This window comes from Mizuhopecten yessoensis, unplaced genomic scaffold, assembly GCF_002113885.1.
Source record: "Mizuhopecten yessoensis strain PY_sf001 unplaced genomic scaffold, ASM211388v2 scaffold4631, whole genome shotgun sequence".
Classification (NCBI taxonomy): Eukaryota; Metazoa; Mollusca; class Bivalvia; order Pectinida; family Pectinidae; genus Mizuhopecten; species Mizuhopecten yessoensis.
The window spans coordinates 1219240-1291328 of record NW_018405643.1 but is presented as its reverse complement, the minus strand read 5'-3'; the positions used below and the strand labels follow the sequence as shown (position 1 = coordinate 1291328).

The 72089-nt window shown below is 36.0% G+C and overlaps 3 protein-coding genes across 6 annotated transcripts in view; 2 read left to right on the top strand and 1 right to left on the bottom strand.

Annotated features, from left to right (window-relative positions):
• LOC110449542 (acidic repeat-containing protein-like) overlaps positions 1–8899 on the top strand; it is a 14825-nt gene extending 5926 nt beyond the window's left edge. The window contains exons 6-12 of the mRNA XM_021496485.1: positions 296–411; positions 3195–3348; positions 3938–4022; positions 4701–4839; positions 5394–5490; positions 7002–7109; positions 8319–8899. Of these exons, the coding sequence (XP_021352160.1) occupies positions 296–411; positions 3195–3348; positions 3938–4022; positions 4701–4839; positions 5394–5490; positions 7002–7109; positions 8319–8580 (961 nt within the window). The 3' untranslated portion in view covers positions 8581–8899. The remainder of the gene's footprint in view (positions 1–295; positions 412–3194; positions 3349–3937; positions 4023–4700; positions 4840–5393; positions 5491–7001; positions 7110–8318) is intronic.
• Positions 8900–14767: 5868 nt separating this feature from the next.
• On the top strand, positions 14768–44982 carry LOC110449541 (ubinuclein-1-like). Of its 3 annotated transcripts, none has more exons than XM_021496483.1 (17): positions 14768–15028; positions 21246–21398; positions 21811–21915; positions 24413–24559; positions 24869–24943; positions 25229–25359; positions 25988–26282; positions 27851–27918; positions 29154–29323; positions 29868–29937; positions 31216–31389; positions 32254–32397; positions 33654–33701; positions 34981–36971; positions 37377–37472; positions 38975–39049; positions 42899–44982. In XM_021496483.1, exons 1-17 carry the CDS (start codon positions 14864–14866, stop codon positions 42925–42927), a joined length of 3936 nt encoding a protein of 1311 aa, XP_021352158.1. In that variant the 5' UTR covers positions 14768–14863; the 3' UTR covers positions 42928–44982. The 3 variants fall into 3 exon arrangements, with proteins under 3 accessions (XP_021352158.1, XP_021352157.1, XP_021352159.1); XM_021496482.1 differs by having other exon boundaries at positions 37374–37472; XM_021496484.1 differs by lacking the exon at positions 38975–39049 and having other exon boundaries at positions 37374–37472.
• A 24886-nt stretch (positions 44983–69868) lies between these two features.
• Positions 69869–72089, bottom strand: part of LOC110449540 — a 15261-nt gene continuing 13040 nt past the window's right edge. For both annotated transcript variants that reach the window (XM_021496480.1, XM_021496481.1), the window contains one exon: positions 69869–70396. In XM_021496480.1, coding sequence (XP_021352155.1) covers positions 70088–70396 — 309 coding nt within the window. In that variant the 3' untranslated portion in view covers positions 69869–70087. The remainder of the gene's footprint in view (positions 70397–72089) is intronic.

Below are 72089 nucleotides of genomic sequence, written 5' to 3'. Positions count from 1 at the left end.
GTGAGTACTACCAAGGATAGAAAATAGTTGACTTTTTTGTGTGACGGATGACAGGCCAAAATTTTAAAAAAAATACTCAGAAATGTGTGGTTTTTGATAGTTTAAATTTTCAACCTATTCACATATTAATTGCAGTTTTTATATCGCTTTCCAAAGACGTCCTTAAATGACCTTAGATGTTAATAGGACATTTAACACAATAAAACCAAAACCAAAGACTTGTCCAGATATTTTAAGATGGTCACCATTCAAAGAGAAAGTGAACAATGTGTCAGTATTTTCTTTTATTCTACAGGAAAATTTTACCAATAGTTTTCCGCTGCAGCAGTTCAGAAGACGAAGATTTCAAAACTCCCAACGTGAGTGCCAAAAGCAGCACGGATCATGGATTTAAAACGCCTTTAAGCACAAGTAAGAAATACAAACATTAATTTGTCACAGTGACATGTAATTAGTCACTGCACTGTCATCACCTGGCATTAGCATGTAATGTAATGAAATTCTTTCTTAAAAAATTGTAATGCGACATAATTAATGACAAAAAATGGATAATATTGAGGATTTTTGGTAAGAGCTTGACTTTGTGTTTTTTTTTACTAATACGTACTCCATCAATACCAGTGGATATTGATGACAAGCAGGAACCAGGGAGGGGAGGGTGTGTCTCTATCCGGCCCTTTTTCGGCTGCTGTTGCTATAGCTAGTACAAGTATGATTTGACTCTCTAATGCAGGGTTCTCCCCAGGCCATTTAGCTGATAGGGAACTAGATCAGCTTCAGGTAGAAATCCTACTTGCCATATCAGCCTAATTGGCCCATATCACCTTTGTTACCTCCTTATAGTAGGTAATTGTTTTGAAGATTTCCTGACAAAAATTTAGAAATTTGCAAGAAACATTATTCAAAGTAGTTGGAGTCCCAGCCACAAAAGATGGGTGCAGGACATCAGCGTTTAATACATGATTTTACATAGATTGGTAGATTAGAAATAACTACATGTAAAAATTTAACTGGGAGTACCATTAGGACATATATTTATAAATAAGTGATTATGGCTAATTTATAGGAGGTAAGATACCTTTTTACTGTTATTATTATTTTATTAACCTCGAGTCAACTGACTCATGGGTATAATACATATATTACAAGATAAGTACAACATGTTATGCAATACAATACAGAATAACATATGGACATATGTTAAGAGGAGAGTGACTCTTTACGTACACTTGTTGCCAAAAGATACCTGTACATGTATATATTTAGTTAAGATACCTGTACATGTATATATTTAGTTAAGATACCTGTACATGTATATATTTAGTTAAGATACCTGTACATGTATATATTTAGTTAAGATACCTGTACATGTATATATTTAGTTAAGATACCTGTACATGTATATATTTAGTTAAGATACCTGTACATGTATATATTTAGTTAAGATACCTGTACATGTATATATTTAGTTAAGATACCTGTACATGTATATATTTAGTTAAGATACCTGTACATGTATATATTTAGTTAAGATACCTGTACATGTATATATTTAGTTAAGATACCTGTACATGTATATATTTAGTTAAGATACCTGTACATGTATATATTTAGTTAAGATACCTGTACATGTATATATTTAGTTAAGATACCTGTACATGTATATATTTAGTTAAGATACCTGTACATGTATATATTTAGTTAAGATACCTGTACATGTATATATTTAGTTAAGATACCTGTACATGTATATATTTAGTTAAGATACCTGTACATGTATATATTTAGTTAAGATACCTGTACATGTATATATTTAGTTAAGATACCTGTACATGTATATATTTAGTTAAGATACCTGTACATGTATATATTTAGTTAAGATACCTGTACATGTATATATTTAGTTAAGATACCTGTACATGTATATATTTAGTTAAGATACCTGTACATGTATATATTTAGTTAAGATACCTGTACATGTATATATTTAGTTAAGATACCTGTACATGTATATATTTAGTTAAGATACCTGTACATGTATATATTTAGTTAAGATACCTGTACATGTATATATTTAGTTAAGATACCTGTACATGTATATATTTAGTTAAGATACCTGTACATGTATATATTTAGTTAAGATACCTGTACATGTATATATTTAGTTAAGATACCTGTACATGTATATATTTAGTTAAGATACCTGTACATGTATATATTTAGTTAAGATACCTGTACATGTATATATTTAGTTAAGATACCTGTACATGTATATATTTAGTTAAGATACCTGTACATGTATATATTTAGTTAAGATACCTGTACATGTATATATTTAGTTAAGATACCTGTACATGTATATATTTAGTTAAGATACCTGTACATGTATATATTTAGTTAAGATACCTGTACATGTATATATTTAGTTAAGATACCTGTACATGTATATATTTAGTTAAGATACCTGTACATGTATATATTTAGTTAAGATACCTGTACATGTATATATTTAGTTAAGATACCTGTACATGTATATATTTAGTTAAGATACCTGTACATGTATATATTTAGTTAAGATACCTGTACATGTATATATTTAGTTAAGATACCTGTACATGTATATATTTAGTTAAGATACCTGTACATGTATATATTTAGTTAAGATACCTGTACATGTATATATTTAGTTAAGATACCTGTACATGTATATATTTAGTTAAGATACCTGTACATGTATATATTTAGTTAAGATACCTGTACATGTATATATTTAGTTAAGATACCTGTACATGTATATATTTAGTTAAGATACCTGTACATGTATATATTTAGTTAAGATACCTGTACATGTATATATTTAGTTAAGATACCTGTACATGTATATATTTAGTTAAGATACCTGTACATGTATATATTTAGTTAAGATACCTGTACATGTATATATTTAGTTAAGATACCTGTACATGTATATATTTAGTTAAGATACCTGTACATGTATATATTTAGTTAAGATACCTGTACATGTGTATATTTAGTTAAGATACCTGTACATGTGTATATTTAGTTAAGATACCTGTACATGTATATATTTAGTTAAGATACCTGTACATGTATATATTTAGTTACGATACCTGTACATGTACATGAATATATTTAGTTAAGATACCTGTACATGTACATATTTGTGTGATCAGAGAAAAAGAAGCCGCAGAAGCTGCCAACACCCGGGACAGATAACTGGGGTCTGAAGGAAGACAATTGTTTGTACCCTTCAAATACCAAGTACAGCTTCCTCAAGTCCCTCACAGAGAACCTACCTGTGGACAAGTGTGACCCAGAGGCTATCAGGTACAGTGTGTTATTGTAATATTGTATCATCTCGGTTACCTTTACTGGTGTCTGCGTAACTTTTCACTTTTCTAACTTTTCTTTAGTTTAACAAGACAGATTTTGACATAAAGTTTGCATATGACTGACAGTTGTGCTACCTTTTGGCGTGAATAAAACCCATTATGGCTGTCATGTCTTCTGATTAGCAGAGGCATTTTGTAATACTGAACATCTTTCAAGGAAATTTTACCCAAGATTGTTTTAAATGTTCCACTTCTGACCTGGAAAAGTGTTAATAGTTTTAAGCCATTTTTAAATCAAACCCATTATATTATACCTGTCCTGTCATCTGATAAGAAGAGACATTTTAAAATATTGAACAACTTTTAAGCAAATTTTACCCAAGATTGCTATAAATATTCCTTTTCTGACCCGGAAAATGTTACCGGTAATAATTTTATAGACATTTTTAAATCAAATGTGGGGAACACTGGCATCTGATTGCAGATCAGTATTTCCTTTGGTACTTTTATTCTCAATACTAAATCTCCATTACATGTGAACACTCCATTGGGCCCTTGTGTTATATATTCTTTTCTTTATTTAGACTCGTCAAAACCTTTAAGAAAACCAAGCAAGAGCTGACCAAACGCCTTTTTAAAATCTACAATGAAACAGTGTTTGAAAATAAGGTAAGTCTGTTAAAAAGGATTCTTAACATTAAACTAGGTGTAAAAAAAAAAATTGATCACCTCTTCTCCCGTAATTGTCTTTGTTCATGTATCACCTGATCATTAACATACATTTGTACATTACTTTGAGGGTAATAAATATATATGTAACATTGTAATCATTATGTACAATTCTGTGTACCTGCCAAGTCACTTGCATTTGTACAGGTTATGGAGGTCAGCCTGCAAATGACCTCCATAGCCTGCACAGGTTGTAGTATATCCCAACACTGAAAATGTTTAAAAATCACATTTTAAAGCTTTAAATATTCAAATACTCACCATGACTCAAATATTAGTTTAGGAAAAGGCAAATTATAGACTAAATGCCATACTACTGATTTTGATGATTTGAAAAGTTTACAGACTGAAAAGACCTGTTATTAGCTGGCTTGATGTGTATTTTGACCAAACATGAAACCATTGATTGTATTCACAGTCCTCAGTCTTTAAATGAACTAAATACTTGAAATTATTTGTTAGGATATACTTGGTGATGGCTATATTTAGTTCATTCCTCTTATTTCTATTGTAATTTCGTTACCATGTCACTAGCGGATTGGAGAGAAAAACCCAGTTATTTTCGGAGGGATCTGCTTATTCTGAAATTATAAGTTATCAATGGTGAATGTTTTCCAGTTACCTGACGATCTGGAGGTGATCTGGAACTGTCGCCTGTTGAGGACAGCTGGCTACTGTGTGTACAAGAAGGTGGCAACTTCAGGAGGTGTTCGCAGCGTCCGCATTGAACTTTCCACCAAAGTCTGTGACTCTGCAGGTACAGTAACTTATCAGTTGGGTTGTGGAACAATCAATCAAAAAAGGTATCATTCCAGATACAGAAATGTATCAGTTGGGTACTTATGTCAGTGTCTGCATGGAAATATCTGACACTTGACTGGTGTTTCAAGACTTTGGAAAAAACTTTGGTAAATGAAAGAAATTGTTAAGTTGAGGAACAGATTTTATATCAAGTGTATCTTCTTTTGTATTTGATGAAGTCAAAGGTGTCTTGTTTGGCAGATAGTTTTTTTTATTGATCTTTCAAAAATATTCCAAAAGCAACTCGACTCCAAATGAGTGTATAATTTAGTTCATCATCGTAACTTTTTTTTATTTTTCATCAAGTCATCATTATAAAATATTACAAATTTAATCCTTGCTCGAAATCCTGATACATTACTGGTTGTTGTTAACAGAGCGTGTACGAGACACTGATACATTACTGGTTGTTTTTGACAGAGTGTGTACGAGACACACTGATACATTACTGGTTGTTGTTGACAGAGGGTGTACGAGACACACTGATACCTTACTGGTTGTTGTTGACAGAGCGTGTACGAGACACACTGATACACGAGATGTGTCACGCTGCAGTTTGGTTAGTGAATGGGACGACGGATGGCCATGGACCATACTGGAGGTATTGGTAAGTATCTTGGAGTACCCTATACAGCTGACTACAGGGGTATCAATAAGGGCCAGTACCCGCTACTTTTTCCTCGTTACAATATAGGTAGGTAACAGCTGGAATCTATCTGAAGCAACGATTGATCAACACTACATGAATGGTTTGTTAAAGAAAACAATTATGGATAAATGATCATTTGAGGGCATGCTTTTTAGCTTACCTGGCCCGAAGGGCCAAGTGAGCTTATGGCATGGTCCGGCCGTCGGCCGTCTGGCCTCAACTTTTTACTTTAAACAATTTCTTCTGAATAACCAAGAGACCCAGGCTGATGATATTTTGCCAGTAGCATGCTGGGATGAAGGGTTACCAAGTTTGTTCAAATGAATGACCTTGACCCACTTTCAACCTAATGTCCTTGTTCGACATTCAAGGTCACAGGCGTCATATATTTAAATCTTTTAATAGGTTCTTATGAATCAAACACTGATATTCCGCCTGTAGCTGTATTTTAGTCAACTTTTTAGATTACAAGTGTGAGATTAATACCTGGTGAGTGACGCAGGCCCATTGGGCCTCTTGTTATAAACAAAAGCTGACCAGTGACCTGAGCCTGTTACCTAAGATATAATCTTACAATTTATGATCAAACAATCACTTAAAGACAAGAAAGGGGACATGATTAATCATTTGATATCCAAACTTTAAAACAACGGTTCAAGAACTTCAAAATCTGAAGAAAAGAAATCAAACCACTTGAAGTGATCAATAATTTTACAATAAGATGTTTGCAGAGAGACTTTGATTTTTTTTGTCTAGTTTACTAATTATATTTAATTGTAATTTCACTCCTGTTTGGTCCTTTTCGATGAGGGTCTTTTTTGGATCTAGTCTATAAATTTCTCTTTAAAATTAACTTCAACTATGAAAAAAAAATCTTCGAAATTTTTATAACAAAATTAAAAGTTAAATAAAGATAGTAAATCCATCAAAAAGAATTAATGAAAAATGAAAGAATGAAAATTGAGATCTATAAATTTGAAAAATATGTTTATTGTCTTTGATTGTGATTCTAAGGTTGAATTGTGCTCTTGACCTCTTAAAGGGTCACACTAACAAAGATGTCACTTATTTTGAAATCTTCAAACAACTTCAAATACATCCTGTGTCTATGAGTAATTATACTTATTCCAGAATGTGTGCCATGGGGTGTAAGATCAACAAATTGTTTAATTTATAACATTTTTCACATCAAGGTAAAAAGGATCAGTTGTGTTGAAATCTGCAAACAAAATCTAACAAACCACAAGACCTCGAGGAATGGTATTTGATCTGTATCTCGCTTAGAGAGAAGGATGGCTATCATGTTTGTCTAAATCAATTATCTTGTTATTTTCTTCACATGATGATCAGGAAAGCAAATTATATATATCATCTTATTACAGATACAGGTTTCTTTGTGTAACAGAGTGTTTTTATAGAAATCCAATATCAATAAGTTTCCCATAATATCCTAACTTTTTTTTTTTCAGGGCCAAAAAGTCCAATCAGACTCACCCTGAAATTCCTGTGATTGGTCGGTGCCATAGTTACAGCATTAACACCAAGTTTACCTACCAGTGCAGTCAGTGTGGATACAGGTAAATAGTTTGTGTAGTGGATGTTTATTGTGGATACAGGTAAATAGTTTGTGTAGTGGATGTTCAGTTTGGATACAGCTAAATAGTTTGTGTAGTGGATGTTCAGCTTGGATACAGGTAAATAGTTTGTGTAGTGGATGGTTAGTGTGGATACAGGTAAATATATTGTGTGTAATTGATATTCAGTGTGGATACAGGGAAATAGTTTGTGTAGTGGATGTGTAGTGTGGATACAGTTAAATAGTTTGTGTAGTGGATGTGTAGTGTGGATACAGGTAAATACTTTGTGTGTAGTGGATATTCAGTGTGGACCCAGGTAAATATATTGTGTGTAATTGATATTCAGTGTGGATACAGGTAAACAGTTTGTGTAGTGGATATTCAGTGTGGACCCAGGTAAATATATTGTGTGTATTTGGCATTCAGTGTGGATACAGGTAAACAGTTTGTGTAGTGGATATTCAGTGTGGACACAGGTAAATATATTGTGCGTATTTGGTATTCAGTGTGGATACAGGTAAATAGTTTGTGTGTAGTGGATATTCAGTGTGGACACAGGTAAATATATTGTGTGTATTTGGTATTCAGTGAGGATACAGGTAAATAGTTTGTGTAGTGGATGTTTAGTGTGGATACAGGTAAATATATTGTGTGTAATGGATATTCAGTGTGGATACAGGTAAATAGTTTGTGTGTATTGGATGTTCAGTGTGGATACAGATAAATATTTTGTGTTTTGGATGTTCAGCGGGATACAGGTAAATATTTCGTGTGTGTTGGAAATTCAGTGTGGATACAGGTCAATGGTTTGTGTGTATTGGATATTCAGTGTTGATACAGGTAAAAGGTTTGTGTGTATTGGTTATTCATTGTGGATACAGGTAAATATATTGTTTGTATTGGATATTCAGTGTCGATACAGGTAAATGTTTTGTGTGTAGTGGATATTCAGTGTGGATACAGGTAAATGTTTTGTGTGTATTTGGTATTCAGTGTGGATACAGGTAAACAGTTTGTGTAGTGGATATTCAGTGTGGATACAGTTAAAAATATTTTGTGTTTAGTGGATCTATGTTTTACACGTGGTTAGAGGTAACTCCTTGGTGTGGATCTTGTACAATGTGATGTGTTTACTGTTTGTTGTCTCCTTATTATTCATCTATACTGTTTCAATTCTCGACACTAGTGTGATGTTCTCTCTACTTTCAGGATTGGTCGCCATTCCAAGTCTCTGGATATGGACAGAAAGGTTTGTGGATACTGTCGTGGCCGCTTCACATTGCTTAGCAACACTGGACGGGGTGGCTCTACACCAGTTTCGGGCTCGTCTACACCTCGGACCCCCAACAAGTTTGCTTTGTTTGTTAAGGACAACTACGGAGACATCAAGAAACGAGAACAGTCTCTAAAACACAAAGACATTATGAAGATTCTCAGTCAAGAATTTGCAAAAAACAAAATCTCAGGTTGAACTTAAATTTCATGAACTTTTGCAATTGTTTTGTGAAAAATCAAAGTTTCAAGTTGTTTTTAATTCTAATATGTGTCTCAATCATAAATGTTATTCTAATATCAACAGGTTAACATGTGAAATGTGACGTTAGTTAACATTCGACCAATGCTAGGAGGCTGAATCGTGTTTTGATGTTAAACGTCACAATATACCTGGTATCTACCAGAAAACTTTTAAATATGTTTACAAAAGTATGGATATGTAACTCACCATGGATCACCAAAACTCAAAGCTCATGAAAATATACTACAATAAAATGTTATACAACCATGCTTATTGTAATTTCTTCCAAAGCATTATTTATTTTTAATCTGCCAAAGAATTGGTGGTATTGGTGTTACATAAAGTGTAATGTTTCATGCGTTAGTGTTACATAAAGTGTAATGTTTCATGTGTTAGTGTTACATAAAGTGTAATGTTTCATGCATTAGTGTTACATAAAGTGTAATGTTGCTGAAATTGTGTCATAGAAATTGTAATGTTTCAGGTAAAAATATTTAAGTTTCATGTTAAATGTTATATGTTTCTGGTATTATATAGAAAGTGTGATGTTTTAGGTTTCAGTTTTACATAAAGTGTAATGTTTCAGTGATATAGAAAGTGTAATGATTCAGGTTTCAGTGATATAGAAAGTGTAATGTTTCAGGTGTCGGTGATATTGAAAGTGTAATGATTCAGGTGTCAGTGATATAGAAAGTGTAATGTTTCAGGTGTCAGTGATATAGAAAGTGTAATGTTTCAGGTGTCAGTTTTACATAAAGTGTAATGTTTCAGTGATATAGAAAGTGTAATGATTCAGGTGTCAGTGATATAGAAAGTGTCATGTTTCAGGTGTCAGTTTTACATAAAGTGTAATGTTTAAGTGATATAGAAAGTGTAATGTTTCAGGTGTCAGTGATATAGAAAGTGTAATGATTCAGGTGTCAGTGATATAGAAAGTGTAATGTTTCAGGTGTCAGTTTTACATAAAGTGTAATGTTTAAGTGTCAGTGTTGAATAAAGTGTAATATTTCAGGTAATTTTGTTTGCTGGAGATTGATTTTATTGATGAAATAGGCCTGTTGCTGCATATTTATATATATAAATATTTTTCAGCTTTTAAACAAAACCAGACTAAAACTCCATTCCTATGTTTCTGCTTGATGAAGAAATTGTATTTTCCAGTGTGTGAATTAGTATTTTCCTGTGTGTGAGTAAAGGGGATTTTACATACTCTTGAACACATTCCATTCCTGTTTTCGTTTATACCAATTCTTGTGATTTGAAACATTTCATCACAATGTTAACTTATGATTACTTACCTTGATAGTTAAGAATCATTTGGGACAAAGGTATCCTAACCCGAGCAGTTGAGATTTTTCCATTACACACAATAAATAGTGCTAGTGTTTTCCCAAACCTATACATGAGAAACCATTACCAAACTAAATTTATATCAAAGTTTTACTTTATACACAAATACAAAGTGTGTATACACTCTATCGATTGGCAAAGCATACCATGTCAGATGACATAAGAAAATTACAATTTTGTTGTACAGTACAGGTAAACAATACAAATCGCCCACTCAGTCAACACTTGACAAAGGGAAGAGTCAGTCTGGAAACCTTGTGGCACTTATGACATGTACATTGCTTGTGTATGAGGTAAAACTTTGATATTATTGAACATATGTGACATTTCAGCGTGTTTATTCCACCTTCAGGAAAGACAAAGACCATCTTAAAAGGTCAAATGTAACGTAGTTCTGACAGATGTGATAATAACCTACTTTCAAAAGCTTATCATCCAATACAGCCTAAGCCTGATCATTTGTCACCTTAGTAACCCTTGTGACACGGAAACACTCCTTAGTGACACGGAAACACGGAAACACTCCTTATTGACACGGAAACACGGAAACACTCCTTATTGACACGGAAACACTCCTTAGTGACACGGAAACACAGAAACACTCCTTAATGACACGGAAACACTCCTTAGTGACACGGAAACATCCCTGGAGATAACAGAAACAACTAGCGACAAAGATGCATTACTTGGAAAAAAAATCAGTTCTTCAATGTTTTGAAAGCATTCTTAAACTTCTGTTGCAACCATCGAAAATATTAAAAAGAATTAACTAATATTAAAAATTAAAAATGATATTCTTTAATTTCATTGATCTTGATTCTAATACATAATTCAGGAGCAAAGTTCCAGCATCCAATTAGAGAAATGTTTACATTCTTCTTTTAGGTTTCAGATATATGTATCTAGAATTATACAGAAGCCCTCATAATGTTAAGTAAATAATAAATGAAGGGAAGTAACTCCAGACTCCAGGTTTCCATTACACCTATATCCCTATATCAATACACGTATGGAAACCCGGGTTCACGATTTTCTTCTCTCCTTTTATTTAGATGATTGTAATAATCTAGACAACCATGCATACGTTTATACAACTTAGTAAGTTTCTGTGTTCGATGGCAGCCTTGAACATCTGTAGCATGAATGTTACAGGTTGCATAGATAGGTCAGATAGTTGCACAGCAACTGACCTCCTATATGTCCAGTGCTAATAATAGTGACAAAATAATGATTACCAGTTAGTATAAATAAAGCTTGACTTGACAATTACTTTTGGGTTTTTTTCAAACTCAAATCCAAACCCTTCAAAGGAACAGGCATGTATGAAATTTGTCAAATACCTAAATTTTCAATCTAGTCAACATTTATCTGTCAAGTTCATTTCTGTTGACAATATTTAAAGTCACTATTGGCAAAAAGTGATTCTTAAATTTTCACAGATTTAGACTTATTCTAGCATCATGAACGTTTAAGGTGTACTGGCTTTGCAGAAATTGTTAACAAAATCAAATGGAACTGCCTCATTATATACTCTATACTGGGAAAGTTTTACCCTGTCAAACTTTCCCTCCTCACTGGGAAAGTCCATATTTGTTCAGTATTAATTTTGCCCTTCACATGTAAATATATAAACTTTATTATTTTTACAACAATTATGAAACAAGTTGTTACAACTTATACCAATCACTCTTGTTGGCCCGGATGTTAGCGCGCGGGGGTCTTATTGTGGGAGGAAACCGGAGTACCCGGAGAAAACCCATGTGGTCAGGCAGGTGACCTCATACTTTTTCATGTCCGATCGGGGAATCGAACCCCAGCCGTCTTGGCGAACCACTGCGCCACTCGACCACCCATTCACTCGTCAAGATTACCGGGGAAAATAGCATGTTGTTCTTTGATATGCTTTTGTCAGGATTATATCCTACATATCAGTAAACGGGAGCAATGCAAAGATATTATTTAATTAGATTGGCATGCGATTGAACACAAATTAAATAACTTATATTCTAGCTCCTATTCATCACATGACTAAGACATTGTGTAGTGAGTGCACCCATGTCATATATTTCTGTGTATTACCGCATGTATTGTCACACATCGTGGAGTCAAGAGTTCAAAAAATATGAATGGCACCATGGCATTGTGAAGCCACATTCAAGACAACAAAGATGACATCAAAACTGGACTATGGTCAGGTAAAACATCTTTTACAAATACTTGTCATACATTCTTGGTTATGTGGTGAAGCAGATTTTGAGTTAAGCAACATATTTTAATATAATGCTCGGAATTTCTGGGGTAAAATTAATTATTCTTAAACTTGTTTCTAAAATGGAATCTCTTTCCCTATGATTCATAATTCATAATCGTTAATGCTGACTTGATTATTATTTTATAACACTCCCATTAACTCATTCACCCCTGAAGACACATTTGAACTCTTCCAATTCAAAGGTTTGAATAGTCTTTCAGAAATTTCAGGGATGAATGAGTTAACAATGAATTAATGTGTTTAAATGCTGAGCACCGACAGTGAAGCTGACAAAAATAACAACAGGTATGGATTCAAAACTGGAAGCCATCAAATTACAGACTCTTTACACCACGATATCCAGCTGACTTACCATTTATCTACATCGTACACGATCCAGATCTACCATAGACGATTATTGACAGCATTCAACTGAATATTAACTCATGTACTTGTCTGTTTACCAGTCCTGTGACTTGCTATATTTGTTTGTGTAACAGGAGATGAGAAATTGTATGGCAAGACCAGGGTTCGAACCCGGACTTCAGAACTCGAGAAGGAGGCTCCACTTATTGAGCTACCTTGGAGTTGAAGATTGACCTAGTCCAGTTCCGCTACATTCCCCCCCGCTTTTTCTAAGTCTCTGCCCCGAAAACAACAACTACTTACAACCAAGGTGCAGGGCCCACTTGTATAATACATCTCAACTCTTAAGATTTCTTCAAGTCTAAGATTTCCCATAGACATTGCTTGAGATTTTCCTGAACTTTGAGATGTTTTATACAAGTGGGCCCAGGTATCCCCTTGCCAAGCATACATCCAATACTTGAAACATATTAAGGGATGGTCACAGGCACCACTGTAACAGGAGAGGAAAATTGCTCGGCCAGACCAGAGTTCGAACCAGGACCCTTTGAACTCTAGATGGACACACTACCAATTGAGCTACCTGGTCGCAGACGACCGACCCAGTCAGATTTCGCTACATTTGTATAGTGCAATAGCTAAGGTCTATGAGGGGTAAATTCTGCCTTACGGGCAAGCTAGCTTTTCCAGTGTTGTAGTATATAATTCGGGGACTCGTCGGGCTGCCCTGGATAGTAAATGGTATTTTGGCATTAATGTAGACGTCTGAAAACTAATAGCTTCGTCCCGTAAACTTTCTAGTTCAAACTTAGGTTTGTCTATAGTGGTAAAAATGTCATCATTACCGATACAAGCTGTTACCATCATGTCTTTTGAAGACCGACGCCACCAAATGTAACGTACGGCAGGTCACCCATCCAACTACTGACCATGCACGCTCAACCTCGCTGAACTAGTGAGCAGGTCCCCGGATTATACCGCATCACTAGTTCAGTAACGTTGACCGTGGTCAGTAAGCTGATTGGGTGACTGCCTGCATGTTACATTACAAAGTTTATTCATTTTCAGACAATTATGAAACAACTTTGATCACTCTTGATGGCCTAGATGCAAGTGTGCAGGGGGTCTTTGTATGGAAGGAAACCAGAGTCTTAGACAAAACTCGCATTGTCAGAAAGGTGATCCCCCAATAGTGACCTTTCCCGATCTGATTCAGGAAAGTCGTACCCAGTCGTCTTGGAGAATTAGGCAAGACCTGCATTTATGATCCACTGCACATTTTTTATTCCTACCAAATATTACATTCAAACTAATATCTTCCACAACGATGAATATATATATGACATGAAAAAAAATGCAATTAATTACAACATGCACATTTTAAACGATTTTATTCACTTAAACCTTTACCACTGCAAAAGGATTGAGACAAAACATGCTTAGATTTTTTATGATGACAACAACAACTTGAGGTCTATATCTTGGCATTTATTTGTGGGACAGATTGATAACATTTTAATTCAAAAATCACATTGCAGGGCAAAGATATGGTATGTTAAATTCCTTTCCCAAATAAAAATTGTTTCAAATCAGCAGTTTTAAAACCATTTGCAAAATTAATTGATGGAAACTTAAATATTCACATACAGCTTAAAAAATACTTCAGATTTATTTTTTCCACTTTTTATCAGGTTTCTTAGGTTGTTTTCTGAATGTCATGTACAAAAAAATAGCATGCATATATCCAACATAGTAATGTACAGGTGTTATGAAAATTGAATAAACGTACTCGTGAACTACATCAAACAAAATAAAATTTACGTTCTCATCCGCATTTGTAAATAAACTAGTATTATTGTAAAAATAGCTTTATTCGGGACGTGTGCCTATTATTAGAAGGGGATTCCTTATGAATTCGGAATATTCCAAAATAAAAGGTAAGTCGTTATAGTGCTAAAAGGGATTTCCCTTTCAATATTTTAAGTTTGAAATACAATGTCAGCTCAAATACTTATAATTATTACATACACAAAATTATGAAGTATGAAAGATACCAAGTAGTTTGATATTGTTGTTAATAATTTAATTGGAACGGTTTTTTCTTACCTTTTATACCCAAACGTGCGATATGGACTCTTCCGGGCAGAAGGTCGTGATTTCGTGACGTCATACATCTAGAAAATGGCGGTTCAATTCGCCAGCTTCGTGTAAAGATTGAAATATTTCTCATCAGTTTCGCTTATGTATCAATGGATCTTTTAATTCAGAAGTATGGCGGAACCCAGAAGATTACAATTTACCACTTTGGATAATGACAAAGAAAGTACAAACTCAGAAAAGCCCGTGTGTACGGCACGTTTCGTGCTATCTCTCAAAGAATCCACCGACGAAACATGCTCGGAGTTTTCTTACACAGAATTACTGAAAAAGCAATCGGTAAGTTATCAAAATGTTTAAAAACCAATGGAAAACATACTTTCATTTGTTTTCAACCCAGTAATATTAATTAAAGTACTTTGCTGCTGTTTAACGCAATGTTTAATGTAGTTTTATTTTCGGGGATTCCTACTAGAAAACGGTTTGTTTTCCATCACCCCTTCCTCTTAGTCAATGTAAAAGCTCAGAAAATGGCTGAACTACGTCAGTCTAATGTTCTCAATTGCCTACAATATAGCCAGACCTTGCCTGTACGCCATTTTGAACATTTGTGCCCTGAAATCGTCTTTCATTACATTTTCCTAACCCTTAGCCGTCACCCGCCCGGTGTCTTTCAACCCGACATGTCGGATTGTTGTTATCAAGCTTGGTTTCGCTGAATGCAAAAGTTGGGTTTCGTATGATTTTCGTGTTAAAATGCACTGATGTTATAGTATGGATGAACAGTTATTTCCTGGCCATATTGGTTTATCTACTCGTGTTTGCTTCGTCTTCCATGTTAGATGCTAACGTGACACATTTATTTATATCTCGATCCTGCACATATTCCCCTCGGCCAGAAACAGAGCTGTGTTCCGATTGGTTGGTACTCCCAATGAACATTTTCCATAGATTTATAGAAGTTTTGGAGAAGGGTGCTTATATTTGCAAACACTAAGACTATAATAGAACACATTCTGAATGACCTTTGTAATTGTATTTACCCCTGATATGTTTATATTGATTGAAATAGTTGCATTTTCTCTTTTACATGGGGAAAGTTTGTGACGTCGACTGTATTTATGGGATATGTTGTTGACATGCCTATGCTAGGTTAACAAGCATGAAATCTTCGATGGGGAAAATTTGGGTTGTGGTGGAGGAGACATAGAACGAAATCTAACAAAATTATATAGAAGTAAAAACCACGTGAAATGCGATTAATAATTGACCTATGACGTCATCCAGGTAAGTAGGACGTTGATTATCGGAGATTGTGAAGTTTAATCAGACCATAGTTGAACCACTATGTAAAGTAAGCGGAATCATTTAGTTGATGTTGTAAAGGTATTTTTATGTTGTATTTGGAAAAGATGACTTTGTAAAATATATTTGAGAGCGCGTGCGCAATCTGTTCCGGATCGGAAAGTGGGTCAACACTGATAAAGGTGATGTGTGTATTGATACACGACAAGGGTCCGCGACAGCAGACGAAAACGTGCAGCGTTGTCGCTTTTGTCGGATTCTGCACGTAGGTAGATATTTAGGGAGTAATTAAATTATCGAATATTGATTAACTTTTATGCAGTCACTGTACGGGATAATATGACTGGCGAATAGAGGGGCTATCAGTGGAGTGGTGTATGGAGTGTAACGTGTATTAGCTGGGGGTGGCGCCGTGTTTACAGCGGTAGGGTCGTCAGTCAGCCGTTCACATCAGTGCGACTTCAACGGGGGCGGGCTTTTGTTCTCGCCGCTACACCCGGTCCCGGGGGTGAGCGGTCTCACGTGTGTGCGCGCGGCAGCGTGCGCGTACGTTCACGTGCATGAATGCGCGTACGTACACGTATTTTTTTTAGAAATCTGTTTTTGTGTGCGTGTTTGTAGTGTTAGTGCTAATAGAAAAGAAGTACTTTTCTGATGAAGCTTTTACGTATTGTTCCTTCTTTGCTTTACGTAATGAAAAGAGTTGTAGTTAGGCCTAATATTTCGAGAAGGGGAAATGAGTGTTTGACTTCAGGAATTTGTAATAAATGGTTCTACTAACTGCAAGCATAAAAATAAAATAAAATAAATAAGTTGGTTGAAACGTTAGATGATCCACACATTATGTAAAGGGGGGGGGGGGGGGGGGGGGGGGTCATTAAAGAAATAAATTTATGACCAAAACTTAATGTAACGTTACAAATTACAAAAATTCATTCATGAAGTTATAGCCTATAATGGTCAATGTAGGCAAAGTAATGCGACAAATTGCTAACAAATTCCAAAGATCATTTTGCATTTTGAAATGTTGAGAGCCTAGGAAAGATTTGTTCGTTTGAAGTGAAGAAATCGTAAAATGCAAGTTAAAAACTAATTTGTGACATCATTTTTCTTTATTTTTATTTTTTTTATTTTTTTTACAATATCTTTTGTGAGCGCATCAATATAATTCTTCCCTTGATAAAACCATTATTGAACACATCTTTTGAATTTTATATGATTGTAATGTTTGGTGATCCATTTCAGGTACTTTGAGTTTCACCTAGGATTAATAGATAATGTCCGAGGAAAGGTGAGGGGTGATTGGAAATCATCAGAAAGTCAATATCACAAAGATGAGGAGATAGGTGTTTGACTTTTCTGATTATATTTATTTTACTTTCTTTTTATACATTTACCATATTCTAACAGATTTAAAATTAAAAATTAAATACAAACATATTGATTAGGTTCGAGACCTCCATGGGGCAGTCGCCAGGTACTTGGAACTCTAGATCTGGCTTTCCTATAACCACCAAAACCTGGCACATCCTAAATGACCATAGCTGTTAATAGGACGTGAAACACAAACAAACCAAACCACTCCACTGATTGAAATCCAGTTCATTTAAATACCCTGCACAGATGTACTCAAACTTTTCACAGAGTTGGCTATCCTTCTCACCCACACTTCCTGTGCATTCCTGTTTTTGCTAGAGAACAGATAAACTTGTTTTCACCTACCTAAGGAAAGACATAGACCTCATACACGCTTTCATTCGGGGACATCACTTAGGTGTCATCAATTTATGTGCAGTGTACGTAATCGAGGTTGTGTCATCAATTTTGTTACACATATCACATGCATGTGCATCCACCATTAGAAGGACGAATCATTTTTGTGAGAGGATTTTTTTTTGGAGAGAAATATTCAATCATTCTTGTGTGATGCAGACAGCGGAATTTCGACACTCAGGATAAGAATCTTGTAGTTTAGCTCTCAACAAAGCCTTGTGCTAAACTTAAAAAATTATCATTGAGTTGGGATTTCTACATCACAGAGGAGTGATAGATTCTATTATGTCTCGCACTTGACTGGTGTATCCACATTTTTCTGGTGTCCATCAGGGTTTTCCAGTCAAAAAATTGCATGTCTAAACAGTTCACGTCAGCAGTGTATTGTAATCGCATCAACAATACTTTGGCCACGAAAAAAATCATTCACCCACTAACTCGGGGTGAGATGAGGGGGATCTCAACCCTCTGAGTAAGTTGCCAAACACAATTAGCAAGCATAATGTTTGGCAACTTAAGAATCTCAGCTATTGGACTATGTACATGTATTAGCATTTGAATGTCTTTAATTTTACCTGAACAACTTCAATAAATTTGCAAGACCCATATACTCAATACCAAGCAAGGACAAACTAAAATTTTGGCACTTCCTTAGAAAAGATAGTCGGAAGATCTAGAGATAGTCACCGGAGAAGATCTCAAAACCAGAAAGAAAAAGAAAAAAATAGTCTCAATTTAAAGCTTTTAAACTTGCACTGTCAGCTTTAATTTAGCATTAACAACAAATCTAACTGGTATTTTTCAACGAAAAGCTGGTACTAGGGTAATGATGAGTGTTGTGGGCCAAGCTGCAGGTACTAGGGTAATGATGAGTGTTGTGGGTCAAGCTGCAGGTACTAGGGTAATTATAAGGATGAGTGTTGTGGGCCAAGCTGCAGGTACTAAGGTAAGGATGAGTGTTGTGGGCCAAGCTGCAAGTACTAAGGTAAGGATGAGTGTTGTGGGCCAAGCTGCAGGTACTAGGGTAATTATAAGGATGAGTGTTGTGGGCCAAGCTGCAGGTACTAGGGTAAGGATGAGTGTTGTGGGCCAAGCTGCAGGTACTAGGGTAAGAATGAGCTTTGTGGGCCAAGCTGGTACTGGGATAAGGGTGAGTGTTGTACATGTGGGCATATTGCATTGCTGCGCATCTAAATTATATTAATGAATGTTAGCGGTCACTTTAAAAATGAACCATACAAAGAATATAATACATAACACTTGAATTATTTTCTTTGTATGGTTCAACAGCTTTAATTATAAACATGCAGACTGTTAGATAAATATGAGTTATAAAATACACCACACGTGGTATATATGACCTTCCAGAGTTTTGATTGGTTGCAATTGTGAAACCAAAACATGATCTGTCACAGTGTCAGAAAAGATTTTGTTCTCCCAACGTCCCTTTATCGCTATTTGGAAGGTCTGACTATGGCTGAACTTTCATTATAAACGTCAACGATAGAACCGTCACGAAAAACCGTCCCAGGCCTATGGTTTTGGACATTGACAGCGATTAGTTCATCTTCATCACTTGGTGGAAGGCAGTCTTCGTACGATATGCTTACGCGCATATAGTCTGCGGGCAATACTGCATACTCTCAATACTTAAAGACGTTCATCTATTAATTTTTTTCACAAAGTTGTTGCCAAAACATTTATTTTGACAATTATTAAATTTGTAAAAACAAAAAGTCATTTTTGAATATTAATGAGTGACTTTTTACATATGAGTATAATATCACTACGCCAGCCTTGTCAACAAACACATGTGTGTATGTTATTCAAATCAGGTCACACTCCAGCTGTTTCTGACTGAGGTTGTGGTAGAAACAGATCACACGACTCACTCGTGGTTGTTGAGTATAGTATATATTTCACTCTCGTTAGTTAACTTTCAAAAGTTACAGAAAGACACTCGCTATTTAAAGCTAGTGTCCTTTTGCAACTTTTGAAAATTAACTAACGAGAGTGAAATAAATACCATACTCAACAACCACTCGTGTAACCTTTATATATATCTGGCTAGCTTATCCTATATACACATGTCTAGTTACGGGAGAGAGAATCGATGTACCCTCACACCTGCTGCAGTCAGCCACCAGGGGTGTTAACAGTGCTGCATTATTTATGATAATTTCTTGCTTTGTTGCACATTTATACAATGTACGGGTCCATGATCATCCTAACTCTATAAAAATACACCTGTAGGATCTGACTTATATTGTATGTGTATATATGATGCGGCTGCCAAATAAAACTGTGGTTGTGTATATATATATTTTATGTACCCATCTCCTGGCATTATAATAACCATCCTGGGGCCCCTTGGCTATATATTTATAATCTGACTAAAACAATTTATTCACTGGGGTGAAAGGAAGAAAAAAAGCTTCAACCATTTTTTTTTAAGGACGGTGTACATAGGTGCTGGTCTAGATAAATTAAGGTACATGTATACATATTTTACGATTGATGAAGGGATCTAGATATTCTTTGATAGATTTAAAAGTGTGTTTTTAATTTTTTTGATATATATCATAATGTAGAGAAAATATATATATATACCAGTAGTACAATGGGAGAAGAGGTGATTTCTATCATCTGGAAAAAAGGTACAATAAAAAATGAAATGTTTTAAATACCTATACCCTATTGTCCCAGAGCTGCAAAACTCTGTAGGGAAAAGGTCGAAATTTCATATTTTATGATATCGATTGGTTCAATGTAAATGTTAATCTGTATATGCTCCATATATATATATATATGTGTGACCTGATTGAGTTAGACAGTGTTTGTTTTGACAACACATAAGAAATTAAGGCCATCCTTAAAAATAAAAAAATTGTAGTTCCCCTTCTCAGCTTTTTTTCAGTCACAGTGGGTAGGTATGAGGTAGGAGTTTTATTGATTTTAGAAATCTTATTTTTTTAATGATAAAACACTAAGTGCCAGTTATTTTTTCAACAAGAAAGTTTTTTTTAGTTTTTTCCTCAAATGTTGAAAAAAACAAAGTTTTTGTTGGTGCCTTTTTTTAGTAAGTCTGTTGGTTAACTGCAACCAAGCAATTGTTTAATGATGACATTGACACCATTTCAGGGAAGGGGGGGGGGGGGAATGACATGGCCTGGTTCATTATATTGCAATACATATTTCAATAGCAGGTTCATTTCTGTATCTAAATGTATTGTGATATCAATTATGTTGACTGCACACTTTGGATTTTCAAACCAACATTGCAGTTATTCATCAGGTGAAGGCTTCTTCAGAAGTTTCCATTTTTTGTAGCTGTTCCTTTGTACTACTTCTTCCTCATTATATATATTAGATCCCTTTATAATGTCAGGAATTCGTTGGATAAATGTTAGGAGTACAAGTATAACGAGATTTAAATGTATTAAATCATGGGTTTAATCTGTAACTTATTCTTCCACAGAAGGTCAAGAATGGAGTGCGTATACGTAAAGAGAACAAGTCACCGAGTGAAGAGGATGGAGACCAGGAGAAGAATGACTTGTCAGGACCATTTGGGGATGAAGACGATCCCGACGAGGTGGCGGCCATTGCTAGACTGTTTGAGGAGAAATATGTACGCGTTTTATATCTAGCAACTCAACTGTATCAGTATAGATCTGTACTACTGTTATAAAAGACTATATTGAGGAAGTTATATGTACAGTGTTGAACATTTGATACTGACTTTAACTCATTCACCCCTGAAGACACATTTGAACTCTTCCAATGCAAAGGTTGGAATAGTTCATAAGGAAGTTTCGGGGGTGAATGAGTTAAATATAATATGGTGTCATCACTTTGTCACATTTTGATCAGAAACCATTTTGCAGTAGTATCTTTAATTTATCCATGATCAAACAGGAAGCTTTATATTTTGGCTTTATTTGTTCCATATATAGATCAATAATGTTGATTTTGAATCTGTTGTGAATATTTTAAGAATGAGAGCGTGCTGGGTACAAGTTTTCTGTCTGCTGTGTTTACAGGGTCCCAAGCCAGGAGAGAAAAAGAAGAAGAAGCCGATGATGGAGGTTATTGACCTTGGAGAAGGATACGATGAAAACGATCCTTTTATCGACAACTCTGAGGCTGTAAGACTTATAGACTAGGCCAGCTCATTGAGTCATTCTGTAATGTGTCATAGTGTTATAGGTAAAAGTAGTAAACGTCCATCAATTGTGACTAAACATCTTTTGATTAATTAGTCCTTGCAGTAAAACAGATGCCGCTGAAATTCTGACGACTTTTCTTTTCATCTTATTGTATATTATACCAATATGGAAATAACTTTTGACGATATCTCATTTATTAAACTCAACAGCACCTTGTGGGCTGCCATTGAACATCCTATGATTTTCCATGCAATGTCGTAAATTCAGGTATTGTTGTGTTCATGGCCACCAACATGAGAGAACGCTTTTTTACTCCTTAGAATGGCTTGGTCATTTTACTTCTATTTTTGCCAATGAAGGTTAACTAGGACAGAAACATAATCTTTTGTGTATATATATGCACATTGAAGACGGAACAAAGCATCAGATATCAGTAAAGTTTATAACCTGAGGGTGGTATTTTCATATGTTCGACACACATATGAAGGTATCTAATAAAAGTAAATATTTCCCTTGGACAGGATATATAATTTGTCAGATTTGGGAGAACAAGTCTGTGTTTTTCTACCTTAAATTTACAACAGCCTGTTTATGCATGAAGTGGGGAATATACAGCATTATTTTTCTTGTTGAATTTGGGAAGATATACCTCATTTTTCCCTTGTTTTAGAAAAATAAACCATTTTCTCACAAGAGGAACCAGCCTGTTTTGACTTTTCAGCTGTAAAAACTAGCCAAAAAAAAAACCACTTCAAGTTAACTAGAATAGCACACTTAAGTCCAAATTATTTAGCAAAGAGCATTGATTACCCTGATTGTGATTCGAGTATTACATCTGATGTTAATATAAAGTAATCTGTGTCAATTCCAATGGAAGGGGGAGAAAATAAGACCTAATGTTGATAGAAATATTAGACCTTGGTAGAAATATTAACTCACATTTGTTTTCTCCACCTATTCCCTCTTTGCGTATTGCAGAGTTATCTTTTCTTTGGAGCAGGTATTGATTGTTACGTCACTGGTTGGAGAGAGTAACGTCATCAATTTTTGAGAAAACGACGTAATTTCCTCTGACAAGCCAATGACGTACCAATCAATACCTGCTCCCAAGAAAAGATAACTCTGCAATACGCAAAGACGGAATATCTGTAGTAGTTTGATTAACAGTTTTACTTTTCACTCGCGTTTTTCTCTACCTATATCTGTAGTAGGTTGATTAAACAGGTTTACTTTTCACTCACGTTTTTCTCCTCCTATATCTGTAGTAGGTTGATTAACAGGGTTACTTTTCACTCACGTTTTTCTCCACCTAGATCGGTAGTAGGTTGATTAACAGGGTTACTTTTCACTCGCGTTTTTCTCCCCCTATATCTGTAGTAGGTTGATTAAACAGGTTTACTTTTCACTCACGTTTTTCTCCCCCTATAACTGTAGTAGGTTGATTAACAGGGTTACTTTTCACTCGCGTTTTTCTCCTCCTATATCTGTAGTAGGTTGATTAACAGGGTTACTTTTCACTCACGTTTTTCTCCCCCTATAACTGTAGTAGGTTGATTAACAGGGTTACTTTTCACTCACGTTTTTCTCCTCCTATATCTGTAGTAGGTTGATTAACAGGTTTACTTTCCACTCGCGTTTTTCTCCACCTATATATGTAGTAGGTTGATTAACAGGTTTACTCTTCACTCGCGTTTTTCTCCACCTATCTCTGTAGTAGGTTGATTAACAGGCTTACTTTTCACTCGCGTTTTTCTCCACCTATACCTGTAGTAGGTTGATTAACAGGTTTACCTTTCACTCGCGTTTTTCTCCACCTATCTCTGTAGTAGGTTGATTAACAGGCTTACTTTTCACTAACATTTTTCTCCACCTATATCTGTAGTAGTTTGATTAACAGGGTTACTTTTCACCCGCGTTTTTCTCCACCTATATCTGTCGTAGGTTGATTAACAGGTTTACTTTTTTCTCTCATTTTTCTCCACCTATATCTGTAGTAGTTTGATTAACAGTTTTACTTTTCACTCGCGTTTTTCTCTACCTATATCTGTAGTAGGTTGATTATCAGGTTTACTTTTCACTCACGTTTTCTCCACCTATATCTGTAGTAGTTTGATTAACAGGGTTACTTTTCACTCGCGTTTTTCTCCAACTATATCTGTAGTAGGTTGATTAACAGGTTTACCTTTCACTCGCGTTTTTCTCCACCTATACCTGTAGTAGGTTGATTAACAGGTTTGCTTTTCACTCACGTTTTTCTCCACCTATATTTGTAGTAGGTTGATTAACAGGTTTACTCTTCACTCGCGTTTTTCTCCACCTATTTCTGTAGTAGTTTGATTAACAGGGTTACTTTTCACTCGCGTTTTTCTCCAACTATATCTGTAGTAGGTTGATTAACAGGTTTTCTTTTCACTCGCGTTTTTCTCCACCTATATCTGTAGTAGTTTGATTAACAGGTTTACTTTTTTACTTGCAGTACGACGAGTTAGTGCCTTCTACGTTGACCACTCGTCTCGGTGGATTCTACATTAATTCCGGAAAGCTGGAATTCCGGGAACTCTCCGACGACTCTATGGATGCTTTTCAAAGGTCGAATCCACTCAAGAAGAAGAGGAAGAAGCAGGTAGACTGACCAGAGATCATGTTTTATATCAAAGTCAAACGTTCACTGACAAAGAAAGTTTATCATTAAGTTTAGCAGGTCATACTTCAAATTTCAGCACCAGTATATCATATTTGTATTGAGACGTCACATTTCTCTTCTTTTTTTTTTATAATAAAAATGAACAGCTTATGCAAGGGTTTCATTTAATGTTCCTTTTGAAAATTATAAAAAAAAAAAAAAAAATGTTATTCAACAGAATTCATCCTTGGTACTGTAATGGCCCAATCTTGTCTTTTATTAATTGTGATTTTATTTGTGTATTGACAGGTGATTGCCTCAGATTCTGATTCGGACAAGGAAGTGAAGCCAATTGAAAGCAACAAAGTTGTAGTCAAAGTAAAGGTAAGAAATTTATTAATGAATTTTAGACAAAGCCTACTGTCCAGTTGCTACTGGACTTTTTGGCGAAACTTTCATCAAAATATTCAAATTAAGGATATCGCCTGACCTGTCTTTTAAATCTCAATGTGTTTGGTAACTTTCTGCATTTCTTTATGTAGAAGTAAACATTCTGGATTAATGAGTTAAATGTTTTAACCTGTTGAACATATTGGACTTTCTGTGGTAAGAAATAAGTTGGAAAATTGGATTTTTTTATCATTCATCAATAAGCCAATAATGCTTCAGAAGCGGAAGATAAAAGATGGTGTGGAGGGTGAAGAAAAGAAAAGGAAGAAGAAGAAGCTGATGAATGGAGAAGGTGGAGAAAAGTCATTCAAGAAACCTAAAAAACCAGAAGAAAGGGAGAAACTCAAAAAGTATGAAGCTATAGATAATTTGTTTTTATGTTTGATGATGTCGGAGTACTTGTTAAAAAGATTTTAATAATATCTGGAAAAAAGTGGGTTTTTTTATAGATAATAAAGTGTGGTATATATCTGATATATGCTATAAAAGACATTATCAGTATTTTATCTTTAATTTTATGATTTCTAAATGTGAAGCATGTATTATTTTGTTAAAAATACATTGCTATGTAAATTGTCCATTGAGGTTGGGAGACAGTGGCATCAACAGCATCTAAAATTTGCAACATAATGAGATTTTGAATATAAATTGGAGGCATAGATTTGTATTCTACACTTCTATCATGTCATGGAATCATATCTAGCCTGGATCTTTTAAATGGTAAATAAAAACCAGTTTATCTTATGAAGAGCATTTGAAAAAAAGTTTAGAATGTATGTAAAGATTTGGTAACGGACAGTGTGACCAGATTTTAATAGAACGCTTCGTTCACTTTGCACAGAATATCACTACTAGATATACAGTTCTTATTATGTAGTGTGACCAACTTAACCTTGAAAATGAAGCTTTAACAAAAACATTTACTGTGTAAAATTTCTATTTTTAGATGATATTTTACTCATATTGTTTGAATCACAGGAAGAAATTCTCTCCAACTGTTGGCGAACTGCTGAAGCAACAGACCGAGTCGACCGCTACACCTACCTCCGTCTTTAACGATCTCAACTCTGACAGTCAGGAAAGTAACGATTCTTCCCAGGATGGGAAATCCGATAAAATGTGCGTGTCCGTGGATAGCGTGCCTACCAACTCCAAGGAGGATTCCAACAGCAGGGAGGCTGGGGAAACCAAGGCTGTCGATCCTACACAAATCCCTAAACTACCCTCCGGAATTCCACAGCACCTCTCGGACACTATTGAAAAGTTAAAAGAGGTAAATGTTGTATGTTGTGGAACACATTCCATCAATGATCCACTGACCTTACCCACTGATATCCATATTCACCTATCACGCATTTAATTTCACCATTGTCATACTATCAGATGTGTATCATAGCATATGTCCTGGGCCTGTATTCATGAAACCATTCTCATGCTCAAGCATAGATTCTGTGCTCAACCCAATTTTCTTGCAACTTGCACAAGTCACGAGAAACGTTAAAATTGTTATTTGTAACATTTGAAACGGTATTCAGCTTGAGGTCTCAACAAAATTCTTTCAAATCATTAACCAAATATTAAGTATGAATTTATTTATCACCGGAACAAGAAATTGTGCTTGAGCACGGAATCAGAGTTTGAGCATGAGAATGGTTTCAAGAATATGGGTCCAGTTTTGTTTTATCTGGATGAATAATTTTTCAGACCAAAAAGTATGAATGTGTATTTGTTATAACGGAATATAAGTTCTTTTTATTTTATTTTATTTCTTCTAGAGTCGCTATTCAAAGCAGAATAAAAGTTTTTGTAAAAGGATGTTGCAATACAAAATGATTTGGTAAACCACCTACTCTAAATTCAGAGACAATAAAAACCAATTGATATTTTGATTGACCATATTCAAAAAGCATTTTATACAATACGTTTTCTTCTACAAATCATATTGTTGTATATTGTTTATATTTACTAACGGCATGTATATCTCCTATTGAACTGTTCTGCTGAAGTTACTGTTTAAGATCTATTCGAAATTTGCCAATATTTCTCTTGTATTTTTGCAAAACAATTATTTGACATATGGCTCAGAAAAATGGAAGATTTACAGTTTTCATATATCACATTTTCATTTTACCATAATTTCATTTATGGGCTATGAACCATGTTTTGTGTTGATTGGTGTGTATTAATCGACTTAACTTGACGTTAATCACTAAAGCCCTATTCCAATTACATGAATTTATTAATGCTGAAACTGAAAGAAAAGCTGTACCAAAATATACCTAATTCATTGAGCTTCACCCATCTTTGTGTCCTATTTATTTAACACTTACATTTCATTGTAAATCACATCGTATTACTTGGCACATTGTTAACCAAATACATATGTAAAAGAAAGTTTTATATTTCATTTAACTATTCACATGCAAACTTATGCAGTTTCAGGTAATATAATAAACTGAAATGATATTCCAGTGTCAACTGTAAACATGTTTCACTTGGATATATGTAATTTTGTTACCATATTTTCGTCTTTACAAGCCACTGAATATCCTCCTTGAATGTAAACCTTAGTGTACATAAATGAGAAGTGGTGATATTAGCGCAAAATTTATTTTTAGAAAACTGATGTTTAATCTTATTTCTGAGAAATTGGGATCATATTTGGATTTAACTCATTCACCCCTGAAAATACATAATGAACTATTCCAACTTTTGAATTGGAAGAGTTCAATTGTGTCTTCAGGGGTGAATGAGTTAATATTCAGGTCAGATCTTGGTCCCAATTTGTGTGAAGGAAAAAAATGGTTCAGTCAATAACAACTTGTATTTGTTGATGTTTAGGCTGCTAAACACTCACAGGACGGCAAGTGTAAATTCTTCTCCAACGAAGTCAACTCCATGTTATTGAAGTGAGTACGATGGTTTATTCTGTAGTCTAACCACTAATACCAATATTTACTACAGTGTACTCGGCGTTGAATGTATAGATTTTGAATTAATGAAGAGTGGTTGTACAATATGATCTAAATGAGTTTATTTTTCTAGCAGTTTCAAACTGTATATTGTATATTCTTGGCATCAGGCCCAATTTCATCAATATTCTTAACTTGAATAGCATTCATAAATTAAAACATTCTTCTCAAATTTTCAAATATATTATTGTTTTCTTGTAAAAGTGGGGCCAAGTCATACAGATGTATGTTTACCAGGAGTATAACATGATTTAAGATTACAATATTCTGTTCTATCAAACTGCTCTAGATCTGGAGTTGTCGTAAATAGTTACTGGGTAAAATTTGTCTTTTGTACTGTAGTCAAACTTTGTCAAAGTGAACTTTGATATTTGGTTTCTGTAGTAATTTCTAAATTAAACTTGATTCCAATGGCAGCTTATTACTTGGTTTGAAATGTCCCTAATCTCCTGATCTTTATGAGTCATAATTTCTTTAATAGATTTTCACACTTAGCAAGTGCGGGTGCATATAACTGAATTATTGAACAATTACAGTTAACAAAAAATTGTTACTTAAATTGTTAATGTAATTGTTAGTTTGTTTGATATCATGCTTATTAAGTCTGGTTTACACACTTGGTTAAAACTAAAGTTTTTGTTATGATGATTAAGCTGTTAATTGAAATATTCTCTCTGAGTGGTTCGTTATACAATTATTGCACTCTCGAGCATGTTGTAGATTTTTCCAAAGGGCAAACAATCTATACCAAATAGGTAATTGTCTCCCCTGTAACAATGTGAGAAATGACACATATATGTAAATTACAAGTGACTTTAAGTGTTATCTCTTGCAATTGTCTGGTGGGGGGAATCTACCCGTCTGACCTATTTAATAAAATACCATATAAGAAACCCGATGTTTTGTGCATTCACTTCAATACAGATAAGAACCTTCATAGATTTACAAAGATACGTGTTAAGTACTTTTTTAAGAATATTTTTCTGTATTTCTAATTTACAAAATATGACCAATTACCAATAGGAATAATAGATAGTCTTTGAGAATATGAATGCACTGAAGTTTGGCTTGCTGTACTGCTTGCGAGTGAAACTGATTTCCTATAGGTAAATCGTAATGTGATTTTGTTGGCTGGAAAAAATGTTTTCATCGTAATGTCACGTTCTACCCAGAGTGGAGTTACATTGTCGACAACTACCATGTGGTCACCGTACAACCATCTACGCTCATCTAGCCTCGTTCCTGCCTTGTGGGAAAGAGACTCTCCAGAAACGTGCCAAGAAGTTACGCATCAATCAACAGGATGACGTGGTTAGGGAACCCCTTCAGAAACTCAGGGATGGTACGATCCACTTTTAATTTATCAGTAATACGGTCATACCAGGCATTTAATAAGCAAAGTTCTAACTTTTCATTAGAAACACTAAATATGTTGTTCTTCTAATTAACCATTTCTGTTTCACGGTTTGCACCACAGAATACCAAAATTGTTCGGAATTTAAAATCTGTCTTTGCCTAATTTCAAAATGTTTATTTATAGATAAGGAAATTTATAAAACATGTAAAATTAGCTGCAAATTTTATACACCAGCACCTAAATTCCACATTAAAAAAAATGCCACCAAGTGATTTTGACACAAAATTAAGTTTTTATTTTAAGTTTCCCATTCCCAGTTTTCAGAATATTATCCCTTTCACCACTGTAAGCCATAATGGGCTCATCCATATCAATGCATGGTAGAGTCTACTAAAGTTACATAGTGATGAAAAGGTTAACAAGCAAAGTAAATTCCACACAGAGACATATCTTTTGCTTAATATATTGTTTTACAGTATCTTGATGAAACTTTTTAGTGTGTTATGATTATGGTGTTCTATTTGTCTAGCTGTCAATGCTGTGATGCCTTCTATACAGGAGAAACACGATGCAGAGTACCAAAAGTGGAGTCTGCAAAAGTATGCTTCAACGGTTGCCAGCTTTGTTGTTGTTTGTATATATATAGTACTGATCAATAAGTATTAACTCATTCACCCCTGAAATTTCATAATGAACTATACCAACTTTTGAATTGGAAGAGTTCAAATGTGTCATCAGGGGTGAATGAGTTAATGAAATAAGTGTCATTTAATACAGCAAGTTCTAAGGTTTTAATTTATAAACATTTGTCTTGTTAATCATTAAATTCACAGAAGAAAGTGATCATACCATGGACCCTTTACACACAAGTTGTTGGGTAGATACTCTCCATTAACTCATTCACCCCTGAAATTTCATAATAAACTATTCCAACCATTGAATTGGAAGAGTTCAAACTTGTCTTCAGGGGTGAATGAGTTAAGGAGCCCCACATTGGTCATTCCATACATTCTTATAGGGGATGGGTCCATGATGAAAAGTGAAGACATGGTTCACATTTTAAGGCTCTTTCAAGTCCAGGGGTGTAGGATAGGGAAATTCCACCCCGAGGGGTTAAAATTTTGCCAAATTTGAAAATCCTGAGGGTGGAATTTCCCTATCCTACACCTTTGAGTATGAAAGAGTATTTTTCTCTCATTCTCTCTACCAGAATAAGCTCAGAAACCATGAAAATGTGTTTGGACTGGCTACCATTTTGAAAATATTAACTTTTCCCCTGAGCTTTTTTGACAAAAACGAATCTGTCAGTGAGATTAAGCGTACCATATATTTGCAAACAAAGTTTGTGCAGAAAAATTAATCTCATCTTTCTTTTGTGTATGGTGAATATATCGCAAAAGGTTTTAATTTCATTACGTCGCCTCTTCCACATTGGGGCATCAGAATTTGTGGCGTTACGTCATTGTTGAGTCATTGTGACGTCACGTCACGTGAAATGGGGTGTAAGATAGAAATTTATTACACCCCTTTCTTATCCTGGACAGCTCTATCTTACACGCACGGAAATGAGAGAAATTACAGTTATTACATTTCTGCAATGGTTTTCATTTATCTGACACATGGTTGTCTGATATTAACCAGTGAATTTACTACTCGTATTTTGCATTTGATTAATGCAAAAAGAACTTTTGTTTAGTCATACAATGACAATGAAATGACGTCGCAGACTTCTGATTTTATATCGACTTTGAAGTGTAGACAGTAATTACAGAGCTAAGATGGTAGAGCTTCAGACCTTAAGAAGAACATTTTTTATCATTCCTGAGAAAGTGATTTAACTCTCCTCAAAATTCAAGAATATTTTTTATCTCAATAAGGAAAGAGGCAGAAGCTGCGGAGGGAAACAAAGAAGGGGAAAAGGATAAAGAAAAGGAAGAAAAAGAGAAAAATAACAGTGATGACAGTGATGAGGAGAAAGGACCAGAGGCGACTGGAGGAAAGAAACGAGTGAATGGCCCACGGAAAAAGTTTGAATGGACAGAGAACTTACGGTAAGTGAGGTTTCATAGACTAGATATAACTTTTCGTTCTTTTGTCTTGCACAATCTTGTTTATAAACACTTTGTACGAGTACTAGACATAACAGGAACAGATAACGTAGATCAAGAACATTTGTAGGTATATAATAAATAGAGGATCTGTCATAAGTTTCCCTTCATATTAGATTTATTATATTAGTTTTGGATTTTTCATATGTTTGCGAGCCTCTGGCTCCAAAACGATTATCGTAAATCTAACATGAAGGGAAACGAATGACAGATTCTTTTTATCATATAATACAAAGTTATGGACAGATTTTTTTTATCATATAATACAAAGTAAACTGTATTATTGTGATCTGAAACGAATATTTTGCACTTGGCCGCCTCTGAAACGATGAAAATTGCGTCCGCTTCACAATGACATGACGTCACATCGATTGTTCCTTTTCGCTTGTGATGTCATTTCCGGAATGATATTACACACTTTACATAAACATAATTTATGTGATGGCTTTATGACGCTGCATAACATGGTATTCATATGATAAAACCTTTTATGTAACAACAAATCTGTGCCATTGCTAATGCCTGATGTAAAGACACATGTGCTATATCTTAAATTTCCAATAGTTCAAAACAAAAACAAAAAAAGTCAAATGAACTCATTCAACCCTGAAATTTCATAATGAACTTTTCCAACCTTTGAATTGGAGGAGTTTAAATGTGTCTTCGGGGGTGAATGAGTTAAGCGAGAATCCAACAATTAAGTGATTTTCAATCTGTAATTGTTTATCTTATGAATATCCTGTATGGTTTTTGTGAGTAACCTACAAAAACTGGAATATCCGGACTAACATTTCTATTGTCTGTCAGGGTGCTGTTGTGTGAGGTAGCGAGGTGTAAAATGAAGCTATGTGAATTAGCCAAGAACAAGACAGAAACCAACGAGGAATACCTAAAGTCATTCCTGGAGAACGAGGTCAAGCCGCTCTGGCCCAAAGGCTGGATGCAGACAAGGCAAGTTTATCATATATATATATATATATATATATAATAAAAAGGGATTAAATGTCCATGTGAAGGAAGTAAATATAGAAAAAATAAGATGAACGACCGACTAAAAAACTAGCTGCTTTCACCCTTCAAGTGAAGAGCCCTGTGAAGGGTGAAAGCAGCTAGTTTTTTAGTAGGTCGTTAATCTTATTTTTTCTATATATATATGGGGCAAAGAAGTAATTCCAACAGTGTGGACAAGTTTAGGTTGTCAATTTTTCGGAGCAATCCGCTCCTTTTTCAAGACACAGTGAAACAGAACAGTTACATGTACATATACATCATATTACAAGAAGATAGAATTGATATACTATAATTGAAAATATAGCTATTATATAAAACCAATAGTCCCCTCGGCTAAAGACAGCCGAAGGCAGCAATTAAGCTGAGAGCATCGCAGACAAGCAACACTGATGTAGAGGACCTATTCTTGCGCAAGATGCAGTCATATAAAGTGAGTCAACGAGAGATATCAAAAACGTGGAACTGTGCATTTGGAAATCTGGCCCGGTAAATGTGAAAAATCTCCAATCTGCTACGGAATGTCTCATTAGTCGCCTCTCAATACTGATGGATCTAAGTCACAGCAGGGGGTCCCACTTAGTCGCCTCTTTTGGTTTGCAGGAATAATGCATGTAATTATCAAATAAGTGAGTGCAGGAGAATCCAGTGTTATATGGGATTTTACCGTCTATATTACTTCTTTGACCCATATATATATATATATACTGTTCATTTCGGCAACACATTTGTACATGTACAACTGATGCTGCTATGTACCAGTATAAACCATTGAAGTTTTATCAGTAGAAAATGAAGTGTTTAACAGTAAAATGACTCCAAATGTTTCATGATATACAGTAAAGTTTTAGATTGTAGATTTTATGATAAATATCCCATGTGAAAATTGACTTTGTCCTAATTCAAGTGGAAAGTTACAATTAACCCTTTCACCCCGATGTAACTTTAGTAAACTCTACCATGCATTGATCTGGATGAGTCCATTATGGTCGACAGTGGTGAAAGGGTTAAGGTGTTGTAAAAATAATTTGAAAAAAATTCAAAGCATTAAGACTTGAAGTGGTACAGTACTTCAATATTTCATATATTACAACAATTATTTGGTAATTTCATAATTTAGAATATTTATGATTTACAAGTTTTAGCTTAATGTGAGTTGCATGTTTGTATTGATTGATGTGACATTCTCTTCCCACCAGGATGTTGTTTAAGGAGACCAGATCAGTACATTCAAGTTGGACTAATCCGTAAGTGTTACCTGTCTGAATACAATGGTATCCAAATCTGTAATCAGCTACCATGGCTTTAATACATCTATAAATAGGATAATCTATTTACAGTTCCGAAGAAAAAATATATATACTGTCTACTTCCTTCAAGATACATTCCGTGGCCAATATGGCCAAATCAACATGGAAAGCTAGCTGTTAACTACATGTAACTGTTTGATTACACATTTACACCAAAGTCTCTTACTCGGTTACAATTTATCAGTTGTGTTGTAGGGTCTTTAAGTGCATACCTGGAGATACATACCCAATTGTGTTGTAAGGGTTTTTTGTTGATATTTAAAGATACTCATTTTTGGAATCCTATAGGAATAATCTTTTGCAATGTTTTGTTTTGAAATAAAATCCCCAAAAATTGTTTGTTCGCATCTAAAGTCCCTTTAAGAATCACTGGTTAACTGCCAGCAAAACTCTGGAGAATTCCAATTTAGATTTTCATACCAACGTAGAATATTTTTTTACTATGTTTTGTTTTGGAAAAGAAAAAAATGTTTGTTCACATCTCAAGTCCCTTAAAGAATTACTGTTGCAGGCAAAACACCAGAGAATTCCACTTTAAATTTTCATACCTACATTAAATATTTGTTTTGGTAGTACTGGCGAGTGACTTAGCGAGGGTACCACCAGTGACTAGGTAGCACGGTTGATCTGAGCGACAGTATTCCGTCTTTGCGTATTGCAGAGTTATCTGCTCTTGTGAGCAAGTATTTATTGTTACGTCATTGGTTTGTGTGAGAAAATTACGTCGTTTTCTCAAAAATTGATGACGTTACTATCACAAACAAATTACATAACAATGAATACCTGCTCACCAGAGCAGATAACTCTGCAATACGCAGAGACGGAATAATGGCCAAGGTCAAGGGTTCAAATCCTGGTCTAACCCCATTGCATTTTCAAAAAAAGTTCCACAAGGTTTTCTTTTTTTTCAGTAATGATTTATGAAACCTAAAGGCATGCAGGAAAAACAAGTTTCCAATGTGTGGTTACAGGTTTTAGTAGTGGTATGGCGATCCTTGAGCTAATATAGTTTTCTGTATAGAAATAATGAAGGGATGTGATCATAATATAGACTACATTAATTGTTTAAGTTAATTCCAATTTTGAAAAATAATGTCCAATACATACCAAATTAAAAGCATAAATTTGAAATGTAAATTCTCAAGACTCCATACATGAAGAGAAATTAAATGCTAAACTCTAAACATTGATATCTTTATTTCTTCCTTTTCCACAGACAAAAACCCAAGAAGACTGTGATAATTACCAAATCCTTGCCCGGGTCAGTGCCCAACACTCCTTCAAACTCTCCGGCTACATCTAAACTGGGAACCTCTACTGGGAGTGGGGTATCCGATGCCACACCAAATCGACCCAGGGACGTTAGCTCAGTTTTGTTACCCAGTACCTCAACCTCTTCCAGTGTGTTGGACTTAAGCAGTGGAAGGACACTGAGTAATAACACAACACCCACACCAGCAGCTCCTGTACATAAGAAAACAGGCCTAATCACCTCAGGAACTCCTACTTCCACCCCTCCTTTGTTTGCAACTAGTCCGGGTCTTTCCTTGTTAGCCGATTCCGCTGCAAGCGCACGCTCTCTAGACATGCCTCCGGAACGATCTTGGGATCATGTTGTGTCAGACATTTTGAAGTCCTCCTTCATTCCTTCACCATCTTCAAGGGACACAGACAAGTCGGCCATATCCCCTGATCCTAAGGTCAAGGCCACTGGTGCAGGTCCGGGCCAAGATCAAGGAGATGGTGCAGGTGGAGCAGGATTTCTTGCTCAATTTCAAAAATATGCCAGTGAAGTGTTCGCTCAAAAACTCAAGGAGCCTGATACAGGCAATAAAAGTAGTTCTACATCACCGCAGAAACAGCATCATTTACAGCAGCAGCAACAACAGCGGGCAAATTTAACACAACAACAAAAACAGCTTGTTCAGAAAATACAGATGGCTGCCTCTCAGAGACAAGATAAGTCGTCCCCGTCACCAGCTCATCAGGGTCTGCAGTCGGCTTCAACCAAGTCTAACCCCAATCAATACTCCTTAACCCCCCAGCAGAAGGCTGCTGTGTCTGCCCACCCTTCACTCACCCCACAACAGAAGGCAGCTGTGTCTGCCCGTTCTTCACTCACCCCACAACAGAAGGCAGCCATGTCTGTTGCCACCTCCATAACCCCACAACAGAAAGCAGCCATGTCTGTTGCCACCTCCATAACCCCACAACAGAAAGCAGCCATGTCTGTTGCCACCTCCATAACCCCACAACAGAAGGCAGCCATGTCTGCTCATCCCTCACTCACCCCTCAACAGAAGGCAGCCCTGCAGTCTGCTGTATCTTCCCACTCCCAACAGACAAAGCCCCAGGGTATCACCTTGGGGCAGCAAACATCTGCCACAGTAGCTCTTCAGCGATCCCTCCTCAATGAAGAAGTGTATAGACAGTTAATAGAAGCAGACAGCAGCAAATTGTTATCTCAGGCCACTAAATCTCCATCTGCCAGTAGCACAACATTACCTAATTCCAGTGTGGCAGGTCACAAAAAAAGTAATGCCAAGGTCATACCAGTGACTGTATCATCCACAAAAAACGCACAGTCCAAGACTCTGACAAAAGTGATCAATGTAGGAGCCTCTAATGGGGGCCCACGCAAAGTTATCACAGTGCATTCAAAATCACCAGTCTCCTCTCAGGGTACTTCCAAACCTGTAACAACCATTCAGATATCTCCAACCTCTCAATCCTCGTCTCAAAGGTCACAGGCCAGAGGTCAAGGGTCAATCACCACAGGACAAGTCGGTGGACAACAAAATTATAGTAATTCGAGTTCTGGGCAGGGAAGCAATCTTCAGTCATCAAGTGATTTCCTACAGTCCTTATTTGGCCAAGCCAGGGAGCAGAGTACTATACACAGTCCTACTGGGCAGGTGTCGCGCACTTCTCCACAGCAACAGGTCAAGGTGTCCATGGCAACGGTGTCTCAAAAAAATAAACAGCAACCAGCACAGACAAGATCCCCCCAGTCCCCAAAGATCTGGAGCATGGGTTCTATTGTGTCAAATGTTGGTAGCCAACACAGTTCAGTGGCAAGCATTCCTGCCTACAGTCCAATAACCACCCTTCCTAAACCTGTCCCTGGCTACCAGAGTGTCGGACTGTCCGGTTTAACCAAAGACATGGGTGTCCAGCAAGCCTTGCGCCAGGATCCTTCATATCTAGGTAGGCAGCTTGAACGAGGGGTAGAAAATATCACCAATTAGGATAATAATTTTAATAATAATATTAATCATTTGTAGTTGATATGTATTATTTGTGAATGGTGTGGTATGTGTACAAATTAAAACCTGGTGACAGTAAAATGATACTAATCTTCAGGACATGTTATGGTTCTGCAAACATTTGTCTGTCATAGCTGTAAGACAGGATAGCAGTGAGATTATAATCATATTATAGAAGTCCATGAGATACAGGAATGGCAATGGAGAATGTATTTTAGAAGACGTTATAAGAGTGTAAACTTTGCTACAATGTTATGATGTATCTTCTAGCCGTTTTATCTCGTTCGAAGAGTGATGGTATATAAACCTCAGGAGATACAGTATTATACACTTTACATTTCAGCAGGTAGACATAACAGCTACTCAAATGTACCAACAAGCCCTCTGACTGGTCAACAGCAGAACCCTTTAGCCAATCAGAATCCTCCACACCAGTCCACAGGTGAGTAATTACCAGGACATATATATAGATCTATACTCAAAGATTAATATGCACTTCTAGATAACACCAAGCACTTTTTAACATTAAAAAAAAAGTAATAAGACTGGAACTAAATCATGTCAAGTCGCTCTCAACATCACGAGTCTGATTCACTGAGGGGTTTCTTTTCAAGAAGAACCAGAATGCTCTTTATTGACTTCTTTTTAAATCTCTTGCGTCTCCCATAGACTGAAAATGAGACATATTGTGTAAATACTGGGTCTTCTCATAAAAGCATCTTCTCTTGGCTGTAACTTTTAAATTTAAAAATGCTAAAAGATATTTTGATGAAACATTTATTATACCTGCATCACCCACATATTTAAGTGGTAAAAGTGCACAGTAATTGTTTCACTTTGACCTTCATCTATAGTTATAGTTTAAGGTCAAAGTAAAAAAAGTACCAAACCAATTTCTCTATATATACACAGGTAACCACATTGACAGTATGTTCTAGTATAAAGCTGTTAATACTGCTACCTAGTAAAACAATAACATACATAATTTGTTGAAGTCACATGGTTTTGGGGTATACAGACCATACCTACCTATACTTTTCTATGATTGCACATCCAACAGTAAGAAGATCAAATAAGTATATTAAAAAAATAAACTGTTTACCAATTTTCTGTTAACAAAAGAAATATTAGGTTGTTTGAAAATGATGAATTTAAGAAAAATGAAATAATAAGAGAATATGCAGGTGTTCTGTTTTTAACCCGATTCCTGTATTTAACCCATTCACCCCTGAAGTCACATTTGAACTCTTCCAATTCAAAGGTTGGAATAGTCCATTATGAAATTTCAGGGGTGAATGAATTAATAATAGACATGTCTTTGTACTGTTACAACATCTAACTACATGTAAGACTGTGATGTCTAGGTCATAACATTACTATATAATATTCCAAAATTAGGATTCAGGTGCAATATAGAACCTGCAGTGACAAAACATATCATATTTCTGAGATGTTACGTCTGGTCTTCAATGGTCATTTTGAAGAAATAATTTGTAAGATGACAGGTGCCAAAATGACACACCATAACCAAATAAATTTGTTTTTAAAAAAAATTACTTTAAATCTCATTTTCTGCGATATGTTGGTCCAAACTTGCACTTGTGTCAAATTTTAGAAGTAGTAATTACTGTACAGTATATGCGTTGCTATTGAAACTCAGGACTTCAAATAAGCTAGGAAGAAAGCTTTCAAATTTCCATGTTTTATTTCATTTAAATGATTTTGTAATGTGAAAAAAATTGTAAGATTAATATAAGTTCAAACAGTTTGAATTCTTCATAGCATTTGTATCAATGAAAATAATTCAAAATCAAAACAAAATTTAACCTTTTATTTAAAAAAAAAAGAAATACAAAAGTCCTGATTTTCATATTTCTGTTGCTAACTAACTGCTTACCGACTACATAACTTCATATGTGTCTGCTCTGCTTTGCCTTCAACCAGGGATGTTACATACCGTACCTCCCTATCCTCCGGCCAGGCAACACCTCTCTTCTCTGCCCTACGGACAGTACACAGGTAACTAATGTAGGCAGTCCTACTCGCATAGGTGTCAACCTCTGAAACCTCCAGTGAGGGAGATCTCCCTCATTCCATATTTCCAATGAGGGAGAAAGTACGTGAAATACGACTAAAACTGCTTTATTCAATTTTTAGCTCATCTGGCACGAAGTGCCAAGTGAGCTTATGCCGTGGCGCGTCGTCCGTCGTCCGTCCGTCCGTCCTCGTCCATCAACTTTTCCTTTAAACATCTTCTTCTGAAGAACGGACAGGCCTAGAGTCATGATATTTGGCTGAAATCTTCATTGGTAGGATCCCTACAAAGTTTGCGAACGAAAATGACCTTGACCTGTTTTCAAGGTCACAGGGGTCAAATATGTCAAAAACTTCAAACGACTTCTTCTAAAGAACTAAAAGGTATAGAATCTTCATATTTGGCTGATGGCTTCCTGGGATAAAGCCCGACAAAGTTTGAGAATGAAAATTACCTTGACATACTTTCAAGGTCAGAGGGGTCAAATGTGTCAAACACTTCAAACGATTTCTTCTGAAGAACTGAAAGGTATAGAATCTTTATATTTGGCTGGTGGCTTCCTGGGAAAGAGACCAACAAAGTTTGAGAATGAAAATTAGTTTGACCTACTTTCAAGGTCACAGGGGTCAAATATGTCAAAAACTTCAAACGACTTCTTCTGAAGAATTAAAAGGTATAGAATCTTCATATTTGGCTGATGGCTTCCTTGGATGGAGCCCAACAAAGTTTGAGAATGAAAATTACCTTGACCTTCTTTCAAGGTCACAGGGGTCAAATGTGTCAAACACTTCAAACGACTTCTTCTGAAGAACTGAAAGGTATATAATCTTTATATTTGGCTGGTGGCTTCCTGGGATAGAGCCCAACAAAGTTTGAGAATGAAAACTAGTTTGACCTACTTTCAAGGTCACAGGGGTCATATATGTCAAAAGCTTCAAATGACTTCTTCTGAAGAACTGAAAGGTATAGAATCTTTATTTTTGATTGATGGCTTCCTTGGATAGAGCCCGACAAAGTTTGAGAATGAAAATGACCTTGACCTTCTTTCAAGGTCACAGGAGTCAAATGTGTCAGACACTTCAAACGACTTCTTCTGAAGAACTGAAAGGTATATAATCTCTATATTTGGCTTGTAGCTTCCTAGGAAAGAGCCGAACAAAGTTTGAGAATGAAAATGACCTTGACCTTCTTTTAAGGTCACATGAGGCAGATATGTCAAACACTTTAAACGACTTCTTCTGAAGAACTGGTAGTTATAAAATCTTAATATTTGGCAGGTGGCTTCCTGGGAAAGAGCCAAACAAAGTTTGCGAATGAAAATGACCTTGACCTACTTTCAAGGTCACAGCGTTCAAATATGTCAAACAGTTCAAACAGCTTCTTCTGAAGAATTAAAAGGCATAAAATTATAATATTTGGCTGGTGACTTCCCGGGATAGAGCTCACCAAAGTTTGCAAATGAAAATGACCTCAACCTACTTTAGAGGTCACAGAGGTCAACAACATTTTAATGGATTTGTTCTTGAGAACTAAAAGGAATGGATTCATAAGATTTGGCTGGTAGCTTTTTGGAATAGAGCTAACCAATTTGAGAAGGAAAATGACATTGACCTACTTACAAGATCATAGGGAAAAATATGTCAAGCAACTTCTGAAGAAGAATCAAAAAGCATAGAATCTTATAATAATATTTTGCTGGTAGTTTCAACAGATGGAGCCAACAAAGTTTGCGAGGGAAATATTTTTAGTGCAATATAATATTTAATGAGAATATTTTGCTATGACTGCTTAAATATTCAGGTGAGCGATACAGGCCCAAGAGGGCCTCTTGTTCTTTCCCTTTTACGTGTCAAAATTAGTCCAAAAAGGGTTCATTTGATCGAGACACACCTGTTATGATCATTTCACACACCCTGCAGAAACTAGAAGATCATTTGACCACAGGATGTAGATTTTGAGTTTGTGTGAGTATGGACTTGAATGAGGGAGTTTCGAGGGAGATTGATAATACTTTGTTTAAATTAGGGAGTCTCCCTCCTAATGAGGGAGACTTGACAGCTATGTACTGTAGAATAACATAATGTACAAATACTGTATTAAACCTATGTTATTAAACCTGTGTGGTTGTCTGTGTAGGGATGGAGCATAAAATCAACATGAGTAAGTGAGAAGAGAGAAATAGTGGAATGAATGTTTAAATATTTCTTAATTGTTGTATGTAAATAAATACATTACTACATAAGTACTACCACCTTGATGTTGGGCAATAAAATAACATCAATGCAACCTAGGTACATCAACAGTGTTTAGATTAGCCTTCTATATCTTGACCGGGAACATATCTAACAATGCTGTTTGTTGGTGTTAATGCCACTGAGCATATAAACTTCATAGACTAGCATGGTTATACGAATCCCTTGATATCCAGAGGTTACGCTCACTTTCGCTCTCTGCACCTCTGGAATATGTCATAGCAAAATCGAAGGCTCAGTGTGCAGCACCTTGAGGAAAGGGGGGAGGCTAATTTGGTCCTTTGATGTACATCAAAAGAATGTCGTGATTGCCTAATGGTAAAACTAATTGGCTTTGAAGTCGGGCGTTACTCCTCTGTAATCTTCAAAGAACAAGTGTCAGCCTAGTGATTGGTCAGGTTTTTGTACCTGGCACCAATCATTAGCTAGCCGCGTGCCTTCAGTTTTGATATGACATATTCCAAGGGTGCAGAGAGCAAAAGTGAGAGTAACCCCTGGATATCAAGATGAGTTTTACGTAAGAACAGTGTTACTTTGAGCCATGTAAATATACTGTGATATATTTGTAGTGAAAAAAGTTGTCTATAAGCTGTACATTCTGGCAGTCACTTGAGAACTTTATTTTGTGGTACAAAATCTGAACAATCCAGACAGCTGGTATCACAAGGTTGGGTGACTCCTCTGTGTCAGTCATGCTGATCACGCAACAGTCACTTTCCATATAAGACTAGCATGCAGTAAACGGTCGTCATAATTTTACATCAGAGATAACACATCTATATCTGATGAGCATAGTTCTTTTTATTGAATTTGTACGTGATGAATAAGTGATATTTAGACCAAAGAACAATTTATTCCGTCTTTGCGTATTGCAGAGTTATCTTCTCTTGAGAGCAGGTATGGATTGTTACGTCATTTGTTTGTGAGAGTAACGTCATCAATTTTTGAGAAAACGATGTAATTTTCTCACACGAACCAATGACGTAACAATCAATACCTGCTCTCAAGAGAAGATAACTCTGCAATACGCAAAGACGGAATAGCAAAGTTGAAATAAACTTTACAAATACAAATATAATTGTAATATGTTTGATCATGGTGGAATATTTAAGGAACTTTTATTTAACTGACGTGAGGTTTCCATCAAAGAGTCCACATGTTAAATATACCTTGAACAATGTGAATGGAGAATATCAGTAGCTGTATGTTGTTACGCTTCAGTGGTTCACAGTAATTAAACTATTTTGGTGTAGAATCCTCTGGTTGTTTCTCAATTAACTCATTCACCCCTAAAGACACACTTGAGCTCTTCCAGTTCAAAGGTTGGAATAGTTCATTACGAAATTTCAGGGGTGAATGAGTTAAGAAAAAGTCAGTTTTCTGAAAATTACAAAAAAAAAGAAATGATTAAATAAGTTATAATGATGAGAATCTGAAAATTACAAAAAACGAAATGATTAAATAAGTAATAATGATGAGAATCTATGATGTTTAATTTCCTATATTTGTTTCGAAACATTACATGGAAATGAGGATTACAAAGTTTCGATTATAGTCTAACCGACGTTCTCTTTTCTGCAGATAAGTCCAGGACTCCCCACGGATATTGAGACAAATCACATGCAGAGGACTGGAACAGTTGTATGAGTTGTCTCCCTTCCCTTCATTTCTGGAAACAGAAAAGTCGCCACTGAAGAAACATTGGATCATGAACATTGACCAGCAGTAGTTATACTGTTGCTGTCTGTTGTTATTAATTATCATAACAAGCAATAGTATGGTTAATTTGATTAAGAGATGAAGATTGTAATAATAAACACTGGAAGTAGAATGTTTCACGACATTAGAATACCGAAAATAGTAGCTTTTATAAAACCATGGACTCCACAAGCACAGTATGTTAAACAAAAACATTGAAAACCACATGTAGTAGATTTAAGGATGAAATACAAATAGCAGATTAAATGGGCAATAGTGATTAACAAGTATAAAATGTCTGCATGATTATTGACTCAATTTTTCAAATGATGATCAATAACACGGGTGGTCTAGTTTTTATTAACTTTATATGAAAATGGCACTTTATCTATCTCAATTGAAGTCAGGAAAGTTTCTGAACATCCTGCTCCATTAAACTGTATCTCAAACTGAGGTTCTGCAAGTAATAAATGTGGTATTGATCATTTTGTCTCAGCAGTTTCAAGATACAAGTATGGTCCAGAAATATCGACACATATAACGGTCAGGCCAGCCCACCTGTATATCAGGGCCAGGATATCTGTCGTGCAGTAAGGCCAGCGTACATTAATTCAGGTCATAGGTGTTACGTGATTGAAACATGACAGACCTGTTCTAATTAAGGGATTACTCTCTGGTCGGGCCACATTCATATGGAACTTTTCATTCACATACATACGTAAATTCATGAGTCGGAACACACATTAATCATAATTTGCTTTCTGGCGAATTTGTCTCAGTAAACAACCGTTTTCACTAATCAGGATTTTTTTTTTATCGAAAATCTGAAAATGAAATAGACAACAGTTGGACATTTTCATCAAATATCTGTCCCTTCATGAAATCCTGTCTTCTTGATGAACATATATGTATTTAGTTGATGGTAATGAACTGAACTTGATTACAAACCAAAAAAAAAAGAAGACAAATTTTGGTTTCCATGACAACATCATAAACATTTCAAAATGTACTATGATTTTTTTCCTTCATGAAATTCCAGGATACTGAAATTAATTTGCAAAATTGTCAGCTCCTATATCTGCTAATGCAATTTTGCTGAAAATTAATTGAAGTTTAACAAATTACTGACAAAATATACATGTCCATATAAATCATTTCTTAGGCCAAGCAAAAGACATAAATAGAACCCTGTATAATTAAAAAAACACTTTGTTAGCATACTTTTGATGAGGTTCAAATGTGTATGTTTCTTAGTCCAAATGTGTATGTTTCTAGGTCCAAATGTGTGTGTTTCTAGGTCCAAATGTGTATGTTTCTACGTTCAAACCGAGTAATTGAGCCTGGTTAACCTTCAAACCAGTTAGTTACATTGACATTCTTGATCTCGGTGATGCTCTGTTCTTGAAGTAGAAAAAACAGCTCTTTTAACTTTGGCCTAATCACTTGAGGCATATATTACATTCATAAAGGCATATATTACATTCATGAAGGCATATATTACATTCATGAAATCATTCACGAGGCAGCTAGCTTTCCTGTACTACCCTCATACTTCTCAACTTGTCTTAATGTATCGGTGTTAGTGACATTACTCGGCAAGTCAGAAATTTCAACTTTTGTTTCGTATTATTGTTCTTCAGTAAAAAAAAAATAAGACTTGAAAAAATAACTAGAGAGATATTATTTATGTCCCAAAGTACTATGAGAGAGTTTGCATGTGGTTGAAGATTTCCCCAACTTTGTGAGTATCTTGAAATTAAATAAATATGTGTATACTATATAGGTCCTAAGTATCCTAAAGGGATCAACAATCTTTCAGTTGGTAGACTTGAAGAGCAAAAAAAAACAATGATTTGTGCTCATTGAATTGTCATGTCACCAATAGCTGTTTACATTTTCATCAAACCTGTTTTTGGAATTGATATTGTCAGTAGTTTTATTGAACAGGCATATGTTATATATCTATATATATATATATATATATATATATAATAAAAAAGGATTAAATGTCCATGTGAAGCAAGTAAATATAGAAAAAATAAGATTTAACGACCAACTAGTATCTTATTTAAATTTTATTTTTTCTATATATATATATATATATATATATTATGACACTTAAGCATTGAAATACAAATTTATGATTTTGTTCCTAGTAGCCTGATTGCCCTCCTGTTTGTGGTAATATGATCCGTCACTTTAGAACTTTATCTCGCTGCTTACTTTCTGTAAGGGGCTGTGCACCTCCCTCTCTGTAATGTTGCCATTTCAACTGGGACAAGGTGTTACATGAAAATTGTATGAATCACTGCATTTAATGTAGGATTCTGAGATTCAATGAAGTTTTACAGCAAATGGTTTTATCAGTAAAACTTGAGGGGGGGGGGGGGGTACTTCCCTTCATTATATCTCAAGGAGTCATCATTGCGAGAAAGGTGAGGAAGTTGGCTGAATTTGGAAAAAGGCAATTTTCAATCATGATTTCTTCGTTAGATTTTCAGTTATTGAAAAAGTTTGAAAACTACTTCGGGATTGTGGTATGTGTCCTACAATTTTGGTTGGATTTTAAACTCTCACTCTTTAAAGATGGAGAGAAACAGTAGAATAATGGAGAGAACAGTAGCTGTAGGTATGTGAGCCATCAGTCGGCAGCATTACACTAACGAGGGAGTAAAGATAGTGCCACTGACCTTTTAACCACAGATAAGAGTAATGAAGTAGATGTGGACATTTGTGCCATTGTGATCGCTGTCTTACGGTAAAATGACCCGACTTTTCTCTAGTTTGTGTCCAGTTGCGTATATCTCGAAAATATCTCATTCCTTTTGATATTCAAAAGGACCTTGAGAAAGTGACGATAATTACAATGTTTGGTTTTACCAGATATCAGAAAATCTGAAAATGACTTCATACATTAGTGGCATTATATATCTAATGATTTATTAAAATATTATGTATCGTTCATTTGTATTTACATTTCTTTTCAAAATATGATATACAACCAACCCGTTTATACATAAAAGGTTTTAGAAGTTATCAAATGTTATGTTTATATTTTGTTTAGTATTGAAGAGTGTTAACCACCTCTACCACCGACCTTATATTGTTAACAATTATGTTGAACCCCCCACCGATAGCCTTTTCAAATAGATATTCATGTATTTTATACCATAGTATCATTTACAAATGTTTGTCCATTTTTCATTAAAATGATACCATCCTCTTTTCTTCTCTATTTCTGGCACTTGGTTCTATGAATATGTGGGGTAGTGACCAGGTCGTTGGTTTTTCTCCGGGGACTCCAGCTCTTCTCCACCACCTAAACCTGGCAGGTATAGGACGAAAAACATAAACAAACCAAATCTATGAATATGTGGGGTAGTGACCAGGTCGTTGGTTTTTCTCCGGGGACTCCAGCTCTTCTCCACCACCTAAACCTGGCAGGTATAGGACGTAAAACACCAACAAACCAAATCTATGAATATAATGTGAAATAGTGTTAGGGACATGTAGGCTGTTGAGTAGGTGTAAAAGGGACACTTTGGTAGTCTGGCTAATACTGAGGGAAATAGGATGTAAAACACAAACAAACCCATTATCACGTGGAAAAGTTATGATGATTGTTTTGATTTTCTCTTGGCATGTGTAAGTTTAAATTGTTATTACAAAACCAGTTTTTGTTCCTTTTATATTAATCTTATGAAATAGAAATTGATGTAATGTGATGTTTTGATATGTTTGAAACACCTAATTTAATCAATAAAATGGAATTTGTGCAAATAGTTTAAAACTCTGTCAAATGCATGTTTTGTTTAGTCGGTCAGAATATTTTTGAATCATGAAGAGGTTGATGTCGTTGAGTGGTGAACTCTTGACCTTTGACTTGTACAGTTGGGCTTAATTTGCCGAGATATTGAGTTTAGCTGTTTTGATTGTCATGATAGAGGTCATGTATAAATGTACAAACTTCACTGTTTCTGTTGGTGTGTCTGTGTCAAGATAACAGAGATCGTTCAGATATCTTTTGACTTTACTCTTTTTGCGATTTATTTGATTACAGAAACATAAGCCATCTTCCCTTCCCTCCTTTGTTCGTTTTGTAAGTTAAAAAAATATTATTTTTCAAAACAAATTCTACTCTGATCCTATTATAATATCTTAATTAAGAACAATTACGATAGTTAAAAATTGTATAAACAAAAAAGTGGAATGAGGACCTTACTTTAGGGGATCACATAACTGTACTTATTTTATCAAATGTATGTATTGCGTACCTTACATTGATCCAAGCCAGAAACCATTAATAAAATATATTTGCCTTCATATTTCCTGCTATTTCATTCTAAGCACGTACAATGTTTGATGTCGGCAGCTACAGGAGGCCTGTTTTATTGGGCTTGGTAATCAGTTAAAGGATACAAGTATTTGCTACCTTTCTGACAAATTTCATTAGGTAACAGTCATTGATTACACTAGTAGTCATTGTTAACATAGGTCATAGGTCATTATGAATAGTTAAAAAGTGCTAATTATTTATGTTTAAAGGAGATGATTTGGGTAATCATAGGTGAAGGTATCGGGTAACAAAGCTTTTGTGTGAGTGACGTTCTGTAGAGTTCCAATAGATCCCCATACTGAAAGTACTGCAACATACTAGTACATAGAATACTCTGATAGCAGGCCCCGTGTATATTATCATGGTAGTAACGTACCAGTACATGGAATTATCATGATAGCAGGCCCGGTGTATATTATCATGGTAGTAACGTACCAGTACATGGAATATTTTGATAGCAGGAAAATATGGGTTTGTATGTTGCATGAATGAAGTGACAGTGTAGCTGTTGCGAATTTGTGGAAATATTCAGTCATCGGAATTAAACACAAACTTGTATACGTTTATCATGTTTAGTAGACTAATTAATGATGCATGGAGGAAGTCCCATTTCCGAAGTCCATATAGTGATATACTGTGTATATTGCTGGAGACGGATTTGAAACAGTTGGTTGTCTCTATATATAATGCATCATAATAAGTATGCCTGTACAGTTTGCAGCGTATAGACTCCACCAGTATTCCTAGCTGTCCCTTTAAGTTACTATCGCTCATCTGTTCCTGATTTCTGTTGAAACCTCTCCTTCTTAAAGGAGATACGTGCATCTTTCCATAATGTCTCGATCTGTCAGATGTAAAAAAAAAAAAAAAAAAAAAAAAAAATAGAAAAAAAAATAGAAAAAAACTTGCAACTTTGAAAAGCACCGTGATGAGACGGCAACCACGTTAAAATTACGAATTAATGACGTCAACAACTTCTCTCGGCATGTCGATACATTACCCTTATTATGTAGATATCACGGAGTCGCACGTCGTCAGATGGCTGGCAAAAATACCTAGCTGTCCCTTTAAGTTACTATCGCTCATCTGTTCCTGAACGTGCATCTTTCCATAATGTCTAGATCCGTCAGATGTAAAAAAATAAAAGTAAAAAAAATACTTGTAACTTTGAAAAGCACCGTGATGAGACGGCAACCACGAGCTAATTACGAATTAGTGACTACAACAGCTTCTCAGCATGTCAATTATTACCCTGATTATGTAGATATCACGGAGTCGTAAGTTGTCAGATGGCTGGCAGAAATATGTCAGTTACTTTGAACATTGTTCTTCTTTGTGTAATTCCCGACAGAAATGATGAAATGTGTGTGTGGTCGTACAGTGATCGTGGCTTCCATATTTTGTACATATTATAAAAGTAAGATTGAGAGCCTGCCACAGAAACTGGTCCACATGAAATATATTTCTATCCAACACTTTAATTCAATGCAGAAAAATCCATGAACTTGAAGTTGAGTAAAGGTGTGGATAGGTTTGTTTACTTTCTGATTTTTGTACAGAATGAATGGAGTGCTGGTTGATTATAGACTAATAGTTTATGATATTTCCTAGAAAATTGTACAGAAAATACCAATAATGTTCAAATGGCAATTACGGAAAACAATAAACTTGAGACACGAAATTATTTCTTGTTATATTTTATTTAGCATGTCTTGGTCAAAAGTAATGCTGCCTTTATAGTCAAAATTAATGTATTGAGCTAATAAACCTTTTCTGTCGGATGATTGATGGAAGCTGTCATTGCAAATGATGAGGCACGCAGTGGCTTTTTGTGGCTACCAACACGGGGCCCATCACCGGTTAGAGCGAATGTTTCATATATCATTGATACACTGGGACCTACAAATTTGTGTACCGAAAATTAACATGCCAGGAAAAAAACGAAACATTTTGACACCATGACAAGAACGTGGATATCCCAATGTGTGTCCATGGAAAAATATTCTCTGTACACAGCGCATTGTTCTCCAAAGTAGTCTCATTGCGGACACTTCGTGTTTTGTGCGGCAGGATGAATCCTCGAAATCCAAGGATACATTCTCGATACAATCTTCTCTGTTCTCCAGGAATAGGTCATGAAAAACTGGAATGCTCTCTACGTGGTACCTTACAGATGATCCAAGGAGACTAGTCTGGTATATTAGTGAAGATCAATGCAATCGTGCGGTAGCGTAACGGTAAAAGCGACAGACTTTGAAGTTTAGTGCAATTCCTGTGTAATCTTTAAAGGGTAGGTATTACCACCCTAGCGATTGGTCAGTCTTTAAAACCTGAAACTTTTCACATAGCATTTCGGGAGCCTTCGATTTTGTCATGACAGATTCTATGGGTGCAAAGAAGTTGTTGGTCCCTTGGATTTCGAGGATGGAGGGGATGCAAACACCACTTCTTCTAAGGGTGGGTGCCTCTGTGTTTAAACCTTCATGTTTATTTACAACACTTTAATACAGTTCTTTGAACAGCAATTTAAGTGTTGACAACGAAATTGATGACGTCACAATCGAGATTGATGACGCTGCAATAGCAAATGTTTTTTATAGTCTCATAACAACATTTGCCTTCTCGATGCATCACAATGAAAGGATGCAGAGAAAATGTAAGTATTGGTTTATCCAGCGCGGCATATATTTCGAAGGAGTAAGGCTTAATGAACTCCATGGAGCGTCAAAGGTTTGTTGTTTAAAACACATTCCGTATTTTGCGATAGAAGTAAAAAAAAAAAAAAATGCCTTTGTGAGTAGTAAACAGCGGTCGCGTAAAAATTGCCAGAATATTTGAACTGGTCCAAGGATTCTCTTGTATGATATGGTTGAATGCATCTGTAATTTTGTTTTCCTATACCAAAAAAAGTTTGAAATTTACTTTCATTATTGAAAATTCATATCTATCGCATGTTATACCACAACTTTTGGCTGAACCGTTGTTTCTGAGTTTACGTTTGAGCTGCTTCTAATCCGTCCAAAGTTGGGAGGATTCAAATTTCGCATTTTTTTTTGATAAAATTAAAAAACCAATCGACAAATAATGGTTTAATGTGACAAATTGACATTATGAAAGTGAAATAAAAAAAAAACACGATTTCTTATATAGAACAACTTAAGTGTTTCAAGCGTAAAATACAAGGCAATCTCGCAAATGCGAGCTAATCTCCTTAAGTCTGGGAAGTGCCCAATATGTTGAACAGAATAATAACAAAAACTGTGATAATAGTACTCTCATCTTACTGGTGGAATTCCATTAAGCTCTAAATACAAAAGAACAACCAAAACTATTGAAGTATACTATTGTAAGAATACCTCCATGACTTAAATAATCTTTCCAAATGTTAAAGAAATAAATGTATCGGGGGGTGGGGGTGGGGGTGGGGGGAATCTTAAATAAGCAGGTTAAGTAAATAAATGTGTCAAATTAACCCACTGCACTCATGGTTGACTGGGTTTTTTGGCTGAATAATATTAAGTATTAATAATTGATGCCCAGTTCAGTGATCTGTTATTCTGTACTTGGATTTTTAGGTCACCTGAGCTTTAGCTCAAGTGACCTATTGCTATCCGTTTTCGTCCGTCGTCGTCCGTCGTCCGTCGTCCGTCGTCCGTTAACATTTTACATTTCAAACTTAAAGTCAAGTTCTGCTGGGCCGATTGAACTGAAAGTTGGTAGGAATGATCGCCTCATGGTCCTGACAAAGTGTTGTTATTTTTCGGGTCGATCAGAAATCCAATATGGCCGCCACGGCCGCCATTTTGAAAACCTATTTCAAACTTAAAGTCAAGTTCTGCTGGACCGATTGAACTGAAAGTTGGTAGGAATGATCGCCTCATGGTCCTGACAAAGTGTTGTTATTTTTCGGGTCGATCAGAAATCCAATATGGCCGCCACGGCCGCCATTTTGAAAACCTATTTCAAACTTAAAGTCAAGTTCTGCTGGACCGATTGAACTGAAAGTTGGTAGGAATGATCGCCTCATGGTCCTGACAAAGTGTTGTTATTTTTCGGGTCAATCAGAAATACAATTTGGCTGCCATGGCCGCTATTTTGCTACTAAATTCTAATAGGCCGATCTCACTTAAAATTGGTCTAGGAATGATCAGCTCATGGTCCTGACAAAGTTAAGTTAACATTATACTATTTTTTACTCAAATTGGTACATATTTCAACAAAAAAAAAAATACTGTAGACTCAGGTGACCGTTAAGGCCCATGGGCCTCTTGTATGATTATAATGTAGAACGTGAATAAAGAACGAATGCATTTTTATTGGTCCCTGTTAACGCAATTATCAAACTTAACCTTGGTCGCTATGGTTACCTATCCTGATATTAAGGCCTTGAACTTAACCCTGGTATTAACGCCTCTTCATTAGTGGTTTCGATAGAATCACATAAGGGTATTTTTACTCCATTCGACTCCCCTAGGAGTAGCTCCTAGATTATCTTACGTGGGATGCCTTGTTATAGGTAGTAGGAGTCGCATACCTGTCGACTGCCATGGTTTCATTACCGTTTAATTCATTTTTCGTTTCATTGCTTATTAGGTAAAGTGACATGCAAAACTTAACGAAGATATTATCATTTAACAAGTCAACCAAAACTTTTTCACGAGATGGTTTTCTTCATTTAAAAAATAATAAAAAAAGTTTTTTTTGAACTGAGAAAGGCGTATTTGCAACGTGCGTAAGTGTCAATGTTATGCATAGATGTATTTTTTTGTTCAGACTGGGCTTCGAACATGGGACTACGGAATTTCTCTGAACAATTCAGCTACCTGTTCACCACTCCAGTAACACTTTGCATTCTGGATCATCGGTGATGATGTGACTGTCTGTATTTAGTGTGTAACGATGATTCTTATCGCTCAACAGGCCTTCAGTATAGTGAAGATATCTCCATTTAACTAGATTCCTGAAATGGGTAACCTGACCGATTTGGCGTTCTGCGTAGGACGTTTTGTTATCTTAAATAGGTAAAATCATCTCATGTTAAAAAAGACCAAAAGCTTGTTTAAAAAAAAAAACATTGTACGATTGATTTATAAACAATGGTGCACAGTCATAGAACGTTGATCACGTGGTCAAACCTTCTCTTTATTAAGAATGAATATTTGGCAATCTATAAAAGAAAGAGGAATCGATTGTATGCTGTTACAAACGACAAGGGTACATTACTCATTGAACCTGACTGTTGGTCTGGCATACCAACGAAAGGTGCTTTTCTTGTTTTGGTGATGGAATTTCCTAACCTATTTTAAGTGTGCAAATTATTATGTCAGTCTGGACAGGATCGTCTTCCGTTTGTCTTGTACACCTGAAATCCCTCTATCCACAGAATAACAGGATAATCTTCTTTTTATAATATCCGAATTTCCCACGGTAACAATACAAATTTAACATTACCGTAAATATAGCATGCCTATAACCATTTTTGTACATACATGATTTTGCATTGTATGAGATTGTCTTAATTCATTGATCGTCATGTCAAACGTTTGACTGTTCTAAATCATGACCTCCTGTTGCACTAAGAACGCCCTAAAAATCTTAATCATTCACACTAAGGGCGTCATCTTAGTCCTGTCCACCTGAGCCACATCTTCGCTAGCCAAGGGTTACGATCTGGTACGATCTACCTACTATTGGGAGTAGGAAGAACCCTTGGCTAGCGAAGATGCTTGAGCCATTGAAAAATCTAAAACAAAACTCGTTGCTTTCAATATACAGCACTGCTCTCCATACATTTTCAAGTGTCGGATCAGTTCAGTTAAGTTTCTTACTGCATTGATCCTATATACAAGTGTTAATGATAGACGTACTAAGACGCGATAGAGAAATTGCTGTGATCAAAATATGTCACATTGGCGATCAAAGCTACATGGAAAACCCCGATGCATAACAGTTTACAAAGTAAACATCTGGAGTCTGTCCGTGTACCTGACAGCGGCCTTGGTTTACGGAGAATGATTTAAATTAGGTCATAGTGTAGCGGCGAGATTTGAAGTTCGTATCCTAATTCTCACTTCGTTGCATTCTTATAGTTTGTTGGATTTTAACAATTTTCAAGTTTACCTTCTTTTAACACTGACTTTGATCTCAACTGTGCTAGGTTTGCTAGTTCTTTCTCTTGTTTTCTGTTTTTAACATGAATGCATTTGAACATATAAATTGGTTTCTTGTAATATTGTCACTATAAAACGACTTCTTATATCTACATGCACTGTTATTATCACATTTTAGTATAAAATGGCATCCATAGCACCAATATTGCAATATATACATGTTCCGTTTATAATATCGACCTTTTTTAATATTTTGTTTATGAGATGACAAATTAATCAAGACCATTTCTTTAAGATTTGCACTCCGTATATGTTTCATGAAACATTGTTATAAATATGATTTTCCACATACATGTATATAAATGTAAAGTTAACTTTTAGATGATGACTCAATCGTCCTGTTCGAAAATGCCACACATTCTATGTTAAATAATACGCCATACCTCTTTCACTCCGTTTTTACTCATCAATTTTTTTTTAATTTTATAAATTTGATATTTACGCCCTAAACCATAATCATAATTAACAGTTTCATCCTCATTATGACATTTTCACCATCACACAATTATATCATCATCTTCACACAACACAATCCTCATCATAATAACACCGTCCACCTCTTCATCAGTTCCACATTTAATCCACTTCCATCATCATCATCATCATCATCATATCATCATCATCATCATCATCATTCCACTCATCATCGCATCCATCATGCATAATCGTATGTACCCTAACCCTGGCCGGGGTATTTCATTTCTGATACAATTACTCAACTTGCTTCCATTTCAATCATTTCTTGATAACAGGCATGTCAGATACCATTGACAGAATTTCTTCATTTCAACTAGTTTTCTACTGATATCCAAAGGAAATTTCAAAGTTATTTTAAAAATACACCGTCAAATTATCCGTGCCTTCTTAACACCAAGTAATCTTTTCAATGATTTAAATGTATCTTTTCTATATCTAATGCTTTATGGAATCCCTAAACTTCAGTTCCATAGTTCAGGAAACTAGCTACGTAGGTGTCAATGACAGAGTTAAGCTTCAACATCAGTTTATCTTCCACGTATTTGAATCAATCTGCAAATATGGCTTCTTTTACCTTGCACGGTAATTTATTTCTGTATTTACCATTACGATTCATTGATAAGCCGATATAATCAAACTTGTCCACATTCTCTAATACTGAACCATTAAAATGCAATTTTTCGTCTTTCCATATCTTTCTCTCGCTTACATTACCGTCAATTCTAAGGACTATAACAGCTGTTTTATTTGCGTTTTCTGTTAAATTTCTCTGATCAGTATGATATAATCACGAATCTTACTTTTTTGTAGCCCTTTTGCAGTTTCTGCATATCGTCTGCATACACCAATAAGAACACATTAAACGAAGCTCTATAACAGGACGTTCTGACGCTACAAATACAATCTCACAAATAAATATCAAGATACATCGAAATCAATAGGGGTGAAAATATATTCACTTGAAATAATACATCACTACAATCAAAATGATTTGACATAAATTTGTTATATTTTTTACACATCATTTAACAGAATTACGAACAGATATTTTTGTTTTGGTTATATTTTTTCAACATTTTATATCTGTTGACAATGATTTTACTATAAATTCTACCTTCAACCATGCCTGTCGGTAATTTACTAAGCAGCAATATAATCTATTTTGTGCTTTAGTGTTTGATTAATTCATGATTTTGATAAATATGGCACTACAGTAAAGGCGTAACTTATTTTTGAGTATGCCTGATTTAAAATTCCTTTAGACGATCATTTCGAATTGATGTAAAAAGTTCCCTTATGAGCTGACTAATGTGATATCTCTGTATTATCTTTGTCGCCTATCATGAAGACCTGAATAATAAAATACAATTTTATATCAGTATATCGAAGTTATTGTTATATATGTACATTCATCAACGCCTGGTTACGTTGCTGACGACCCAATCGATAACGCGAGTTTACCACCCTAGTAGGTGGGAGGCTTCTGTCCTCACACTACCGGACTACTGCATGCAGGAGCGGGAACAATAGCGAACAGTCGGGATGAAGTACATATTGGCAACCTATTTTGGTATGTATTTTTTCCTTAAGTAAATGTAATAGTATATTTCGTAACAAATATATTTGAATTGCATTTTTGTCTCGCCGCCACTAAGTAGTGCCGGCGACGGTGTCAACATTAAGTTTTTGCGTTTAAGTTAGTTTCACTGAAAGTGTAAGTGCTAGACGCACCAAACTTAAACCATAGATGCATCTTAGTTAGTACATCTCAACCTTTGCATCAAATACTGGATGCGGCCTATCTTTCACGGTCCATTGACTTTATCAGCATCTCCATCAATATTCAGGTTTTGCGTTTAAGCCAGTTTCTCTGATATGTGCACTTATGGTCAAACCAGGGCATAGGCGAGACATACGAATCCGAATGGCTTGTTTTTAATTTCAATACTGTTTAAAAATGAAATATTTTAAAAGTGATATTATGTAAACCTACTTCTAAAATATGTTTTTATCAAATTATTTAATTGCTTTTTGAATGTCGCTCTACGTTGTTTGAAGTTCAAAGTATTGTGTTTTTTGCATTAGTCGTCAGACTTATAAGCTACGACATATATATGGTAAAATACAATTTAAACTCAGGAAACCATACTATATAGACATTTGTACCCTAGAGCAGTGGAAACTAGTAATTAAGGTAGTCTAGATCTGTTCTGTTTTGAATGCTAACTGATTACTCAAAAGTCTACGCAGCCGTTAAAAGATCATTTAAACTTAAACTTTTTCAAAAACTTTTTTTTAATATTTGATTTTCCTCAATAATAAGATCAACGTTAAAGTAATTAAATTGATAATCCCGTTAAGGGATTTGATCAAGGTACAAATCAACAGTTTTTATCTCTGGAGAAATCTAGAGAAAGTGCAGATAGAACCGTACCTAAAACTCAAAATCGATGAAACTATGACAAAGCTTGATTAACAAAGGGTAGAATTATACGGAGACCCATTGAAAAGGTACAGTGAGAATATGACCAGGTGTTTCAGAAGGATAAGCGTCATGGGAAAAATATTGCCCCGAACTGCATATAACGTCCGTTATGTATTATGTGTTATTCAAACTTAATACTAATAAAACTCTCTTGTATATAAAATGATAGAAAATGGTTTGATTTAAAATTGAGATAGGAAAAGGTTAAAATAATACCAGTAAATTGTCGGTCCCTATGTAAGATGTATCTCAGAACTAGATGCATTAAGCGTATCCATGTTAACGATGGACGGCTTTTAAAAATACATTAAGTTTGAAAAATAAAGACATTAGAATTTAAAGTAATGTAGAATACACCATTATCATCTTAATATACATCATCATCATCATCAACAACAGCATCAATCTATCATCATCCTAGCATCATCATCATCATCATAATCATCATCATCATCATCATCATCATTCTAACAATCTATCATCATCATCATCATCATCATCACCATCATCATCATCATTCTATCAATCTATCAATCTATCATCATCATCATCATAATCATCATCATCATCATCATCATCATAATCATCATCATCATCATCATCATCACCATCATCATCATCATTCTATCAATCTATCAATCCATCATCATCATCATCATCATCATCATCATCAACAGATGCATCTTCAATAATCATCAATACATCAGTCATATGCTACCATTAATATATATGTTCTTATATATATAAAAATAGATATTGACAACCATACACAAATACTCACATCTCACCATATATTCTGATAAACATTCACCTCACACACACTTGTACATATCACACACCCAAAACAGACAGACTTGGAGAGAGAGAGAGATTGTATTGTAGAGATGGGACTAAATATAGTAAAATGTTTAAAATTCAATAAGTTTCTTCGCTGTACTTGTAACAGACAGACGTAGTTTACCTTTTAAGAATATTCATACACACGAGTTTAACAAAACAATTCCGATTTAACCAGAACGGTAAAAACGACATATTAAGATGATAATGGTGCCACCTTATTTAATTAGCATTTCTACAAAACAAAATATTTTTTGACTTGCACTAGTTTCATTTGTGGCATACTTATAATAAATAATAAATATGGACTATGTGATATATTTAACGTCAACAAGGGTAAGGTGGGTTAAAAGACAGAGTCTATAGAATAGACCGATGTCTTTCAAATAGATTAATAATGTCTTCGAGTCCACGGAACTGAAAAGAGTTTTCATGTCCGGGACTCGAAAGTAGTTCGAATGTGTTTAAAATCAGAAGATTCTATTAAAAAATGTTCCACTGTAAATGGAGTGTCAAATGAGTGGCATGACGGTGGATTTTCTAGTTTTAAAAGGTACGAATGAGTAGGATATGTGTGCCCAGTACGGAGCCGAGCGAGGACAACTTCCTCTCTACGATCTTTCCGAATTGGAATAGATGTTTTAAGTTTCGGTTGTACTTTAAAAAGTTTGTTGCTGGTTCATTTTGAATGGCTATATGAATAATCGGTTTAAAATCTGGATATGGTAGTTTGATATTGTTTGTTGGAGATTTAATGCATTTTTTGCTTCCCTGTCAACAAATTCGTTGCCTTTTATTCCGACATGGCTCGGAATCCATAGTAAAGTTATTTTTAGACTTTTTAAGATACGAGATATTCAAAGAGCAAGGTTTTGTACGAGTGTGTTTTTATGATCTCGTAACTGTAAACTCTGTAGGACAGGTAGAGAGTCTGAACAAATGATTGCCTTTTTAATGCGGTTTTCATCGATATGGTCGAGGGCAAAACCAAAAGCCAAACTTCGGCAGAAAAGATGGAGGCGCCGTCTGGTAGTCGAACTGAAGTGCAATAATTAGCGGTAGAGCAGGCTGCTGCAACTTTCTCATATTCTTTGGAACCATCGGTGTAAAGTTGTGTATGAAAAGTGTAATTCGAAATGCATTCCCAAAAGGAGGATTTGTGTTCTTCGGGCATAACACTTGATTTCCCTCGCTCATGTAATGTAAAGTTAAAATAAGGAGTTTGAATGGTCCACGGAGGAACATCAGATATGTTAAACTCAGCTATGTCAGTCAACTTTATGTTTAAATTTGAAATTCGGATACCAAATGTCGGCAGTAGTTTTGGGTTTTGCATAAAGATGCTTTGGTATTTTGGGTTGAATACTTGGTCGAAAGCAGGATTTTTAGGGTTTGATTTTAATTGAGCTGCAAATTGTAATGCAAGTTTTTACCTTCTATCATAAAGGGATGGTTCATTCATTTCCACGTACAGGCTTTTTACAGGTGTTGTTCGAAAAGCTCCAAGGGCTAGACGTAGCCCTTGATTATGGATTGGGTCTAGCATCTGCAGGTAAGAACTGCGCGCCGATTCGTATACCATAGAACCATAATCCAGTTTTGTTCGAATAAGTGATCTGTATAGACGCAAAAGCATTTCACGGTCTGCTCCCCAATCAGTATGAGAAAGGACTCGTATAATGTTTAACGCCTTGGAACACTTATCCTTCAGAAACTTTATATGTGGTATGAAAGAGTGTTTCGAATAAAATGAGGCCGAGCAATTTAGTCTGTTCAACAATAGGAATTCTAGTGCCATCGAGTGTAAGGTTTGGGTCCTTGTGTGCTTTTGTTTTTGACATAAATGCATGCACATATTTTAGATTTAGAGAATTTGAAGCCGTTTTCGTCTGACCAATTTTGTAGTTTGTTTAAACTCTGTTGAAGTTGTCGTTCTATCGTGTGCATGTTCTTAGATCTGTAACAGATCAAGAGGTCATCCACAAATAACGACACTTCTGTTGATTAACCAAGACATTTGAATATATCATTGATTTTAAGACCAAACAGAGTGACTGACAAGATTCCACCCTGTAGGACTCCCATTTCCTGTTTAGACGTTTCAGAAAAAGTTGAACCAACACGGACGTTGAAGTGTCTATCTGATAGGTGATTAGATATAAAGTTGGGAAGGTTTCCACGTACGCCAAGGTCGTGAAGATATTTCATGCTGCCATACTGCCATATAGTATCATAGGCCTTCTCAAGATCAAAGAACACGGCAACAAGTAGTTCCTTCTTGGCGAAAGCCTCTCGAATAAATGTCTCAAGTCTGATGAGATGGTCATTTGTCCCTTTTCTGTTTCTAAAACTACTTTGAAGAGGGGAAATTATATCGTTGGCCTCAAGAAACCAAACCAGTCTTGTGTTTATCATTCGTTCTAAAGTTTTACATACACAACTAGTCAGAGAAAGATATAACGAATATGTTTGTTGCTAACTGCGTTCATACTACCGTATACACCTTAAAAATTAAGGTCAATCCTTATTTAATTATTATAAAAAATACTGAAGAAAATATGCTCCACAAGTTTTTCTATAAATTCAAAAAAAATAAAATTGGTTATGAGTCCATACACGGAAATCATTATACATTTTAATGTACTTATACTTGTGCTATAAAACCCGACTAATCAATACCATATTGATCCCCTGGTCAGTCAAATCAGTACAATGCAATGCTCAAGAATTATTTGAAATCATCAATTTAATCCTCATAACTTAGATCGATCACAGCAGATCTAGTTAAAAAAAACAAAGTAATGTGGGGCCTCCAATATTCCATACTTTCACTTGCGTGAACAATTTTCCTGTATGATATGGAACAAAACAGTATTCTTTTTGATGTGAAGTGTTTCTTAAAAGAAGAAAAAAAAACGTTATTCCTTTATGGTATATCGTCCTTGTTTATTTGAATGAAGGAATGTAATCCTCAGTAATTTAACAATTTAATGAAACCAATGGCATGCTGGTGGATCTTTTCACAGAGTAATGCAACGAGAGGACATATGTTATAAGTTAAAGTTGTGACAAAGACATTAAAGGACTATTGATATGACTCTGACATAACATGGTGTTAGGTGTGACATTGACACGACAGAATTGTTGACACGAAACTGACGTTACAGGAGTGATTCTGTGACACAAACAATACAGGGTTGATTATGTGACACAAACAATACAGGGTTGTTTATGTGACACAAACAATACTGGGTTGTTTATGTGACAGTCAGTACAGGAGTGGTTTTGGGACACAAACAATACAGGGTTGTTTATGTGACAGCCAGAACAGGGGAGTTTATGTGACACAGACAATACATGAGTGTTTATGTGACACAAGCAATACAGGGTTGTTTTTGTGACAGCCAGTACAGGGGTGGTTATGTGACACAAACAATACAGGGTTGATTATGTGACACAAACAATACAGGGTTGTTTATGTGACACAAACAATACTGGGTTGTTTATGTGACAGTCAGTACAGGGGTGGTTTTGTGACACAAACAATACAGGGTTGTTTATGTGACAGCCAGAACAGGGGTGTTTATGTGACACAGACAATACATGAGTGTTTATGTGACACAAACAATACAGGGTTGTTTTTGTGACAGCCAGTACAGGGGTGGTTATGTGACACAAACAATACAGGGTTGATTATGTGACACAAACAATACAGGGTTGTTTATGTGACACAAACAATACAGGGTTGTTTATGTGACAGTCAGTACAGGGGTGGTTTTGTGACACAAACAATACAGGGTTGTTTATGTGACAGCCAGAAAAGGGGTGTTTATGTGACACAGACAATACATGAGTGTTTATGTGACACAAACAATACAGGGTTGTTTTTGTGACAGCCAGTACAGGGGTGGTTATGTGACACAAACAATACAGGGTTGATTATGTGACAAAAACAATACAGGGTTGTTTATGTGACAGCCAGAACAGGGGTGTTTATGTGACACAGACAATACTTGAGTGTTTATGTGACACAGACAATACTTGAGTGTTTATGTGACACAGACAATACAGGGTTGATTATGTGACAGAAACAATACAGGGGTGGTCTTCGAATATTCTTCATATAGAGAAAAACATGTGAGAAATTAAGAACGGGCGTCTTTGAGATTGGCATCATTTACTTTGTATATGTCATATTTTATCAGAGGTCTTTTATCTATCTAGAACACCCTTGTAGGATCAATGGTATCCATGAAAATGTCTGCTTTGTTCATACTTTGTATAAGTGTTATCGATCTTGTTATCTTGTTATCTATCGTCAGGAGAGATACGCATCATAGTAGAAAGGAACTCTAGCAAAATGCAGATTGACATTAAGATTTAATGTATATGTCATAGGCGTGCTCTAGATTTGTAATCCCCTAATACCAAGATATCAACACCGAAGGTAAGCGAATTAAAATCAATGTGCGAGTTCTCGGTACAAACATTGTTTGGGAAACGACACGTATGGCTGCATGCTCATGGTTATTTTCCGGGGATTAAGGATATTCTTTTTAACTGGTGTCTCCTCAGATCCTGCTGTTGTTTTATCGTATCCTGTTATTACTCAATCGATGTTGTCGATATTGATATTTCTTTATCTTTAGCGTTAAAGGAAGGAAAGAAAGAATACACACTGAAATGACTAAAGATCCCAACAGCTAAGGTAAATAGTTAGAAACATAATCAGCATCGTCTTCAGCATAAACACAGAAGGATAAACATGTACCGCCACCATTAACGGTCAAATATACCACAGCCTCAAATTTTCACGACAAAAATACCATGGCGTCAACAACTAAGGTTAACAATACCATAGCATCAACATGCAAGAACGATTTTGAAAATCAAAGTGGATACGAAAAGATAATAATTGAGAAATAAGACGGACTGCGTGAGTAATAAATCATACCTGTCTGGTGAGTCAACATGAGTCCTAGGTAATCCCTGTCTGATGATTCAGTATAAGCATAAGCCATACCTTTCTGGTGAGTCAATATGAGCCATAAGCCATACCTTTCTGATGAGTCAATACAAGTCATAATTAATACCTGTCTGATGAGTCAATACAAGTCATAATTAGTACCTGTCTGATGAGTCAATACAAGTCATAATTAATATTATCTGATGGGTAAGTACGAGCCATAAGCCATACCTCTCTGATGAGTCAATATGAGCCATAAGCCAATCCTGTCTGATCCGTCAATTTGAGTCATAAGTATCACATATCTGATGAGTCACTGTTAGCTATAAACCATACCTCTCTGATAAGTCAATGAGGCACAATAATTACATGTATGATGAGTCAATACGAGTCAGTATCCAGACCTGTCTGGTGCGTCAATACGAGTCAGTATCCATACCTGTGATGAGTCAATATAAATCATAAGCCGTACGTATTTTCTTTATTATGATTACACTCCTTCTAATTTACTTTACTTCATGTTAACATTCAAAACGTTAAAAAGAAAAACAATACTTCAGTACCTATGATTTGGGAATCATGATTTTCTTACCTTAAGATTGGTATGTCTTGTATATTTCAGTGTTTTATCTGACGTTGGATGTCAAAAGTGCATCAGTAGATTTCACAGGTAAGAATGTTCAAAGACATATAGATAAAAGATAAACAAATCATCTCTGTTGCATTGCAACATTTGTTCCCAATGTTAACGTTGAATGTATGACAACAGTCAACCCTCTATGTTTACGATTTGGTTGTTGCTTCTCTATAAATTACTTCGCAGTGTTTACAAAAAGACAAAAACATCAATATAGTGTCCCAATGTCTCAATCTACTAAACGGTCTTTGCTTTGTGAGGTGAAGGTTATCGGTTCGAGCCCCTGGAAGGATAACATCTAGCTTTCTGCTTGACTGAGTATTTTAAGTAGAAGTTTCCTTACGTAGTATTTCTACCTTTAATTATAATGCTGGTTGAGTGTATTCTAATAGACTGTACAGAAACGTAGATGCCCCATCATATCTTTTCATAGCTGTATTTGGCTTCGTGTTTAGTACCTGTACGCGAAATAATATTTAGATGCATGGATATTTATTAAGTGGAAAACTCGTTGGCTAGTTATTTGAGTTTGCAGATGTTGCGTCAAATTTAAATGGAAAGCGAACATAACGCTCAGTAGTAACAGCATGCCTATGGAATACATACATTCTTGAATGTATTAAGTGTCGGGAATATATATAGGTTCTTACATGAGTTTCCATTTCATATGAAATTTATGAAAGGTGTCTAAGAATTTCGCAATTTAGCGAGCCTCTGGCGAGCTAAAATGAAAAATTCCTGATGAGTTTCATAAATTTCATATAAAATGAAATCGTGTGTAAGATCCTTTTTAACACATACTCAAGAATTGTGGCTTTTTTTTGTAAAACGACAATTTTCATGCAACTTTCATGCATTTTGACTTCAGTGCGTAAGTCTGTGACGTCATGTACTTGTCATAGGCGTGACGTCACAATTGAAACAACTAAAACTTATAACCAATCACAGGGCAGATAGGCCATATTACATGGGTTAATACGCCAAAAAAATATGAGATGGGTATATTCACTGGATAACACCGTACATTATGTGATAAATGAACATTCACGTTAAACAAGTTATCAAATTGTCACTCAGTTTAAGACCTTTCACAATTACACTAGTTTCGACTTCGAAAAAAATAACGTTTTGACAAATTACTTTTTATAATTATATCAACATAAATTCGAAGTGTGCTATTTTATTTACATATCAATACCAATTAGTTAAAGAAAATGTTTTGTTTTTTTTAAAATTCTAAAATCAAGACAATACATTAATACTTACAAAGAATGCTATTAAATCGCTTTTTAACTCTTCCAGTTTCTCCCGGTTTCGGTAGGCAGAAGAAAATGGATCTGAGTTATACACAACGTTCGTGGTTCGATGCACTGGACATATGCAAACAACGAGGATTTGAATCGCTCATTTGGTCAGGAAAACACCTGGAGACATTAAAAATCGTTCGGAAGGCTACCATGACCAAGCGAGGGTCAGTGTATTACTGTTTATTATACTGTAGAATCTATTTGAAATTTAAGATTGACAATTCTGCACCTGCTGATATTGCATACGGATTCTGATTGAAAAACAAATTATCGAATCTATCACTCCAGTGTGATTTATATAGAGATATCCAACCCCAGTGCAGGAGGTGTCTGGTTAAACAAGGGCGTATTGACGAGTGATAAACTTTAAAAATCTTATCCCGATGGTAGTAAATTTCCTTCAACACTAAATGACTAAATGAACATGAATCCAATACATAGCTCTGATGTGTGAATGACGCACTCATCATTTTAGTCAGAGAATAATATTGACATATCTTCTTGTACTGGTACAAACGCCCGGATGACACACTCATCGTTAACTCACAGTTGCTGACGTCTCTATTACAGTTAGAGAATAACATTGACATATCTACTTGTACTGGTACAAATGCGGAGACCGGGTAAATACACACCCTATGTCCATATCCAGAACCACTGGTTGCTGGACTGCCGAGATCAGGTAAATACACACCCTATGTCAGTATCCAGAACCACTGGCTGTTGGACTGCGGAGATCAGGTAAATACACACCCTATGCCAGTATCCAGAACCACTGGCTGCTGGACTGTGGAGATCAGGTAAATACACACTCTATGTCAGTACCCAGAACCACTGGCTGCTGGACTGTGGAGATCAGGTAAATACACACCCTATGTCAGTATCCAGAACCACTGGCTGCTGGACTGCCGAGATCAGGTAAATACACACCCTATGTCAGTATCCAGAACCACTGGCTGCTGGACTGCCGAGATCAGGTAAATACACACCCTATGTCAGTATCCAGAACCACTGGCTGCTGGACTGCCGAGATCAGGTAAATACACACCCTATGTCAGTATCCAGAACCACTGGCTGCTGGACTGCCGAGATCAGGTAAATACACACCCTATGTCAGTATCCAGAACCACTGGCTGCTGGACTGCCGAGATCAGGTAAATACACACCCTATGTCAGTATCCAGAACCACTGGCTGCTGGACTGCCGAGATCAGGTAAATACACACCCTATGTCAGTATCCAGAACCACTGGCTGCTGGACTGCCGAGATCAGGTAAATACACACCCTATGTCAGTATCCAGAATCACTGGTTGCTGGACTGCGGAGATCAGGTAAATACACACCCTATGTCCGTATCCAGAACCACTGGTTGCTGGACTGCCGAGATCAGGTAAATACACAACCTATGTCAGTATCCAGAACCACTGGCTGTTGGACTGCGGAGATCAGGTAAATACACACTCTATGTCAGTACCCAGAACCACTGGCTGCTGGACTGTGGAGATCAGGTAAATACACACCCTATGTCAGTATCCAGAACCACTGGCTGCTGGACTGCCGAGATCAGGTAAATACACACCCTATGTCCGTATCCAGAATCACTGGTTGCTGGACTGCGGAGATCAGGTAAATACACACCCTATGTCCGTATCCAGAACCACTGGCTGCTGGACTGCCGAGTTCAGGTAAATACACACCCTATGTCATTATCCAGAACCACTGGCTGCTGGACTGCCGAGATCAGGTAAATACACACCCTATGTCAGTAACCAGAACCACTGGTTGCTGGACTGCCGATATCAGGTAAATACACACCCTATGTCAGTACCCAGAACCACTGGCTGCTGGACTGCCGAGATCAGATAAATACACACCGTATGTCCGTATCCAGAACCACTGGTTGCTGGACTGCCGAGATCAGGTAAATACACACCCTATGTCAGCATCCAGAACCACTGGTTTCTGGACTGCCGAGATCAGGTAAATACACACCCTATGTCAGTATCCAGAACCACTGGCTGCTGGACTGCCGAGATCAGATAAATACACACCCTATGTCCGTATCCAGAACCACTGGCTGCTGGACTGTGGAGATCAGGTAAATACACACCCTATGTCAATATCCAGAACCACTGGTTGCTCGACTGCCGAGATCAGGTAAATACACACCCTTGCCCACATTGTAGCATGCCTTGTATTTGCGTGGGTACACCTTCCAAACTTCATTCAGACTAGACTTAAACGCATCGATTGTCGGAGTATTGATCATTGATCTTTCTTGTTCATAGGGTACCATACCATCATCAAATCTAGATTCGCGTCATGGCTCAACAAAAATTCCTGACGTGACGTTACACATGTTTTCTTTGTTTTCCCTCACAGAACGTCTAACATAGATGTATGGACGTCGTTTATACATTTCAACTACACGTGGATGGCGGCGTCAGAGTGGCGTGTCGCCGATACGTGTTTCCTGATGAATGGATACAACATCACCAGAGCTGAGCCACACCCACAGCAGTGTAGCCACGCCCATCTTTCTGACACGGGCGTAAAAGTGTCACTTCACGAGAGCAGATGTTCTGACATTAGATACTTCGTTTGTTATGAATACGCAAGTATGCATTTCAACCTTGGTTTACTTTTATCATAAAGGTGTAAATATATTGAAATACATTTTTTTGTTGTATATAAGTAAATACAATTTACCACCAACGTTTACATCTTCTGTTTCAGAAGGTCTTTCTGTAAAAACAACCGACAGTGGATTTGTCAAGTCAAGCTTGTTAAATGCAATCAAAATTGACTTCAAAGTGACTTTAGAAAATTATCATACTTACTATGAAGGTTTCTATATAACTTTCACCATCTCACGAGTAATTTCATGTTATATAGACGAGTTTAAAAACACGTAAAACTCACTATCATTAAAGCATGTTTTAAACAAAAACAAAAATCTCTAAAAGAACAGAAAAAACTGATATTATAACACAGTTCTGTGTTGTTTTATTTTCCAAATCTGTACTTGGACACGTTATATTCATTGTAACATTCTGAATCAGATATTTGTTGTATGTGTAATCATGTAGGAAGCAAAATAATTTCTACTCAAGTAAGAATCCGAAAAATGTTTTCATTGCAACAAACATGGGATATCAGCAAGGAACATTGCTGTATTTAGATGCTTTTTCAAGACTTAACGCAATACATAATATCTTGAAATGCGAAGGTGTGATACAAGTAAAAGAATGGCATACTAATTACGAATTTCATCCCTTACAGATGCTGTAATAAAATTTAATACAGTAATGTTTTCGAAAAGAATGTCATGTTTGCTATATTTACAAAACTAATAAACAAAACTGCGCAGACATGGCCAAACACCACAGGTGGAGGCTCAAGGATAAAACAAAGATGCTTTAGAAAAGACAGCTTTATCAACTTTAACAGTTATATATCTCATTTAACCTCACTTTCATTACCTTCTTTAAGATATCCAACCATCATTCGTTAAAGAACACATGTATATAAATCTTATCCTAAAATATCAGTATTATTGGTATCCATATTCGTCACCAAACATATATCAGGGGCGTTTGTAGGATATTTGAAAGAGGGGGCGTAAAATCTAATCTTACGCCGAGCGGAGCGATGCAAAACATTTTTGGACCTTTTTTGGCTAAAAAACATAAAATAATTGTGAAATGCACTAATGTAACGGTTCCTGACTTGGAGCATGTATATTTTATAGTTAAAGTGTCAGGATGTTTATGTGTTTAATTAATGAATAAGATAAATTGCCATACTCAATACAATATTAGCAGATCACGATAGTTTTTTGGGTTTTTTTTTTTGTTGAAAAGGGGGGGGGGGCGTACGCCCATTACGCCCTCACCTGGACCCGCCCCTGTATATCCTAGCTCCAATTCCTATTATTTTAGACACGCCCCTGGAGATGTCCGTGCATCAGGACACACTGTACAACTACAATATGTCGTCCTTACACGTCGTCCACGAGCCGACCAAAACCTTGGATGATTGCATGGACCGGTGTGTCACCAAAAGATACTGTGTGGCAGCCGTGTTCCATGGCAACGATATCTGCGTCACTGTTTGGTACTTCGTAGAGCGCGAGCTAGTACTCACAGCTTCCACCGGCGTCGCTGGGTACACTCTTGGCGTTAAATTTGGTGACGTAGGTAAGTTGATATTGTTCAAGCATGTCAAATTGCAAAACTCTTTCAAATTATTGATGTGAAGTACCGATCGATGAGATATTAAAAAAAGCAATATTTATTATAATGGTTATTGATGTTCGGTTCTCTCATTTTATTTTAACGCTTGGCCACATTTCCCCCATCTTTCTTTATTATGATATGTTATAAAATATATATAAGATCTTACACGAGTTTCCTATAAATTGAAAACGAGTGTATGATCCCTTTTATCACGTAATCAAGAGTTGTGGCATTTCCAATGCAACCTTGAAATGTAAATAGCCGCCATTTTGACTCCAGTGCGTAAATCTGTGACGTCATGTACTTGTCATGACATGGGTATATTCACTGGATAACAATGTATTATCTACATTAATTACGAACTAGCTCCCATGTCTCTGATATGAATGTTGTAGGTTTTGTTATGACTATACTGTATATACTTTTTCACGCTTATGCTTTATGTGTGCTCAATTTATAATATATTTGTCATGAATTGAATTCAGACATATTTCAAAAAGTGTCGATCTCGTATAGACTTCAACTTCCATATCCAGCAAAAGGGGCAAATTGAAACGTAGGTCAAAATGAAACATTCCACGAATGAATAAAAAACCAGTCATAGGTATGATGCTGCGAATTCATTGTGGTATCGTTCTTACACAATGGTATCAATGTATATGTTTGACCTTTCACAAAAATGTTTCTATTTCAGTATCATTTGCTTCAACTGTCATTTCACCAACAGGGAACACAACCGAGTTGCCCTGTTCACCAGTGAACACCAATCTTCCTGTATCGAGCACGACGACTTCTGCAGGACAGGCGACAAGCACAACCCAAGTGTATGCCACAATTGAATCATCCTACTCTGACTTTTCGACAGTATCCAAGACTCAAGAAACGTCTTACACAACAGAGTTACTACAAACAAGTTTTTCCTCGTCTTCACGTGTTTCTCCAATAGTATCCAGTCAAGTTACGTCGTCTGATTTTTTTCCCTCCTCGTTCGGTCAAACGGACCTCTCTATCAGTATGACGTCGTTAGTTAACACCGGGTCTGTCGTTACTGCCTCGCACACAACATTAGCTAGTATGTCAATAACAACACTTCAATACGTCTCCGCCAGTTCTGCTCAATCGGTGCCAGAATCAACTACTTTCAGCAATGTGAATGCCACGTGTACGTGTGCGTGTACCTCGAATGTGTTCAGTAATTACAGTTTAGATAACCTCAAGGTCGACAAGAAGCTTTTGTCATCGTACACTCGACGTAAGACCAGTGCCTATGACGGGCGCTTATCCAGTAAGGTAATAGGAGTTTCGGGCGCAATCATCATCGTAACTCTCATTTCTGTCGTCGTGTCATTAGACTTAATAAATATCGTACAAGCGATAAAGAACAGTTCAATGGTATAAATGCAAAGGACCACAATACGCAAAATGACCATCTTCTTCTAAAGAAGGCTTAGGAAGAATTAAGCAGGTTTCATCCAAGATAATTTACACTAGACCAAAATTGTAAATAGCGGAAAGTTTACTCGAGACATTTATGAACACACGAACATCAATATCCAGCATTTTGTTATGCCCTATATTGGCTGTAATGTTTAGAAGTCTACACTGTTCCTTTAATTTGGCTATGACTTGTTAGTACTAGACGCTTGTACTATGCCTTTATTCAAAACGGGTCCACCGAAATGACGATACAATACCGGCCAGACAACGAATTCAACCACTGAACCCTGATTGGCATAGAAATCGCATACTTCAGGGTTGATTTTACAGCCCCTTGTCATATTGAAGTCAAGAAACATCGGAGGTTTCTGAAGTAGCATATCCCAACATATCTGAATGCATGAACTGATATAGGGTTCCAGTTGACTTACTATCCCTTCACCATACGTTGTAGTAAGCTTCTTGGTCGCGTAAACATCACTGCATTGTTCCTACAAAACATATCAAAGTCATTGGCGGCACTGAACATTCTACATGCAATTACATTGTATATCAAAATTGACTATATGAACAAATAAATAAACATATTGTCTGTAAATTCTGGACAGTCCGTGTCTTGATAGTTCTGCTGACTGTACTTGGTGCACGCATGATACGCATGTACTCATAACAATCGGGAACCGTCCGTAAACGAGAAATACCTTTTGGGAAAAAAATTGTTTGTATTACTCCGCCTTCTACTACCGAGATATTTTCTCGTTTACGGAAAGTGCCGACGGTTCCCGATTGGTAATCATAACTGTCAATAAACTCGACATGGAATATTGTTATCTGTTAGTGGGGGTAGATACTCGACATGGAATATTATTATCTGTTAGTGGGGGTAAATACTCGACATGGAATCTTGTTATCTGTTAGTGGGCGTAGATACTCGACATGGAATATTATTATCTGTTAGTGGGGGTAAATACTCGACATGGAATCTTGTTATCTGTTAGTGGGCGTAGATACTCGAAATGGAATATGGATATCGGTAAGTGGAGGTAGATGCTCGTCATGGAATAATGATATCTGTAAGTTGGGGTAGATACTCGACATGGAATATTGTTATCTGTTAGTGGGGGTAGATACTCGACATGGAATCTTGTTATCTGTTAGTGGTGGTAAATATTCGATATGGAATAATGATATCTGTAAGTGGGGGTAGATATTCGACATCGAATATTGTTATCTGTTAGTGGGGGTAGATACTCGACATGGAATATTATTATCTGTTCGTGGAGGTAGATACTCGACATGGAACATGGATATCTGTAAGTGGGGTAGATACTCGACATGGAGTATGGATATCTGTAAGTGGTGGTAAATACTCGATATGGAATAATGATATCTGTAAGTGGGGGTAGATATTCGACATGGAATATGGATATCTGTTTGTGGGGTAGATACTCGACATGGAATATGGATATCTGTAAGTGGTGGTAAATACTCGATATGGCATAATGATATCTGTAAGTGGGGTAGATATTCGACATCGAATATGGATATCTGTTAGTGGGGGTAGATAGTCGACATGGGGGTAGATACTCGACATGGAAAAAGGATATCTGTTAGTGGGGGTAGATAGTCGACATGGGGGTAGATACTCGACATGGAATGTGGATATCTGTAAGTGGGGGTAGATATTCGACATGGAATATAGATATCTGTTTGTGGGGTAGATACTCTACATGGAATATGGATATCTGTAAGTGGGGCAGATACTCGACATGGAATATTATTATGTGGTAGTGGGGGTAGATACTCGACATGGGGGTAGATACTCGACATGGAATATGGATATCTGTAAGTGGGGGTAGATATCCGACATCGAATATGGATATCTGTTAGTGGGGGTAGATACTCGACATGGGGGTAGATACTCGACATGGAAAATGGATATCTGTTAGTGGGGGTAGATACTCGACATGGAATATTATTATCTGTTGGTGGGGGTAGATACTCGACATCGAATATAGATATCTGTAAGTGGGGGTAGATCCTCGACATCGAATATAGATATCTGTAAGTGGGGGTAGATCCTCGACATGGAATAATGATATCTGGAAGAGGGGGTAGATACTCGACATGGGGGTAGATAGTCGACATGGAAAATCGATCCCTGTTAGTGGGGGTAGATACTCG

Bases quoted from the DNA above. Each gene is read 5' to 3' on its own strand.
- LOC110449541 (XM_021496482.1), top strand. From the start codon at position 14,864: ATGGCGGAACCCAGAAGATTACAATTTACCACTTTGGATAATGACAAA. The intron at 24,944-25,228 runs GTAAGAAATTTA...ATAATGCTTCAG, and splicing joins AAGTTGTAGTCAAAGTAAAG to AAGCGGAAGATAAAAGATGG. The intron at 39,050-42,898 runs GTAACTAATGTA...TCTTTTCTGCAG, and splicing joins GCCCTACGGACAGTACACAG to ATAAGTCCAGGACTCCCCAC.